The sequence below is a fragment of the Opisthocomus hoazin genome, chromosome 25, assembly GCF_030867145.1.
Source record: "Opisthocomus hoazin isolate bOpiHoa1 chromosome 25, bOpiHoa1.hap1, whole genome shotgun sequence".
Classification (NCBI taxonomy): Eukaryota; Metazoa; Chordata; class Aves; order Opisthocomiformes; family Opisthocomidae; genus Opisthocomus; species Opisthocomus hoazin.
The window spans coordinates 5987735-6057164 of record NC_134438.1 but is presented as its reverse complement, the minus strand read 5'-3'; the positions used below and the strand labels follow the sequence as shown (position 1 = coordinate 6057164).

General features: G+C 53.1%; 2 protein-coding genes across 9 annotated transcripts; both read left to right on the top strand.

The window, feature by feature from the left end:
• Window positions 1-9997: 9997 nt before the first annotated feature.
• On the top strand, window positions 9998-67596 carry LOC104328232 (potassium voltage-gated channel subfamily A member 3). 3 transcript variants are annotated; one of them, XM_075442830.1, is made up of 2 exons: window positions 9998-13513; window positions 67564-67596. In XM_075442830.1, the coding sequence occupies exon 1, from the start codon at window positions 10139-10141 to the stop codon at window positions 11891-11893; it is 1755 nt and encodes a 584-aa protein (XP_075298945.1). In that variant the 5' UTR covers window positions 9998-10138; the 3' UTR covers window positions 11894-13513; window positions 67564-67596. The 3 variants fall into 3 exon arrangements, with proteins under 3 accessions (XP_075298945.1, XP_075298943.1, XP_075298944.1); XM_075442828.1 differs by lacking the exon at window positions 67564-67596 and adding an exon at window positions 21762-28105; XM_075442829.1 differs by lacking the exon at window positions 67564-67596 and adding an exon at window positions 17529-17583.
• Window positions 37093-48137, top strand: KCNA2 (potassium voltage-gated channel subfamily A member 2). Of its 6 annotated transcripts, none has more exons than XM_075443022.1 (3): window positions 38314-38446; window positions 39372-39761; window positions 40550-48137. In XM_075443022.1, exon 3 carries the CDS (start codon window positions 40631-40633, stop codon window positions 42128-42130), a length of 1500 nt encoding a protein of 499 aa, XP_075299137.1. In that variant the 5' UTR covers window positions 38314-38446; window positions 39372-39761; window positions 40550-40630; the 3' UTR covers window positions 42131-48137. The 6 variants fall into 6 exon arrangements, with proteins under 6 accessions (XP_075299136.1, XP_075299131.1, XP_075299137.1 ...); XM_075443018.1 differs by having other exon boundaries at window positions 40442-48137; XM_075443021.1 differs by lacking the exon at window positions 38314-38446 and adding an exon at window positions 37093-37115 and having other exon boundaries at window positions 39372-48137.
• Window positions 67597-69430: the final 1834 nt, after the last annotated feature.

Here is a 69430-nt window from a genome sequence, read left to right as displayed (position 1 = left end):
TGGTGGCATCTCCGTGGCACAGAGGCTGCTTGCTGGGCATGGAGGGACCTGGCTTTATGGCATAGGGGCTCCGAGGGAGGCTTGTCTCTAGGTGATGGTTGTCACCTGAGTGTGGGTAAGTTGGGAGGAAAGGTGCACGTAGGGTGTGTGTAGGGTCTATGTGGCCAGCAGAGCTGCTTCAGTATCGCACCGTATCCCCAGACCCACATTATCCACATGCCCTGGGCTCTGGCATCGTTGGGTTCCTGCAGTGCCGAACCTGGTTGTACATATTGCAGAAATTGGAGGATTTAGGATTTCCCTGTTGAATTCTGGTTTATGATGACTGTTGAGCAAGGAGGGATCTTTTGGGTTGATGTGTCTTTTAACAGGCTCTGCCACCCTCGTGCATTTCCCAGCCGTGAGTGACGTCTCATCCTCTGCTCTTCCCCCTCCCTGAAATCACCAGGCACCTCATGAGCTTTTTGGAAGATAAGAACAGTACGAATATCTTGTGCTGGGGTTTTTCTGGCTTTGCTCAGCGTGAGGGCTGGAAACTCACCCCTTGAGCGAAAAGTGAGGGTCTTCTGTCACTGCTGGGTGGCAGGAGTTGGGGTCAGCAGGAGAGGGAACCCAGCCCAGGCATTACTGTGTCCAGCAAGGCCATCCAGGCAGCTTTGCAGTGTCTCGGGAGTACCTCCACATACTCCTCGTGACGGACCAAACGGATGAATCAAAAGCAGAAGTGAAACTTGGCAATTAAAAAAGCACCACCAAATTCACTATTTATTAGGCGGGGTGTCACACAGCTTTGCTCCCAAAGGGGCAGCTGCAGAATTATGTCCTGGTGGGGACCCCCCTGACATCTCAGCTCCCTCCCAGGGATGCTGGAAGCCGCCCCTGGGTCTCCCTCCCAGCAGCATCTCCATGCACTGTGTTCCCATCGCTCTCCAGCCAGAATTACTTTACCAGGAGGAAAAGCTGTGAGAAAAGGTGAAGTCAACTGATTTCCTCTCTCTTGGCTGTTCTGGATCTCATTTTGTGCTTCCCCAAGAGAAGAAAGGGAACAAAGCAGAGGAGAAAACACAAGATTTGCATTTAAAAAGAAAGCAAGCAGCAGACAAAGAAATAAGGTCAAAGGAAAGAATACATTTTCAGTATTTTGGGGAGAATTCTTCTTTTAAGATGATCTTCTCAAGTTTCCTCCCCTTTCTTGCTATCTCCAGGCTGTTAATAATTTATTATTATTATAGTGATTTATATTTGCAGCTAAACCTTCCATCTCGGGAGTCATTTCTGTTTGTAATGACTTCAGTGAATTAGTGATGGGCTCTGCCTTTTGAACCGAAATGAGTTCCTTCGTGGAATTCAACTTTGTCTTGATATTCACTGATACTTTTTTCATGTATTCATTTATAATTGAGGTTTCTTAACTATTTTTTTAAGCGAAGGGTCAGAGCAAAAGAATAGCAAGACTCTTCCAGCAATGCTTTTTATGAAGGGTGAGCTGCGAAAGCGGAGCAGGCAGTGAGTCAGCATCCTCTCCTGCCTCTGCCGGCAGCCGAGCTGTTGCTGGGGTTACTGTCACAGGTGACAGAGCGGATCAGCCTTCCTGGTGTCCCCGAGCTGAGCAAGGACTTGTTTTTCCTAATATAGCAAAGAAAAAAAAAAAGCCAGGCTCCACGAAGCCCCCTGCCTCCCCCCCCCCCCCCCCCCCAAAGCATCCCCCAGTTGGTTATATTGTCATTCTGAGCTGAGAGAAATGGAAAAGAGGAACGTGGCAGCTTTTACTTTTGCTTTGGAGGTTGCGTAACAAAAGTCATTTGCGAGAATCTTGCGTTAATTGCTAGCAGATCTCGTTTCTAGCTCTAGCCAAAAAGGTCAGCAAAACGAGCACAGCCTCTGTGGCACCCAGGGGTGATCTCCTGGCAGGACTTTGTCACCCATCGCCCAGCATTGCACCCCTTGGTCCCTACGAGGGGGCGTGAGGAGACAAGAAAGCCACTCAACTGCTGTCCCTCACCCCATTTTCGGTGCGTTTCTGCTTGCAAACCCCTCATGATACGAGGTTTGTTTCCAAGCAGGTTTCAGGGTTTCTCAGAAACGGGCTGTGCAAGAAGGGGGATCCCGGAGAAGTGCCATAGCTAAAAAGCAGGAAATCTGCTTAAAAATAAATCAAAGGGCTTTGCTGCAGAGCTCGGGTGTTCGAGCTCTCCTGCAGACTCCCCGTGATGCTGCACAGATTCCTTTGCTCCACATTTTTGCTGGTTTGGGTTTCCCAACTTTACCTAACGGCGGGGAAGCATGAAGGAGCTCCAGCTTTACCTGCAAGGCTTGGCGGATCTGCGAGCACCCAGAGGTTACAGCTAACCCCAAGCAAACTCACTGCCTGTGTTTGAAAGCTGCAAGCCCTGTGCAAATGCCTCTCCCCAGCAGAAAATAACCTCCTTCAAATAAAGGTACGGGTGAGGGATGGCTTTTTATAACAAACCAGTTCCCAAGGGTTAAACTCACGTGAAGATGGGGAGGACAGACAGAAGGGCCTGCAGGCAGAAGAGAATTTCCCCTGGATTGCCAGCTAGGAAGTGAAGGATGACAATATTAGCACTTAATGCAGGGTGGGGTTTTTTTTTGCTTTCAAAGCACTGTATAAACATTAACTAATTAACTTAAGCCAGGAAGCCAGGGCTGCAGTAATGTGTTTTGCCTGGTGACCTGCGCAAGTTTTAATTTTCTATTTAGTTGTTTCCTTTGAGACCAAAACCCGAGGACTGTGTCGCTGGGGGACCCAGCCTGCTGGAGCATCCTTGTCTGTGGAACGTGGCTCTCTAATTGCAGCTGGGCAGTAGTCAGCCTGTTTCTTTCCATGACTTTATCAAACTCTAATGGAAGTTCGGAATAATTATATCATAGTGAGTTTGCTCCTGTGTTTGTTAGAAGGCATAAAGCGATGAGCTACGAAAGGGTTTTTCTGTTCCCTCTTGGCTCTCCCCTACCCATTGTGTTCCCCATTTTAACCACCAGCAGTTTCATCTCCAGCAAAATCTGTCGTGTGATTTCGGTGGAAACCAGAGAGCTTCCTCACTTTGTTTTTTTAGGTTAGTGTAATTGCGTGGGGGCTGTGGGCACCCAGAGCTGTGATGGGCTGCCTGAATCCTGGGAGCCTGTGGGGGACTGGGATGCTCTGGGGGACAAGTCTGTCTCTCTAAGAGCTGGCTTGTCCCCAGGCTGAACGTACAGATGCTTGCATTAAGCTGCATTCCTCATGCTAGCTCCTTACTGATGCCAAATTTGCTAAATGATGGCTTTTCCCCAATGATGCCAGAGACCTGTGATTGATGGAAGTCATGTCGTGCCTGGATACAACATGATGGCAATGCCTCATCCCTCGTTGTTTGCTCGCAGGCTATGTCGGTCAGACTCCTGCAAGCTCAGATTCCATCTCTCTCCTCTCTAACACGATGTTCACTGAACCAGCAAATGAAAAGTCACAGAAAAATTGGGAGGACTGGGGAAAGGCAGAGAAATCCAAGAGACAAAACTCAGGTTGAAAGTCCTTGCCTGCTTTCCAGGCGGCAGAGCGGCTGTCACAGGGATGCTGTGCTCGGGTGAGACAGCTCAGTGCCCTCGATAAATCTCCTCCTTGCCCAGCTCCCGCTGATCTAATTGCTGGGAGGCCCTGGTGCCTGGTGCCGGGGCAGAGGAGGGTCGAGGCAGGCTCCATCCCAGCTACCCAAGACAGGAAAAATCACTTCATTTCTGTGAAGCAATTTATTTTTCTGAATATAACTGGCTAAAGAGTGGGAAAAAGGTGAAGAGTGCACGCTCTAAAAATAAACGTTTGAGCCTGTACAAGGGATGCTTTGTCACAGCGGTGACTTAGAGATATTCCAGTTTTTCTGTGCAAAGCGAAATCACGTTACTTAGAGACAGAGTTGACTGTGCAGCTGAACTGAGTTAGGCACCAACTCACCCTGAATATCTTGGGCATCCTCCGAAAATTCAACTGAAAATACTGTTGTGAAAAAACCAGTCCCATATTTTATAGCAAACAGCTCCAACCACATTCATTTGGGTGGAGAGCAGTTGCCAGGTTTGGTTATAGGGGCTGACAGCCAGAGTTTTCGCTGCCATGGGATGGCATTGTGGCTCGCTCGGCTTAAGGAGGCTGCGAAGGCTGCGCCCTGCCTCGTGCTGCGTGACGGTCCCCAACGCCAACCAGAAGTGACATCCATGGAATAAATTATTCAGGGGGAGAGCAGTCACCCCTTGCCCACACGATGCTTTTTGCTGCCAGAAATTGGGGCTTTCGTGTCTTTACGCCAAGGCTGGGTCTGACTCAGCACCGATGCTCACCCGGCATTGCCTCGAGTGCCTGAGGAGTCCCCTGCTTTCCTCCTCCCCGTTGCTGAAATGCGGGTCGTCTGCCACTCCCGCGGACGTTTTTACGTTCGTAATGAAAACGCAGTAACGTTGCCCTGTTGTCTCCCTGGATTTGTGGTTAAATTGCTTTGTCAATGTAATCTTATATCTTAATGACCAAATAATGGCGTGCAACAGGAGCTGTGCAAGAAGTCGCTGGGTATCGTTTTGCCGTTGTTGTGAAGGCCTTGGAACACGATCCCCATTACAGCGGAATTTGCATTAATATTGTTTGGCCACCATAATCCCACCCAGTTAATCACATTTTTAGGATATTAAAATAGGTCTAACTATATCCCGAGTTGTAACCCCTAGATTCCCCGAGGGCTGGATGGGATTTAGCTCAGGCAGCTCCATTAAAGTCAACGGAATCAGCGAGTGGAATAACAGAGCGATGCAGAGTAACTTGACTGATCTTTTTTAACCATCAAATCTTGTTCTTTGCTGGCCAGGTAATGTTCTTGCTAAACCCACAGCAGCGTGGAAAGAAATATGAAAAATAGCTCCTGGCCATGCTTGGTTATTTTGGCTTAGCGGTTCGGTTTTTACTTCCCCCCAACCACTGACGGTAATGACTGTTCTCTAAAGACGTGCTGCCTTCGGTGGCCAGACTGCGGCAGTCGGAGAGGACCCCGGGGTGTCTGGGGTCCTGCAGGGCATGGTGCGAAATACCCTGTTAGAGAGGCATTGGTTGTCCCTACGGAGCTGGCAGCGATGCTCTTCACCTGAGCTGAGGGCTAAGCAAGCCGCAGTGTTCAGACAGCACTGAATTTTCCTCCCTCTTCCAAATTTCAGTGTCTTTCTCATCTTCTGCAACCGTGAGCGCAGCGAAAGGCTTCTGGTGTAGGATTTAAATAGACTCTAGGTGGGAGGCGAGAAATATTCTCTTAATGTACAGATGAGAAACTGAGGCACGGAGAGATTGAAGGATTCACTCCGTGTCTGAGTGAGCGCCGGCGTCTGACTAAGACAGGGACAGGAATAGGGGCTGTGTGCTCCAGTGTTAGAGCACTAAATTCATCCTGGGAAATCAAGATGCAGTTCCCATCCCTCCTGCTGCCTCCCTGGGTGGCATTGACGGAGAATTTGTCTTACCCCAGCGTAACCCTCATCGGGTGCTTTTGTGGCTTGCTGAGGAGATGAGGTGGGATGCCGGATTTCTGGGAATGTGGGCAGTGATCCCATCTCGGTGTACACTGGAATAACAGCACGGCTCCTCTGGAAGGATGTGGGCCTCAGGGACTGTGGGGATGCTCCCACCTCCTGTCTCCGCGAGACAGAAGGTGAGGATGGCAGGACTGGTCAGTCTGGAGCTGTTGTTCAACTTATTCCCCAACTGCTAAGCAAATAATCCTAATTAAATCAGGGATAATCTGGTGGGGAAGAGCCAGTTGAAGGCTACAGGGAGGGCAAGCAGCTGAACCTGGCTGAAGCAAGCTAAGCAGAGCAGGGTTAGATCATCCCTTCATCTATTTTAGCTGTATAATACATGTTTTAGCTGTGTCATGTATGGATGGCTCCAAGTTAATCTTGAAAAGTTGGGTTGATGCTGAGCTGTCTGTCTGATGCCAACAGTCCTGTCTGCAGAGCTTTCAGGCAGTGATTAGTGACCCGAGTAACAACCTCGAGCCTTTATCTGTAACGTCTGTCCACGTTACGGCTATGAGCGGCAGGGGTAGAGCTCATGTTTCCGAGATGACACGAGAAACCTCGCCAGTGAGTTAATACTGCCTTGATGTGGCAGTTGGGGCTTTGCGCGTTCCCCACTGTGGGAGGAGAGACAATACATTTACAGTGCATTAAGGTATTATTGTAACAGCGTTTGCGCTGAAAGGTTTCTGATCCTCCGAAATAAAGAATAGCAGATTTGTCCCAGATTTATCAATGGAGGCAGAGCTCCCATTCAAACGCAAGAGAGGGGAGAGCCCAGGGAGGGGAGAGTGGCGAGGTCCCGCTCGCTGCAGCAGCCGGGATGGCTGCCGTACAGCTCTGCCCAGCTGCCTGGTGCTAACGGGGGACAAGGGGGGGTTTGGTGGGAGGAGGACAACCCCAAAAGGCTGTTTGAGAGGCGACGGCATTCAGCAAGAGGAGGCAAAATTTCCAGGTGGGAGCAGGGTGCAAAGGCAGCCCCATGCCCAGGAATAGCTGAGGGTCAGGGTGAAGGTCCTGAGATGTTTTGTGCAGCCCGTGTCCCCTTGGGGAGGGGTGCTAGGGGGCTTCCCCTCCTGGTCTGGCTTTGGCTCTGGGAGGGGGGAAGCTGCGTGTCCCCTCTGCTTGGAAATCCTCCCTGAGAAGGCAATTAAAGGAGGAAAAGAGTGATGTTTGCTCTGCTGCTTTGTAGAAACTGCATCTGATGTTATAGGTCAGCCTGTAGATCATTGCACAGGGGGATTTCTTAAATGGCCATTAGGAATAAAATTAAATTTGTCGAGACCAGATGCAGCAGAAGAGCTGGCTGAAAAAGCGGGGAGAAACTTGCAGAGGGAGGACTGGGACATCTTGCATCAGACAGAGAAGCCACAGCCTTGAGGAGCAGGTTTGATGCTGCACCGAGCTCCGCGGGAAAGAGGAACATGAGGAAGAACTTCCCTCTGAGGGTGACGGAGCACTGGAACAGGCTGCCCAGGGAGGCTGTGGAGTCTCTTTCTCTGGAGATATTCAAGACCCGCCTGGTCAAGGTCATGTGCAGCCTGCTCTGGGTGACCCACAGAGGTCCCTTACAATCCCGAACATTCTGTGAAAGCACTGGCCGGGTCGGACATCGCGGAGTTGTCCCTTCCCCTGGGCTATATTCCCCTGCCTCCGCCCTTGTGCTCAGACCTCCTGGTTTTGGGATGTGACCTAGGCCACCTCTGTCACCGCTTGACAAACCCAGGGCTTGGTGCAGTGCCTGTATGCAAACCCCTCCGGGGAACACGTGCAGGGCTGGTGGTGGCTGATGCCAAGCAGGAGGTGATGCTGTTGCCGCGTCCCCGATGCTGAACCAAACTTCGGCTGGGGACCCCGCGAGAAGGAAGGAGGCTTTGCCAGGGAGGAGGTGACCTGCCCCTCCGGCCGCTCGCTGCCTGCAGCGATGCTGCTTGCCTGACACAGCTTAATTGGCTTTGATAGGATTACGGGGAAGCAGTGGAGGAGCAAACAGGGCCTGGAGGCCACGCAATGCCTGGCGCTGCCGGGCTGTACCCCCAGAGAAATCCCCCGAGCCAGCTTGATGCCAGCTGAAAGCCAGCCAGAGCTTAGGGGTTAATGTCTGCTGCTGTGTTGCCCATAATGGGGGGTAACAGCTTCATCCTCCTCCTGGTTTGAAGAGAAAGGCTTTTGCTAGCAGCATCCCAGAGGTCTGTGGCGTTCTCAATAATTTCCGAAGAGTTTGCCCCTGACTGAGATCCAGAGTAAACTATTGCAATTATGGAAGTGATGCCGTGTTGCCTCAAGCCTTTTGTCATCAATAAATGTTTATGGTTTAAGGCAGCCTTGTTTGTTTGCCTTAGACCAGATGACAGTGATTTATTGGCAGACATCCTAGCAGAGGAAAGAGATGAGCCAGACAAGTCTTGAAGTGCTACGCACGTGTATGTGGTGAGATGATGGTTATTTCATGACCATGAAACCTGTGGAAAATAGAGCCTCAAACTTGGACGTGAACTGTTGTTTCCAGGAATTTTTCTCAACCTACAAGCAACGTGGGCAGCTCAAGGGTTAATGAGGCTCCAGGGCTCTGCTTCCTGCTTTATCTGGGGTTTGGGATGGCTGGGAGATGCTGTGTGTTGGAAAGGAGGAGTGGATGCTCGTGCTGGGGGCATGTCGCTGATGGGTGCTGTTAGTTGCTGTAGGGGTGATGGGGGAGCAAGACAAAGGACCCTTGCCCCAATTCCTTGTCCCAGGAGGTCTGCAGCTTCAAGCAAAATGGGGCTCAAAAGTGTGGCTTAAAGCTAAGGATGGAGGTGGCAACAAGGAACACGTGTCGGAGTCTGGAGCAAGGTGACATCACCCGGAGGCGAGTGTCCCTGCATGTGATTGCAGGTGAATGTCTTCCAACGGGCTCGGCGAGCTTTACTGCTGGTCTGAAAAACCCAGGGCTGGCCATGCCGGCGCTGGGAGGTTGGTGGAGATGGAGGCAGAGTAGGCAGCTCACCTGAAGGCTGCGTTGGGTTAGATCCCACAGCCAGGTCCACCTTTTCATCCACAGAACCTCCCTGAGGCTCATTCTTCCAGGAAACCCCCCTGATTCCCAGGGGCAGAGGGCTTTCTCCCCTCTGTCAGCAAAGAGGAAGGTAGGCTCGGCTCTCTCAGACCTCATCCATGCTGTTAATCTGCCATTTGAATTCCGGAGTCAGCTCTCACACCAATATTTATTGTTGTTTTCCCCCTTAGGTTTGTGTATTTTGTACAGCTTGTTTCCAATTTCAAGTATAAATAAGTTTGATCTTTTCATCTGTTTTTCTCCCTACCTTCTGGAGACTGTGCTGGTTAAAAATAACCACGGCGATGAGCTAAAGCGGGGCTGGTGGGGGGGTTTTAACCTCTGTCGTGGTGGGACCACCCGGCCAGTGTGGGAACGGCAGCGTGGTCGCCCTCCTCGCCTCCCCCCAGCCCTCGTGGTCGGGCTCTTCCCAGCGCTGGGAACTCCCTGAATTGCCTAAACCCCGCTTGGCACGTGGCTGGGGATTTCAGTGCTTCTGCTGTTGGAGGGGGGGGAAAGGGGGACCCATGGAGGGGGCTGGGGGGAGAGGTGGGAGATCAGGAGTTGTCCCTGGTGCATGTCTCCTGGGGACGGAGCGTTTTCCAGTGCTGGGCTCCTGCAGAGCAGGCTTTCGCCTTCTAAAATTCCCTTTTGACCAAAATTGAAGTATTTGCATGAGAAGATTGATTGAAGGGAGAAAGAAAAAAACCCACAATTGAAGGCTTTTGGCTTTCTGGCAGGAAAGTCTGAAATGCCGATTTGGGTTGAGACGGACGCTGCCGTGATCGAGGGCTGGCTCAGCTCCGCTGCCCGTTGATTTTGCTGTGGGGATGTACACACACACACACACACACCCCCCCACACGCGTGCGCACGCGTGTGCACACAGACACACGCACACATTTTCTCTTCTATATAGGAAAAAACAAAGAAATCCCCAGTGCTTTAGCCGAAATGCTGATTCAAACCAACTGTTGGTGGCCCCGGCCGCCTCTGTCTGCTTTCCATTACCCACAGCCCCGCCGCGGCTCATGACGGTGACTTGAAACAAGCAGGCAAACCCCAAAATTAAGACTAAAAGCGACATTTTGCCTTCCCGGGGGAAGGGCAGAGAGAAACCCTCTTCCTAAGGCAGCGGTTCTGCCAGGAAAAAAGCTCTCCCCGCCCGCTCCCCTCCGAGCAGCAGAGGATGCTCCCCGGGAGGGTCCGTGTCGCGGGGTGGGGGGACGGCTGGGACCCCCAGCCCCCCCCGGGCTGGGGGGCTGGGGCAGAGGGGTCCGCAGCGGGCGGGGGGCTGCGGGGCAGGGCCGGGGGTGCCGGTGGGTGTCTCCGGGAGCGGTGACTGAGCGAGGCGGTGCCTGGGCTGGGGGCGGATTTTTTGAGAAGAGCCTCGGCTCTTCAGAGCAGCGGCAGCCGCCGGAGGAGTTGGGCGGCTGTTTCTCCCTTCTCCGCCCGGAGGAGGAGGAAGAAGAGGAAGAAGAGCAAGAAGAGGCTTGGGCTGCCGCCCCTCCGATCCTCCCCCCCCTCCCTTTTTCCCCTCCCGCCCCATACCTTTATGGACGAGCGCCGGAGCCTTCTCCACTCTCCGGCTGCGTCCTCTGCCAGCCGGCATCGCCCGGGCGACTCGACCAGCAGCCACCACAACCTGGGCTACACCGAGCAGCTGCCCCCCGCCGCCCCCCAGCCGGCCCCCGACCAAGAGGAGGAAGAGGGCGAAGAAGGGGAGGAAGGCAGCATGACCGTGGTGGGGAGCGGCGGCGGAGACCCTTTGCTGGAAGAGCCGCAGCATCCTCATCCTCTGCTCGGGGGGGACCGCTACGATCACCCCCCGACTGCGGCCGCCGTCCCCGCCGGCCAGCCCGCGGGCGGTGGGGAGCACGAGTGCTGCGAGCGGGTGGTGATCAACATCTCGGGGTTGCGGTTCGAGACCCAGCTGAAGACGCTGGCGCAGTTCCCCGACACGCTGCTGGGGGACCCACGGAAGAGGATGCGTTACTTCGACCCCCTCCGCAACGAGTATTTTTTCGACCGTAACCGTCCCAGCTTCGACGCCATCCTCTACTACTACCAGTCAGGTGGGCGCATTCGGCGACCCGTCAACGTCCCCATCGATATCTTCTCCGAGGAGATCCGCTTCTACCAGCTGGGGGAGGAGGCCATGGAGAAGTTTCGGGAGGATGAGGGTTTCATTCGAGAGGAGCAGCGGCCGCTTCCCGACAAGGAGTTTCAGCGCCAAGTGTGGCTTCTCTTCGAGTATCCTGAGAGCTCTGGGCCGGCCCGAGGCATTGCCATAGTCTCTGTCCTGGTCATCCTTATCTCTATTGTCATCTTCTGTCTGGAGACCCTGCCTGAATTCAGGGATGACCATGACTATGAAGGAACTGGAGGGACCTTCGGGACGGGTGGTGGTCCTCTCCCACCCGATGTCTTCACCAACTCCTCGGCCTCGGCCACTTCCATGGTGTCGTCCTTCACCGACCCTTTCTTTGTGGTGGAGACTTTGTGCATCATCTGGTTCTCCTTTGAGCTGCTGGTCCGCTTCTTTGCCTGCCCCAGCAAGGCCACCTTCTCCAAGAACATCATGAACATCATAGACATTGTGGCCATCATTCCCTACTTCATCACGCTGGGCACCGAGCTGGCTGAGAGGCAAGGCAACGGCCAGCAAGCCATGTCCTTAGCCATCCTTAGAGTCATCCGGCTGGTCAGGGTCTTCCGTATCTTCAAGCTCTCCCGGCACTCCAAGGGGCTGCAGATCCTGGGGCAGACCCTCAAGGCCAGCATGCGGGAACTGGGTTTGCTCATCTTCTTCCTCTTCATCGGCGTCATCCTCTTCTCCAGTGCCGTCTACTTCGCAGAAGCCGATGACCCCAGTTCAGGTTTCAGTAGCATCCCCGATGCCTTCTGGTGGGCAGTGGTGACCATGACCACGGTGGGCTATGGGGACATGCACCCCATCACCATTGGGGGCAAGATCGTGGGCTCTCTCTGTGCCATCGCAGGGGTGCTAACCATCGCCCTCCCCGTGCCTGTGATAGTCTCCAATTTCAACTATTTCTACCACCGGGAGACAGAAGGTGAGGAGCAAGCCCAATACCTGCACGTTGGGAGCTGCCAGCACCTCTCATCCAGCGAGGAGATGAGGAAGGCTCGCAGCAATTCCACCCTCAGCAAGTCCGAGTACATGGTGATTGAGGAAGGGGGAATCAACCACAGTGCATTCAAACAGGCTGCCTTTAAGACAGGCAACTGCACAACCACAAACAATCCCAACTGTGTGAACATCAAAAAGATCTTTACGGATGTTTAAAAAAGCGAAACCAAACGAACAGCAACAAAATCTGAGGATGCGGTAAAAAAATAATAATAACAATAATAATGCAAAGTGACTGTGTACTTGGTGTTGTGTGGAACATGCACCATCGTCGGTCTGTGTGTGCCCTCGTTTTTATACGTTTATTTTTTTAGATCCTTCCTTTCTAAAGATCAAAATAAAGGATTTAAAATTCTCCAGAGAAGAGGACGGCTAAAGGGTAAAGAGAAGGAGGATGAAGACAAAACACACTCACCGTCAAAACAGGTGTTTGTTCTGCAACGTGTTGCAGGGCTGCTTCTGTTTGCTTGTTTTTGGGGACCTCTTGCTTTGCTCCTGATTCCCCCCCCCCAGAGGCAGCGTGTAGCCGATTTCCCTTCCATCCCATAAGCTCACTTGCTGGATTAACAACCCTGGGTTGGGTGGGGAGACGAGGAAAACGTGTTGCAGAGCGTACTGGAAGGGGGTTGGGTGGAAATAACCGTTTCATTTTGCAGAGAGTCTCTGTTACCACATTGTTAAATGATGCTTAATATTGAAGCATGTGGTGTGCCGTTACAGGCACAGCACAGATTCCCTTTTCTCCCCCGTTAGATCAGTTATGAAATTCTAATCTGGTCAGAGATCGAGTGCAAGAAGTGCTGATTTAAATAGGAAAAAAATAAAAAAAGCAGCCCTTGTTTTCTATTCTCAGTTCCCTTCCCCTGTAGCCCTGCGGCATGATTTCATCCGATGTCCAATCTGTGGCCGTGCGGCGGGTCTGTGTGCGGGGAGGAGGGAGGCGAAAGGCGAGATGGAACGGTTTCAGGAGCCGACTGCGCGGGGAGCGGTGCCGGCGTGGAGCGGGGCATGTGGGCTCCGTGACAGGCTCCTCGCCGTGGCTGTGCAGCCTCAAACCCACCCAGCTGGAGACAAAGGGATGCTTCCTCCGTTTTTTTTGCAATGCGTTTGGGAGAGATGCAGCCGCTTATCATCGCAAGAAGATTAAAGTGGCGAACACGCCTTCCAGCGGAAGTCACTAATTCGGACAGGAGCGATGCAGTTGCCATGGCGACCCTGGTTTCCTGGGAAACCCCCAAAGGTTGTCATGGCATCCCTTCTCCCATCCCCCTTGGTCCCTTGCTCTTCCCACAAAAAACCTTTCCAGATGGTTCCAGCCCCGCCATCCCGCGGGACACCGTGGCTCTGCCCGGCTGTGTGACCCCATCCCGGCACCCCCTTCCCAGGCCACGTCTCCCCCACGGCTTCCCCCGTGCCGAATTAAGCGCCCGTAGGCAATAAGCACACCACAAATCCACCTCTCCCTCGCAGAGGAGCTCACACCTCGGCAGTGGAATTTGGGGATGGAGTCTCTCATCCTGCAGACACGAGTGCCCGCTCCGCCAAGACTGACTGTGTGCTGCACGAAGCCCGATGTTTTCCCCTAAACCCCGTGCGAAATGGCACTGAGCAGCCAGCGGGAAAGCTCGGCTGAGAAACCTCGGCAGCTTTTTCAAACAAGAGGGACAGATCTATAAAGAGTGGGATTGAAAAGTAACCAAAACCCCACCGGGGAAAACACACCGGCTTCATCTTTACGTTGTGCACCAGGGGCCACAGGACATCTGATGGGATCAGGTGAGCTTTGCACGGAGTAGGGTTTAATGCGTCATAAGGTAATGTTGCTTTTTTGGGGGACCAGCCTCGTGTTTTGTGCTTCTTAGTTTTATTTTTCAGCTTAGCCTGCTGCTCTCTGGTATTTTTGTGCACGTTAGGTACGGTGGGACAACATCCTATAGCTCCTCTGCTTATATTTGCTTTTCACTTTGCTTTTTAGTGCTATGCATAGGAGGAAAACCCTGCTGCTTTTCTGCAGCTGGATTTCTTCAGTTCTGTGCTAAAAAGGTTATTTGCAGCGGTTTAATGCTTCGGTCTGACCCCTGCCATCAAAGCAGGCTGAAGGCAGGGCCTGGCTGCTCAGCTCGAGTGCCTTGGCTCCAGCTCTGCTCTGTTTTGCTGGGTTTTGGGTTAAATAAAACCAGATTCCTTCAAAGTAGTGAACTGCCCAGGGATGCTGTTCGATACCTCCCATGACAAAGAGAGATTTGATCCCAACCTGCCCGAGTCGCACCTTTCCCAAGGCTGTGGGAAGGGGGATTTGTCCTGAGAGATGCTGGCCATGCTGAAATCGGAGTTTGGTTGGGATTTTACCGGGACTTAAAAGAATCAGGACAGTTTGTAACACTCTCCCTTAGCCTTGCCTCAGCCCCAGTTAATAAAACCCTTATAACCAAGAAAAACATTGGAGCAGCTCCTCAGCTAATGGTGTGTGACAGCTGCATTGGAGCTCCTGTAGTTCCACCAGCTGAGGATCTCACAAGTGATCTTTGTTAGGGAGATGCTCTGGAGCATGGAGAGAGGCAACAAACCTGGGATCCCTTGTCTGGGATAATTGGGAACACACCAGTGCACTGTTTCCCCATGCTGAAATGTCATTTCTACCTACGAGCTCTCACTTTTTGCAGTTATTAAAGCTTTGCCCCACGCCTATTACTAAAAGGAGGATTTGAGTTTAAAAGCAGGGGAAACAGCCCTGCTCAGAGAGTTTCCAGATGAGTTTTGTGTCTGCCTTTTCTCCGTGGCAGCTGCAAGGGGTACGGAAACCACATGTTCTCCTGGAAATGGCACAGTACCATTTTCGGTTTCTCTGCCATCTGAAAGAAGCAGAAACCTTGCAGGTTGTTACTTTGCTTTCCTGACTACTCCCTGCCTTATTTTGTAGGGGCAGAATAGTTTAAAATGGATTTTTTTGCCAGTAAAAGGTGCTGTGTGGGAGAGGTGGCAAGGAAGCCACTTCATCCACCGGAGTAAAAGGCAGCTTTGCTCCGGTACCGAATGGTATCGCTGCGAAATGTAAAAGCACTGCTGCTCTGTCTTTAAGATATGTGGAAAAAAGGGGATATCCTTTCAGTGCTCTGCCCCGTTTCTGTCTGCCTCTTCCCTCGGAGCTGTCTCGTCAGGTACCGTTCAGCACGATGAATGCTTTCTGTTGCTGCACGGTCTGACGGCTTCTCTGAAACTGGCTGCCGCGTGCGTCGTGCCAGGAATTGGAGAGATCGCTGAGAGATTGCTCTCTTTGCAGCCAGCTGCTGATTTAACTTTGCTCTCTTGCGATGTGCCTCCTGTCAGGACTTAGGACTGCTCTGACAGTCACTCGGGAGTTAAAGATGAGCCTCAGCCTGTGCAGCGTGTCGGACTTGGCTGGTTCTAATGTGCTTAGAGGGGCAGCATTAGGAGATTAGTGTTAGCGGAGCTGCCTGCCTGCTGTCTGGCAGCCTGCTGCAAAGCCTTCCCAAGGCAAGGCGAAGGGCTTGCCTAGACCCAGCTTATTGCATTAAATGGGGGAAAGTGTCTACCGAAAGCTGCTCCTGACATTTAAGATCGCACCGAAAGCAAGCAGGGGAAAGGCTGTGTGCCTAGGCAGTCCCTGGCGTGGACTCCCCAGCTTGTTGTCTGCATGTGCAGCACAGCAGGGATGCTCTCCGAAATGTCCTCCTCCTCCTTTGTCCTTCGTACCTGTCATCTGAGAGATGAAATGACACTGCTGGCACCAAAGGACGGGAGCAGGGATGGGAGCAGGCAGCTCCCACCCCAGGGACACAGCCCTGGGAGGCCACAGCTGCCTCCCCAGCTGCTTTATGTATTCAGTTTCTACAGGGGCTCTGGGTGATAGAGAGCCTTGTACAGCCTCCTACCTCCTTTCTCAGGCTCCTTTCCCTCTGCCCATATTTTAGGACCTGTTCCCTTCCCCTGTTTAAGCTCTGGATGCCACCTTGAAACAGGGCCAGGTGCATCCTTGGTCCCTTGCATCCAGGGGACACGCAGCCACCCCAGCCCTGGCCCCTCCACTCGGTACTTTGACACCGTCACATTTTTCTCCTGCTTATATGCCCTTTTTTTGTGTGTATTTGCAGGCCTGAACTCTTCTAAAAAGATTCTGTTGTTGTGTTGTTGTTCTGCACCACAATAGATGCCCTCCAGGTGCTTGGGGTGGCCAGAGGAGCAGAGCAGTATCCATCCCACCCCACGTGTGCACACAAACAGGGGCTGGAGATATCTCTTTCCTCCGGGAGGGTTAAATTTCTTCCTGGGCAATTGTTCCATCACTTAACAAAAGAAGTTGGGTTTTGGTTTTAATCCCCAGTTTACGGACAGTTAAGTGGAGGCAAAGGGCGGAGAAGCGGCTTCCCCAGCAGAAGGGAAGGAGCCATCCAGAGCGAAGGGGTCTCTCCTGGCAGAGCTGTAGTGCGGGGAAAGGGTCTCTTGCAGCCGTTGGTGTGTACGGGGAGCGTTCTGCGTGAAATCTGTTTAATTGTGTAGTTTGGAGCCCTCTTTCTGCCAAGCTTTTAAAATATACATATCTTGGTGAGAGCACATGGAGGCTCCCATCGCAGCCTGATGGAAGGCAGGGCCTTTTTTTTTTTTCCATTCTTAAATTCTTTAACAAGTGATCTCGGGGTAGGCTGCAAACCTGTGAGTGCAAACAGACAAACAGGATTTAAATGCGACTCATTTTGCCCTTTGGTCTCAATTGCTGTGTACCGGGAAGGAGACCTCGGAGCACCGCCATCCTTGTGCAGAGGCAGTCGCACGGGTGCAGGGAACCAGGGACTTTCTGGACATTACAGGATGCTTTGGGCAGGGCAGTATCCTATGAATTGTCTCCTCCGCTGCTACGGAGCCGGTACTGCTCTTCTGCATCCTTCCCCGCTATGGGTCCACACCCATAGTCCCAACAGGGTGCTTGGGTCGACTTTGGGTGTTGACATTTTGGGGTTGTTTTGGGGTGGGTGCCGTGAGGTGCCTCATCCTGGTTGGGAATCGCTTCTCTGAGAGTCGGAGGGTTTTGGCTTCGTTTTGGGGGTGGTAATAGAGGGTTTTCTTAGGGCACAGGTAAGCCTGGCGTGGGGAGGGGCTTACAGCCCTGCTGTAGGGCAGAACTGTCCCACGTCGGGGGCACGTTCGCTGCAGGGGGAGCCCTGGAGAGCAGCCCCAGCCCTGTCTCCGCAGCATCTGGCTCTTGCCCCAGCCGAAGGTCTCCTGGCTCCGCTGTGGTTGAGCCCAGGATACAATCAAGACCTTTTACTCCCGCACTTGGCTTCCCGGACAGGAAAGTGAGTAATGGTGTCTCTGTCAAAGCAATACTCATCCCACCCGATGGGACGCGTGTTTGCTGCTTTGCGCTGGGAAGGCGTCAGGGCTCCTGCATTTTGTCACCCAGCGAATCCCATTTTTTGCTCATGAGAGCTGTCCTCCGTGCAGCAGAGGGATGTGTGCGGGGTCCCACGCTGCCCTTGTACCTGGAGCCCTTTTATCCCCGCTACTGGCAAAACTCAGCCAACAATGCTCTGAGAAAATCCCCTATGAGCTTTTTCTTCCACGAACAAGGCACTGCTTGATGAGACCACCAAGTTTCAGGGTCCGTCTGTGTCTCATCACCGCTCAGAGCGGGAATTTTCGGCGCTGAGGATGCTCCGCAGCAGGGCAGGAAACCTCCACGCACGAACCTCCCTGCAGGGCACCATCAGTTTGCTCCTTCTTATGAACCAGGACATGCTCAAGTAAATTAAAGCCTGTCTGCTCTCTCATTCAGCTTGTCACTCGGGTTAAGAGTAGCTGAAGTGCTTCCCGATCGCCGGTCTTCCCCCGTTCATAACAGGAATAGTCTGTACCCGGCCATGCTGCACGTTCATACGAAGACCCTCGGCTCGGTGATGCAGACGGCAGCACGCACTGCCAGGTTTGGTTAGAAATGATTCATTTCCTTAAGACTTGTAATTCAGACACTTTTCTGAGCATGTTTAAGCTCTGTCACGTCTGGTGCTTTCCTACAGTTGTTGCGCTTCATTTTTAGCATCTTTAACACATACTGGGTGGGAAGACTTGGTTTGGATGCATGGCTTGCACAACTAGATTAGCCAGTGGCTATCTCTGCCTGGCTGGCAAGGATGCAGAGTGCAGTCAGTTTTATTTTGATGCTGACCAGCACCAGCTGCTTTGCTTTGCTTCCTCCGAAGCACCGTCATGGATAGATACGGAAAATCCTTTGGGGTTGTGTCATGGTTTGCTCAGTGGCGGAAGCACCGAGGGCTCAGCCTTGGTGGGGGGAGCGGGGCTGCTGGCAGCAGGGTTCGTGCTCGGGGTCTGGCTCTCACGGGAAGCTAAAGATTGCAATGGAGCATGGACAGGATGAACCCTCACTTTGCAAAGCCCTTTTTGCCTTTGCAGAAAGATGTGTTTGCTGTCAGGTGCGCTGGTTGCGATACAGGAGCCGAGTGCAATGCAGGGTGGTGGGTGATGCTGTGCTGCTCGGAGGCATTCGGGCGTGGAGTGGGTCCGTGACACCGTGCATCCCTGCGCCCCGGGCCTGGAGGGGGGGAGCACTGTGGCGTTTGCTGGGTGTCTGCTGACGGTCTGCTGGGTGTCTGCTGACGGTCTGCTGGGTGTCTGCTGACGGTCTGCTGGGTGGCTTTGGGCAGGTCAGCTCCTCCGGGCCTGAATTTCCCCATCTGTCAATGACACGGAGCAGCTTCATGAAGTGTTTGCAGTGAAACACATTGTGGGAGGAAGAGGCAGTTTTGAAACACAGAGCAAGAAGTAAAGAATCCTCCAGAGGCTGTATGGCATTCAGCTTTCCTGAGGCTTGCAGAGTGTCAGACCCTCCCCTCGGTACCCCGTTAATTGCCATGATTTCCCCTGGCTGGAGGGAAGCCCAGGGTTTCACCCAGCTTCCTCGGGGATGCCAGCTCTGCCCTGCGGCTCCCCTTCCCATAACCATCCTCCTCTCCTCCGGTTTCTTCACTCTGCGTCTTTACACTTGCTTTTCCATCCTTACAGCTTGTTTCTCCTGAAATCTTTGTGCGTTTATAATCGAAATCCTCTTCTTCCTCCTCGCTGGTCTCTGCTTGCAGCTGCCACTTTGCGCCTTGGTAACGATTCGAACCTCAGGCTGTTGCAGCAAGTCAAAAACGAGATATAAGAAGTTTGGGCTTAAAATGAACCTGCCTGCTGCAAATGTGAGCTTGCAGAAGGGATGTGAAAGGAGTTTGCTGTGAGCCGGGTGTAGCACAGCAGGATAGAAGGGTTTCCTACCTCCGCGAGTGCATCGGTGGATGCCAGCACCCAGCGCTCGTGCTTTACCCTTCGGGTGCCTGAATCATGTTTTACACTTCAGAAATCTCCAAATTAAAGAATGAAATCTTTCTGCTGCATCTGAAACAAGCCTGGGCTCTTCTCTCCTGGGGCTGGAAACCTTTCAGCAAGGTCTGTCCCATCCTGGTTGCAAAATGCTCTGAGAAAGCAAAGCAAGCACAAGGAGACACAAACCAGTGAATGCGACCTGGGTTCAGCTGGTTTTCCAGCTTGTGAGATCTCCTGGGAATTGGCTTTATTGCTCCATTTTCTTAACCAAGCTGTCATGCAGCTCCCTCAGAGGACAGAATTACACAAGCATTTACCTTTATCAGTCAAATGTGGAAGTCAGTGAGAAGAGATATCAAGTTAATATGGTAGGATCTGTTTTCCCTAACCCTGCATTGATTTGCATCAATTATATCTTCCTTTTTAATTCTGTATTAAGACTCTCAGCCGTTCCAGCATATTGTCTGGGATCAGCGACAGATGGCCAGACCCATCATTTTTGCAGGTCACTTTGTTTATCCCTTAAGAAGCTGGCCCAAGAGGAGCTATTTTCCATTCCTCTGGATTTTCACCAGGTCCAGGGCTCAAGAGATGCTCAATACTTGCAGTCTCACAAGCTGCTTCGCCAGATCCGAGTGCTGGGATACAAGTTATTTGGCTTGACCCTTTTAAAAACATCTAATTTTTGTGGCTGCTGTTTAATATCCTCTGTTTCTCTTGGAGCAGAGGGGATTTCATCACCCCCGTATGATGGGAAGACATCTGGATCCCTTTAGGAGTCGGAGCAGCAGTATCTCCTGAATGCTTCTGACTTCTCACTCCCACTGCTTTTCTTGCTGTATTCGGTGAAATAACGTCATCGTTAGGCTGAGGATTTGGAGTTTCTTTCTACAAGGGCAAGGACAAAGCCTGAAAAGGCACCAGGGTACCCCAAAGCACTGGATTATTTGCCTGGTTTGCGAAAATTGTTATTTCCCACCTCATCTGCTCAGCCCCAATCCTGCCGTCCCCTTCTCGGCCACACGAGCGATATTTCCCAGGCCGTGCCAGGCCGAAGGTGCTGTATGGGTTTTATTTGTGTAATACTCCAGCGATGCTTGAGGATCCCGGCAGTTTGACCATTGCTTTTGTGAAAAAGATGGAGCCCTTCCCTGCTGGCAGGTGAGAGGGGGGTGTAATCCCCCCAGTAAGCCCAGTCCAATGAAGCATAAACCCCAGTTAGCTTTAAGCCCATGAATACTCCTTCTGGCACTTCAAGATAAGCTGGTGCTTGAATAACCAGCTGGTCTGAGACCCTTGCAAGGAGCACTAAGCCCCTCTGGTAGCTTATTTTCCCCGAGCACTGGTCTGCCGTGCAAGGGGATCTTTGCTTCTTGTGGGAAATCCCTCTTCTCTTCTTTCCTTGCCTGCTTTTAGCATCCCTGCAGCATCGTCCCTGCACCGTCATCCCTGGAAGATCATCCCTGCGACATCCAGAGCCGCGTCTCACTCTCCTTGGTGTGTGGATCCTATCCCGTTGTGCACAGCTCCATCCTGACTCTCCCTCGGGGGAAGATAGGCTCGTTTCTGGGGATGAGCTGGGACCAGGCAGGTCCTGGTACGTTAGGCTGGTCTGTGAACCATGGATACGGATCCTTCCTACCTTCGTCTCATTACCGGCTGCTAATGAAGCATCCGGCTCACATAATCTGATTTGGTGGTAGCACTCATCTTGTTAGTGTGCACCACACTGGTTTTAATATAGTTAATGAACCTCGCTATAGGAAGCTTTATTAATCCCCACTTGCACAATCACCGCGAAAGGGCCAGAACGTGGGTGTGTGACTCCTGCTGACATACACAGGGCTGAAACCCTCGGGAAACTTGGCCGTGCCCCGTTCACGGGCAGGCGCAGAGCCCAGGACGCGGCGCAGCAGGAGGTGAGATGCTTCAATTACCATGGGGGGAACTAAAGGCAGAGCATACATTTTTCGGAAAATGAGAAGGCTATAAGCAGTTGCATGAAGTTTCTAAGAATTTCAGTGTCTGAAAGACAGAGCAGAGCATCTCACTGTGTTAAAACAGGAGTCAGGATGAGTCCCTCGTGCTGCAGGGTTGCAGACTTCAAAGCTGCCCTGTCGCAATGCCAGCAGGGTTCAAGCACTCCAGAGGCTCGGCAGCTCCAGCACCACAGAGGTTGGGGGATTTTTTTTTTGCCCCTTGCTAGACAGAGACATCCCCGCATCAAAACGGGGTCTGGGGTTTGAGCTCTGCAGGAGCAACTCCCTGGTCGGAGCTCTGGGCGTGGGATCAGCCTCGGCTCCTGCCATCCCCTGTATCAGATTTAAAAGATCAACCAGTTGCTTAATATCATGTGAATCATATCGGGTCGGAACGAACCCAGCTTGATTAAGATAAAAACATAATGAGGAAAACCCACTTTGCGCTAATTATTCTGGATTTGGAACTTGCCATTAATACAAGAAAATGGTTAATAAGGAGAATATATTTAACGAATCTTTTTTCTATCTTTAGCTCGCTTTAGACTGTGCTGCATTTAGTTCATTAAAAAATTTTAATTAGCAAAGTTTCACTTTTCATTTGTGGGGAATGGGGGTGTGAAATTGTCGGAGGGGACCGATGTCCAACATCTCTTCCACTTTACCTTGAAAAAAAATAATAACCTGTTGCTTGTTTTCCAAACCAGGCTGTGCAGAAAAGCAGTTCTCTGCTCTGCCCAAGAGGTAACAGAAGAAGTTTCAAAATGTAGACCTTCAGGACTGTGTTGGGAAATAAAATGTCTCCAAGGAAATGGCAGACATCACGGACATGGTGACTGCTGGTGCTGTGGACTCGACCAACGGAGGGTCTGTCCTCCTTAGTTAAACCCATTTCATATTTCATATCTATATATGAAATATTTGCCACGTTATCTGTGTTTTCGAACAAGTGCATTATGTAGAAGGGAACATCTTTGGAGCCAGAAGATGATCTTCAAATCATGTGCAATACAATGAGACTGAACAAAGCCAGGAAAAAGGAGGAGGGGAGGTGGAAATCATTTGGACATTATTTCAGTCTTTTTTTTTTTGTTTAAAAAAAGCTCTTGAAAGATGAAGCAACCGGAAAGGAAACGTTAACCAGAGCCGCTAACGAGCAGTCCAAGTATTTTGTTAGAGGTGGGAGGATGATGGGGCAAATTTGGTTGCTCTCACTGTTCCCTGTCGAAGGACACGGGCTGTTTTCGGCACTGGGATGTGAATAATGTCTGTTCCATTTTTCTGACTTTCCTGTAAATGCTCTTTATAAGTAGGTATGTGCTATACCAAAGGCTGGGATTTATTTAAAGTCCTTATTAAGAAAGTAACATCTCCGCAGATGCTGAGGAAAATGGTGTTGAACAGTCCACAAGTTGTGCCTTGCTTTCAGGATCACTCCATGAAAAACTAAGGAAAAATCAAATTTCCAGGGGTGGAAAAGGTATAAAAACCCAGTCCTGGCTGGTCGTGCTCCTGCTTCATTTCACGAGAGCCTGTGCACCCTGCTCTGCTGTGCCACGGTACTTCAGTCCCAAGGGAATATTATAGTATAATCTTGCTAATGCTGTAATAAGCGGGAGGTCCATCACTTCTTTGCCCATCGCTGTTTCCTTTTGCACGCTGGTTTTTTTTTGCTCCTCTGACTTCCCCTGCAGCAGGTTAAGATGTGAGGGTTGCCCGTGCTGGGCTGCAAAGCTGTTCAAATGGGTTTCTGTAACCTCACTGCATTTCCTGGGATTGTATGGGTAAATACTATCCCAGTGCAATGGGATATGTGGTCTGCAAAGGCATAAAGGCAAACGGCAAAGGGCTTGATGGTCTCTCCTGCTTCTGGCTTCCCCCTCTCACCCCAGGCTCATCCACCTTGGCACGCTGCCTCCGTCCCAGCTTTGAGACTAAAACCCGGCTGGCACATACTCCGTCGGAGGAGCAAGGCAATACTTGCGACAGCATTGGGTTTCTGGGCGAAAATAATGTCAGTGGGACTCAGGCGAGCATGGGAACCTCTGCGCCTGCCTTGCAATAATTCACCGGGGATGGTTCGGGGAATGTTAATTTGGACTGGACCAAGCAAAGTGAGCTGGAGGTCGCTTCGAAGAAGAGGATGCTCAAGGGGAGGTGAACAGAGACAAAAGAGTTTAGGGATGTAAAGCTGACTATTGGATTTGTACCGCACATTGCTTTGGGTCCATGTCCAAGGACAAGCCTTAAAGTCTCCACTGGAAAATGGAGCAAGGACCACTTGGATCCTTCCAAAACCTGGACCCTTCGCCGAGCAGAGCTATTTACCTGCATTTCAAACCAGATCCCCGGCAGGAGATGGGGAACATCCACAGGAGACACAGGTGGGATGCTTTGAGGCACAACCCAAGTGAGGATGCACCTAAAAATGAACACCCTACCTGGAAGAAAGGCTCTGAAATGGGAAAGCTCGGGGGAATATTTGTGGCAAAGCAACTGGCTGTCTGCACCACCTCTCTGTGCAGAAGAGCTTTGAGGACGAATGAGACCCAGATGGGTTCTGAGCCATCGTTCGGGGCTGAGATCATTCCGGACCTGTCAGCAGATGAAGTCATTCTCCTTTCTGGCTGTCTAAGCCCTGCATGCAAACTTCAGCCAGAATCAGGATTGAGAAATTCACTTCACGGCAGGGAAATGATGTGGTCCTTAAAAGAATGCGTCGACTTTGGTGAGGTTGTGTTTATTTTGTTTGGTTTTTAAACATGGAAAATTTCTTGGCTTGAATTCCTCCTCCTGTCATGGCATATGCACCGTTAGTGATGGAGACCTTGTTCATAGGAGTAGAACTTTGGGGTCCCAAAGACAGAAGTCTCTGGAGCTCTGCATATGTGCAGGGTGGGGACAACGGGCTGAGATATCAAGAAAGAAACAAAAGTGAAAAAACCAGCAGTTTTAGTCAAAGCTCCATTGCTCACCTTGGGGAACAAACAGTAAGCGTGGATCTGGCCCTTAGTGGGACATTGCTCCTTGGCCTTGTTTGCATTTATTCCCAGCATGGTAGAAACCCTGTGGTCACTGAAGCTGTGGATAAATGAATTCGAAGGGGCTGGTGCTGCTGGCACCTGGTTTTGTCGTGGCTTTTGCAGGATGAGGTGCAGAGGGAGGTGGGTTGGGGACCGGGACTGCTGGAGGACCCCAAGGAGCAGGTCCCTGAGCCCAGGGAGATGAACTGGGCACACCAAGGCTTCACAGAGAGATGCCGGGGAATAGCGGAGGTGAAGCACCCCGCAGTGTGAAATCAATCTGGTGTGAAAGCCGTCTGCACAAATTAAAGCTAATTGGAGCAGTGGCTCTCATTAGCTTCGTGTTTGGCCATGCTGTGCCCAGAGGCCAGCCCACAGGGGTAGGGAGAGGGAGCTCCTCCCTGGGATCCTCCAGCAAATTGCTCTGCCAGCAAATCCCTGGGTGTCTGGCAGTAACCGCGGTGCTGCTGCAGCGGAGTGGTCTGAGGATGGGCGTGCAGAGCTTTTTGACTGTAGCTTGATGTGGCACAGCCAAAAGCCACCTCCCAGGTGTCTATCCCCTGCCTCCTGCAGAGGGGAGCTGTGCCCACCCTGGGCTGTCTCATCCTGCAGCTCCCCAGCACCAAAATTAATTAGTGCTCAGACTGTAAAATGACGGAGACCTTAAAAAAATCCCTTAAAAAGACCCCTTAAAAAAGACCATAAGAAGTCCCCAGTGTTTGGGGAGTGAGGGCTGAGCCTGTTTCCATTACTGGGAACCTCAAATAACTGAGCAGTGGTCCCTTCCCCATTGCCACAGGTGGAGCTGGCAGGCTGGAGGAGATGGGGCTGGGCTTTCTGGGGAGATCTCACCTCCAAAACCACTAAGGACTTGCAAAATATTCTTGTCAGCAGCCTTCCCTGCAGCGTGATGGTTTCGTAGCGTGCTCTTGAGGCTGCAAAGGAGACTGAACAAAAGTTTTAGCAGCTCTGACATCTCGAGGGACTGACCCAGAAAGCATTTTTCTACCATGCTGGTGGTTTTGAGATGCAAACAGCCAAAGCACCCATGGAAGGTCTGATCCAGCATCCGCCTGCGCCCCTGTAGACAGCCCCGGGATGCCCACAGGGTAACGGCACACGAACAGGAGGAGAACTGATTCTCTGGATTGCAACACAGCCCCGGATCTTGGGAAGCCCTGGTCCCAAAGATGTTAAATCTAGTTTCTTTTGGAACATGATCTAGTAGCCCTTAAAATGGGGGATAGAATGTATCAGTACTGAAGTTATTTTTATTTTTCACAGGTGTTAGGGAGAGCTTTTTTATGGCACGTGTATATGTAACATAATTATGCCTTGTCTGTTTTCAGTAGCCACTTTGTTAAAGCGTCTTCTCTCTGTCACGGTTCAAAAACATATTTTGATGAGTAAAGGGATGGGAAAAAACAGATCCCTTCACCCGTCTGGGTTTGTGGGTCCCAGCGGTCCCGCTCCCAGCCGCAGAAATGCCCGGTTCCCGGAGCAGAGCTCAGCCCGTGGCCGCCGGCTGCTCCGCTCCTCCCAGCCAGCACCGAACCCACCCCACGGACATCTCACCCCGGTGACAATCTTGCCAAATTTCAACCTCTTCTCGATATTGTACGTGCTGGCGTTGACGATGTTGCTGCGTGCTGTTGGGTTTCTTTTGCTTGGTTGCTGAGGCAGCTAATTGTTAGTGTGCTTTTTCAAAATAATTGAGAGTTTGATAGTCTTTAGCTGTCAGTCCGGTGTATTAATCTGTGTTGCCACGACTCTGACTCTAGCCTTGTGCGTTTTAAAGATAACCATCGTATCAGGACAGCCGTGTTGAAATGTCAGTTGGAGTGGAGGGCTGGATTTGGCAAGGGAAGACAAATTAAAAATGTATCCAGTCGATTAAAAAAACAAAAAAGGGAGCGATTTAATGATGGCTGACATCAAGAGAAGATCCAAAAAATAGCGTGCATTGATTCCCATAATCATCCAAAGGCAGGCTGCTCATCTTTATTCATAGCCCTTCAAAGCCGTGCTCTGAGATGCTGAGAGCATCCCTGAGACGCCGTGCGTTAGACGTGCTCTTTAGACACTGAACACGTAGATGTTTCTCCTCTGCGCCCAGCACAGCTGCTGTCTCTGGCGAGCGCCGTATGCCATTGCTTCCCCCTTTTAATTTTAGGGTGCAATTAAAGTGATGAGAGCTCTGCCTTTGGATCCGTCATGCTGGATAGGCAGGAAAGTTTGATCTGAGGAGGTGGGCTGGTATAGGGGCACGTAAAGCCACTCGTTTTAAGAACAAGTTTAAGGATATTTTAAGAAAACAGAAAATTTTGAAAGCAAAATATCTCAAAAGGTGTTGAAGGGAGCTAATGAAGGCTCGGTGGGCACAGCAGATGGGATAGGGCTTGGCGGTGTGGCTGGAGAAGGCTTTTGGAGATGACGTACAACAGGCTGCTTTGCTTGCCCCACTAGGTCTGGGGGGAAAAGTACGGATTCCTGTGGTCTCATCCTGGCCTCCAGCCTCCTTCCACAAGGGCTGGCAGAAAACCTTGCAGTGTCAACGTCTCAGAAACCAGCCTATGAGCACCCCAACGGCTTCGGTTACGCACACACTCGGACGTTTTCTGAGACTGATGTTCAAGCGCTCTTATTGCTGCTGAATCCTTTCAAAGTGAAGGAGTTTGTGGGATGATAGTGTTTTTCTCCCCTACACAGCTTTGGGAGCTGATGTGTTCCCCACTCTGCTTTTCTTTCCCTTGCATACTCAGCGAGAAGGTTGTCCCTTCAGCTGAGACTAAAGCCAAGCAGCAGACCTGGGTGAACTAAATTTCACAGCTCCGTAATCCCTGTGTTTTCATCCACCAGCCTCTGACACAGGTGAATTACATTTCTTTTTCCCATTTTTTCTGCCTTCCATCATCAGTGCATCTCTAAAGGGAATGCTCTGAGGCACTGCTGTCACCGACCGGTGTTTTCCATAGCACATCCCCTCTCTGACCGTCGTGAGGCCAGGCCACCGATGCTGTGTTTTAAATGCATCGCTCCTATTCCTGAAGATGATTTTCGGAGCAGGACAATTTATCTGGCAATACACAAGTCATTGACCGAGCTGGACTTGCAAGTCGAATGGCATTAAGAGGAGACGTAGCCAGGAGATTGTAAACCAGTGCCTGAAATAAGGCAGTTTTAGTACAAAACGATGTCTTTGCTGCCACGTCCCTTGTGCTGCCGGTCGTATGGTGGAAATGGGACTTGGCTGTTCAAATTGCTCAGGTCTTGCAGGAAAATCACCTTCACTGCTGAAGCTCAGATACTCCCACGGGGGAATTTAGCATCTTTCAAGGAGAACGGGCTCTTTATTCATCACCTGAGATCCTAAAACATTGCAAATGGGCGATGTCGCATCGGCCATCGACCTCCAACACAGCCCCAGCTCGTGTTTCTTCATTTCCCATCCTTTACTATGCAACTGGTTTTCACAGTATCTTCCTGGGACTGTGACGGCTGGATAGAATTTTGACTTTGCTTTCCCTCGTTGGCGTGCGCAGCTGGGTGGTGCTGAACCCTTCCCATGACTGTCTCAGCTGAAACACGCTGGGTGTATTTGGAGAGTGAAATACTGCCTTGGGAAATTTAGCAGCTGAGATTGAAAAACTAAAGCCTTCGCTGCAAGAAGCGAAATCCTGACTGATTCGGTGCCACAGGAGCGATGCAGTTTTGGACTGGAGACGTAAAGCGCAGTCTTGTTACTCTGGTTTAATTTTAAACTCCGGTTTTGCCAGTGAGCTGTGTTGCAATTGTTTAAACTTGTTCTTTCAATACCAGTCTGATGCTAAAACAAGCCACTGCATCCCATCGTCCTGGTGACCTCCACGCGGTGTGGGCCTTGTGTTCAGTGACCGGTAAAAAAAGTGATTTTTTTTTTTCTCGGTTGCGTGATTTTTTTACCTGATGTTGAATTTATTTTTTTAATGTTTTTTTCATTAGAACTTGAAACTGTTCTTTCATACGCAAAGTCCAATAAAATGGCTGAAACACGCAGCACGTGGAGTTTGAAACTGAAATGGGGTGGGAGGGGAGGTGGTGGGGATGCAGAAGATGGTGCGAGGGTGAGGTTTGAGTTGCGTCCCCTGGATGAACTCATTTTTCAGGATGAAATAATCTGAAATCAGTGCCATTCTCAGAAGTAAAATTTACTCCATTAGAGAAATAAAATCTTGGGATAAATTCTGCACATTTCCAGCATCCCAACCAGCCGTCTGCAGAGCTGTGCTCTCTTTTTAGGCTGAAGGAGCTCCAGGCAAACCCTTGAAATTTTAATTATAAGTGTCACAAGAAGGGATGTCACTGCCTATGCTTTGGCAAAGCCGATGCGAGCGGAGGTGCCTGCTCCAGCGCTGACCTGCTCGTCCTGATCTTGCAAAATGAGGTTCGAAGCTCATTTGAAAACCCTGCCCTTGGCTCCGTACCACGTCGTTGAGCTTCACCCAAAAGCGAACATGGCCAAATAATGTCAGAGCTTTTCTTAGGTTACCGGTTGTCTAAAAAATATTGAATAGTGAGAATGGAAAAAGAAGTTGGGATTTTACAAGCTGCGTTTAATCGGCAGCAGCTGTGACCGGTCTCACTCCTGCACTCCCAGAACCTTCGAGGAGACAATTTCCAAGAGCAGCTGGAAACTGGAGACTTTCCTGGTTCCTTTTGCTTCTAAATCACCTGTTTCTGGTATTTGCAGATTTAATTTAAAAAGCAAGATGCGCATTCCTGGTTTGGGGAAAACAGCTGGAGACTGTGGCTCAGCCGAAATCCTGGCTGAGATTTGGAGTGAGCCGCCCGAGCCCGGGGAAGCGCGAGGAAGGCTGGGTCTGGTTCAGGATCGGAATCGCTCAAAGCGGACCCCTAACTGATAAATTGTTAAAGATGGTGCTAAAATGGCTTGAACTGCAAATAGAAGTGCTGCTGTGCTGTGTCCCATGGCTGGAGGGACGCTCCTGCAAGGAGGGGTTTATTTTAGCAGTCACTGAGCCAGGAGCACAGACTGTTATCCCAAATGACTTGGGCATTTTTGCAAATCCCATTCCTATGACTGAAATCCAGGGAGAAATCCTGGAAGAGGCTCCAGGTGCTGAGCTGGGGGGCTCAGGACTGGGAGCATAGCAGCAGCCAGATGTGCCCACAGCCACCCCAGGCAGGATCAAACCAGGGGAATTCAGCAATGACTGACAACCTCAAATTCTTGAATTTTACAAAGCATCTTTCCTAGAAAAGTGGCAGTGAGCCCTGGGACTGGTTTGTGCGGTTTTGTCTCTCTTTGCTCTCGAGGTTTGCTGGGAACACCAGGTCTGCTGGGGAGGATGAGCCGGGTGGTGGATGAGCTGTGACAAGCAAAATCCCTTTGCATCAGCTTCAGTAATTATCTCCAAATTATCTTGGAGAGGTTGTACTGGGTGGGACCAAACCAGATCCTCTGGTCAGTGTAGGGGGCAGGGGCAGTTTTAAGGCTGGGAGGAGGGACCCTCTCTGGGTCAGAGGTGCTCAGAGGTGGAGCAGTGGGTTTTAGAAGCTCTTGATGCTTCTCCCTTTGCCATGACCTTGGTTTCTGTATGAGGTCACCTCAGGGCTGCGGTGCCTCCAGCTGCAGGTTTCGGTTGACGTGCGGTTAAGTGGGGGACTGCTTAAGCATCCGTGAAAAACAGGATGTTGGAAAGTTTGAGATGCAGATGGTGGCGTGAATACCGTCAGCCAAAACCAGCCACGGAGGAAGGACGGGCGCAGGGGCCGTGTCTGACACATGTCACCGGGGTCTGCCCGAAGAGCAGCAGCAGAGACCTTCCATGGCACCACTGGTGAGCGGAGAGCGATGTTCCCATACCCAACCCATCACTGGGACCCAGGGCTGAACCTTGATCTGAGGCACTCACCCAGAGCCCATGGGTTTTGCAGGGCTGCCAGCCCCTACCTAGGGTGACAAATGCGTGGAGAAGACATTGCTGCAGAGGGACCGGACGTGCCGACAGCTCATCTCCCCCGAGTCGGATTTTATTTACCAACTTGTTGGCTTTTGGAAGGAGGAGCTGAGAGGAGCACAGAGGCGGGATGTAGGTCGGCCCGGGGGTGGCACGGTGTGACAACGGGCTGGATGTCTCATGCTTCATCTCCAGAGGTTGTGAACAGCAGCGGGTAAATGCCGCCGCGGCAGTAACACAGTGTTGGGTGTTTGGAACCGCACACGGAGCAAGCACTGGTGCTGCCTGGGCTTGGGATGTACGAATTCATCTTAAAAGAAGGGTCTGGAGGAGCCTGGCTGCTGAGGGCTGGTTTCTGCTGTCCTTTTGGCTGGTGTTTTGCTCACCTCCGGATCTGAGCATCCCCACGTGGGGACTGCGTGGCTGCAGGCGTTCTCCAGCGGCGCGGCTCTGCACACCGATGCAACCTGTGCACTAAATCCTTCACTCACTGCCTTGAAATCTGCTGCTTGGAAATTTCCCTGGGTGCTGTTTCCTTCTGGCGTTATGAAGAAATATGGATTCATCATTCCCTACTCACCATCTCACCACCAGGCAGGATTCTAATGACCTGTGTTGTATCCCTCTTTCCAAGCTGGAGCATCCAGCTCTTCCAGCCATGGCTTTTCCAGGATGCTGCAGAGGGGCTCCTACAGCTCGGAGCCAGGCTCCTGCTGGGTGTTTCCTCTCTCCCCAGACCATGCCTTGCTAAGGAGGCCTTCTGTTAGATACCTCGCTTCCTATCTTTCAAACAGATGTTGGTACCTGAAAGGATCCTCCTTTCTATTCCAACCAGTGAGGCATAACATAACCCTGCAAGGGTCGTTGGCCACCTCTCTGCCATCGTGTTTGCCCGTGGCATGGCTAAGGTTGTCATTTCCCCCATGGAAATCTACTTTACTTACCACCACCACCTGGTCCTGGCCATTTGCTACTACTCATTTTATCGATAAGCTCTTGAACTTCTTCTACCAGGGCTTCAGTTTTAGGACCTCACCATGCTCGTCTGCAGGCAGCACTCATACCGAGGATTTAGGCAGTGTTTCTGCCCTGCCTGTGCTTGTGAAGGGTGGAAGCAGGCTCCATCTCCTGCTCTGCCAGGCGTTAGCGTGTGAGTCGCCTCTTGATTTACCCATCGGCGTGAATGAGACATGCGCCAACCAGCGTAGATGGGACGAAAACACCAACGAATGAACGTCGTTATGGGGGTGGCAGATGCTTGGCTTTGCAAAGCTGGGAATGACAGAGGGGACCGTGCTCTCCTTGTCTGTCCCAGCTGGTGACTGCCACCGTGTGTGACTTGCTTGTCTCCATTTGGGCAACCAGCATTCATCCCAGCGTGGGGCTGAACAGGAGCTGATGTGCACAGAGCTCCTGAGCTTCAGGTCAGGGCTGCCTGGGTCTGCTTGGGGCTCTGTCCCCTCTGTGGCTGCAGGAAAGGAAATATTCCCCCGGCTTCGTGGGGTCGTGGAATCACAGAGGATGCTGCAAGGACGGTCATTCCCAAGGACCCAGCCCGTGGAGCGGTGAGGATTTTGGATGCTCCCAGGACCTTCCTGCAGAACAGAAGCATTTCCTTTACACCCCAGCATTCCCACGCCCCCAGGGGAATTAAGCACAAATTAAGAGAGCTGCCAGGGTCTGGACCACAGACCTGAGCAGGGACAGGAGCTGCTCTTGCCCCAGCTGAGTCACCAGCCGCCCAGTTGTGCCATGGCTCCCATGGGTGCTTGGCAGCAGCGGCAGCCCCGGTGGGTGCTGCTCGTCAGGGAAAGCGTGAGCTGAGAGCGAAAGGTGGGGAGGGGGAGAAGGGGAAGCCGGGGCTAAAAATAGCGATTTGTGAAAGAAACGAATGAAAACCTCTTTGAAGAAGTGAGGGGAGAGGGGGAGGGTTTCCATGGAAACGGGGAAGTCTGTCTCTTCCCAAGAGAGGAGGTGGGAGATGAAGAAATAGTAAATACGGCAGAGAAATGACGAGGAGGAGGATGCTGCGAGTCGGTGGCATTCCCCGTGGATCGAGGGGAGGGGGCTGTGGGGTCCAAGCACGCCTGGGTCCTGGGAGGAGCAGATGGGGCTCTGACACTGCCTGCCTGTTTAGCCTTGGGCATGTCACCTCTTGTCATCCCTGTGTTACCTGCAGCCCCGCAGCTGTCACCTGCACAAATCACCAGTAAGAACACCGAGCCCAGAGCTGCTGGGGACATGCTTGCGGGGCCAGGTCAGTGTCACCATGATGGAGCATCTTCAGCCACTCCTGGCAGCTGGGCAGCGCCGATAAAATAATGAATTTCCTCCAAACCCTTTGAGAAAGTGCACAGAGTCTTGGTTATTTCTTCTAGGAATGTCCCACCATGGTGTGGCCACTTCTAGGAGAGACCCCGCGGAGAAGGGAGCTGTGCTGGGCAGCAGAGACGTGGGGGTCTTGGCTGGAAGGTGAGGGCAGCCGGGGGCCTATGGCAACACCGGGGGCCAAGCTGGAGCGGGCAGGCACAGCGTGCAATTTGGAACAGCTCCCAGTCTGGCACGATCCACGATTTGGCACAGCTCGTGACCTGGCGTGGCCCACGGTTTGGCACAGCTCATGATTTGGCACGGCTCACAGCCTGGCACAGCCCGTGGTTTAGCCTGACCCATGATTTGGCAAGGCTCACGATCTGGCACGGCCATGGGGCTGGCATGGCCCATAACTTGGCCCAGCCCAGGATTTGGCCCGGCGGACCGGGCTCGCTGGCGCTTTGTGCCGTGCCACACAGTGCCGTCTCGTGACTGAAGCTGCCACGGTACCACCGTGCCCATGCTGCCATCGTGTCCCTGCCACCAAGGCAATCCCCAGCCCAAGCATCCCCACCGGCTGCAGCTCCTCCCTGCAGAATCTCCGTGTGGGAGGAAGAGAAGAGGCAAATCATCCTCTCAGACCACTTCTCCTCCCAGTTTGTTTGCATCCTGCTGCTCCCTGGGGAGGGATGCACCTCTGGGGTGATGGGAACATCTCACCCCACTCCGTGGCTCAGATCTGACCTTCAGCAGCTCTCAGCCCCTGCCCAGCACCAGTAGACACTGGGGCTGAGACCTGTGGGGTCTAAAAATAACCTCAGCAGGGTTGTTTGTCCCGTTTGTGCTGTGACAGGAGATGCTGTCACCCTGGTCATCACCTGCACAGGGAACCAGTCCCAGGAGCGGTGGCTAAAAGGAGTTGTGCCCCATCATGGCAGTGCAGAGAGGACCCTGAGGTCACCTAACCGCTCCCCCAGGGCAAAGCCCATCTGCCTACATGTGCTGGCCGGCTCCACGGGAGGTTTCTCCCATCTCCCCTTAGTCTTCTTTTCCTTGAGCTCAACAACCAGGAGGTTTCAACTTTTGGCCCTATTTCCCTGCTTCTTGGCAAGCATCTTCCCCCGAAAGCTGGAGGAGGAGGGATGCTGCGCCGGGCAGATGGGCACGGCCTGGCTCAGACCTGGGGAAAATGAATCATCGGAGAGAAAATGGGATGTTGGTCACCTCTCCTCTGTCTCGGGGTCACACGAGCAGCCCTGGCTCTGCAAAGCGTTTGCTTGGTGTCCCAGATTATATCACGTTTGGAGCCCTGAAGCAAGTCTACTTTCTTGGTCCCTTTGGAGCAGGACTGGAAGGGTGGAGGGTCACGGCTGGGTCCCCTTGACACGAGGCTGTGCCAGCCTGCGGGGACACGGGTGCTCAGCAGACACCTTAAATGAAGCCCCAGCCCCGGGGAGGGACGGGGGGACTTTATCCGCGGGCGATGCGCAGGCTTGCGAGCAGACGGGCTTTCTTTCCAGAGCTGAAAGCACCCGCGCCTGGCTGGAAGGAGGCTATCGATTTCTTTTCCGTTCGCTAATTTGGCTTGTCCTGTCCTTTTTGTTTGTGCAAGTGAAATAAAGCGGCTTTGAGAACCTTTTAACCGGAGTGGCTGGAGCAGCCCAAGCGGGAGGCACCCACCCAGGACCGATGCTTGCCCTGCGCCAGCCCGGCAGCGGGTCCATTAGCTCTCCTGGAGCGAGCGGCAGCCTGGCATGAAATATTCACAATCGTCTCGACGAGCTCCAAAGCCCTCAAGAACTTAAGTTCTTTACTGTGTTTCGGTTGAGCTAAATGACTTTTCAATGAACGGTGCCCGGCTCCTCTCCAGACCAGCTGTTCAGGCTGGTGGAGCATCTTTGGAGGCAAAGATGTTGCAACTCAGCGGTCTCGACCAAACGAGAATTCAGACTGGTAGCCAAAGGAGCTATTTTTAAAATAATCAGATATTTTATTATGAAAAACACTTGGAGAAATACAGAGGGGGAATGTATTTAACGTTAGTTTTGCAGACAGGTGATATTTGCTGGTTTTCCTTTGGCCGTGATGGGCCACCCCAGGGATCAGGAGCCCTGCCTGGGTCCCGCAGAGCCCAGCATCACTTTTTGCTCTTCTCCTCCTTTCCCATGTAACTCTGAGCAAACCCCTGAACCTCCCCCATCTCCCCAGACAGGAGGAGCCACTCTGACCTATCTCACCACAATATTTTGGGATTCACCAGCAGCAGCTGCTATGGAAGAGCAAAGCCTGCTCCGTGGGTCCATGTCACTTTGTTCCCTGGCTGCCTTCGTTTTTAGATGCCGTGCCACTGCATCAGGGTCCCCGACATCCCTCAGCGTCCCCTCCTCTCACCACCATGCCCTGATGCATGGGTGCTGGGGTACTGGGGGGCCGGGAGCTTGGTCCTCTGACGCAGGCAGCGGTGGGAGGTCGGATGCTTTCGCTGGAAGGTGACTCACAGTCACTGGGAATTCACTTGCGGCTTTCACAGCACATAAAATGACACGGGGCACAGTTATGTCAACACCTTTGGCTGGAAAGTCATGGCTTGGATGGAGATGGGGGCTCAGTGCTCTGCCCCATCCAAGCCCTCTCCACTTGGCACCATGGTCAAGCCTTGGTCCAGCTCGGCTCTTCCTCCTGGCACAGCTGCTGGTGTCCACTCCAACCCTCAAAGTCCCTCTGGCTTTGCCCCAGGAGGTGGCATGGGGTCCCCAGGAGAGACACCATCGTCTGAGGCTGTGCAGGACACATGAAGGTGGTGGGACAGGGTCTGTCTGTCATCTCCGGAGATCTCCCACCCCAGCCCAGGAGGGAGCGAGGGAGCAGCTCGGCTTATGCGGGTGCTCGTCCCAGGAGTCCTGAGCGATCTGCCATGGGGCTGGCTGTGGGTCCCGCTTTGCAATGGGACTCCGGGGCTGGAGTTTTGCTGTTCTGCATGCGGCCAGTCCTGGGGATAACCCTGCCCTGTGGGTTTCATCCACGCTGCCCACAGCACCACATCACGGAGCATCCCCCAAACTCACTGCCAGCAGGATACAGGGGGAAAAAAAGGGAAAAAAAAGCACGTTTTTGCTTTTTGCTTGCATGGTGCGGGCTGGCTGCAAGCCCACGAATACAAGGTCTGACCGGCCTTTGAGGGCTTCCCTGGGAATGGAGGCAGCAAAGCAAGGGGAGCTCATCTGCTCTCTGATGGGACCTGGGCACGGGTCACCCGGTCCCTGGTACAGCCCCACACCAAGCGACTTTCCCAGGGCCACACACATAGATGGGGTCAGGTTTCCAGTTTGTCTGACTAGAAAGTCCATTTGGAGAAGAGAAATAATCCAGAAGGGCCATATTTTTTAATTAGAATATTGATACAAAGGCGTCGGCTGGTGAAATCGCTGTAAAACAGACAAGTGGGTGCAGTGCCTGAGCTCGTCTCGTGCTCTGACAGGCTGGGTTACGTCTGGAGCTGTCAGCGCGGCGGAGGGAGGCGGGTGCCGACACACAGGCTGTAATAATAGCTCTGCAATTAGGATAGTAAATCAGGAGAGCGTCGCTCAGTTCAGAGAAATTCCCCTGATTTGCTGGAGACGGGATTTTGGCTCTTTGTAAGGAGCTGGTGCTGTTTATAGGAAAAATCCCCCCGGTTTTGCAAAGCCTTCGCAAGGCGGCAGCAGGAAGAACAAGTTAGAAATTCAGCTCCACATGGATTGTTCTCTGCCCGGCCTCAGTTTCTGCATATTGCATAAAGGTTAGCCTCGGGGAAATAATTTTCTGGATTCAGCCAACGCTGCTAGGGCAGATCAGCCTTCAGAAAAGGCTAAAATGATGCAGATAACAGTAAAAACCCCTCATCCAGAGGAGCCGCACGTCCAGTTGGGTGCCTGCAGTAAGGAACCCCGTACGTGCAAGGGCTGTTCATGGCAGGGAGCGGAGGAGTCCCACTTTTGCCGTAGGGTTAGAAACTCCTCTTCAGCGTTGGGATCTGGCTGGGGCTTGGGAAAATACATTTTTGTTTCAAGAGAGATGTTGGAGGAGCAGCGGGCGATAGCATCCCCCTCGCACTCCCTGGTGCTGCACCCTGCCTCTGGCTCTGTGCCACCCGCTGCTCCGGGCACCTCGGGGAGCTAAAATAACATGGATTAGCCCTGCCATCTCCCCACATCCCCGTCTGGCTGGGCATTGCGCTTAGCGCTGATTTTCTTGGGTGTTCGGGATGGTCCGTACCCTCCCATCCCACCTCGGGTAGGTGGCCCTGGGGCGACTGCTGCCGGCACTGGCAGTTCCTCACAAATTTCACTGCTGTGTATGGGAATAGAAATATTTTCCATTGCCTCCTCCAGCGCTGGCGTTTGCTGGGTGCCAGGAGCCATGCAGGACTTGTTGCTGCCCGGACGCTCTGCGTGGGGCCATGGGGTAACGGCAGAGTGGTCCGAGTGGACGCATCTCCCTCGTGCCCTAAGGCAGGGGGATCTGTAGGTCTTAGAAGCCAAGTTTATAGGAGCTTGGCCAGCTCCCTCCTTCGGGAGGTGGGAGATGCCTCCATGCGAAGGGAGGTCTGTAAATGCAAAGTGAGATAAAATTGCTGCTTTTTACATCCTTGCCCCAGCCAAGAGCAGGTCAGCGTGGTCCCTGCAAGTCCGATCCTGCCCCGTCTTCTTCCCCAGCGCTGTGCGGAGCTGGTGGTTCTCCACCCCCGGATCTCCCCGAGCAGATCCAGGCTGTTACCAGGAATATGGTATGGATCGGAGCCGCACGGTAAAGCAGCATCACGTATCCAGGGATATGATTATTTCCCAGTGGTTGAAATCTAGGTCTCGCTTGGGAGGAGGGAGGCGGGGGGGGAGAGTGGGGGGGGAAAGACGCTCATATTAATCTTATGAATATTCATGGAGAAGCTCTGCTGCCTTCCGAGGCTGAATCCCGGGGTACGAGTTTGGGGGGCCAGAGGTGAGAGGTTCCGGCAGCGGCACGGAGCAGAGCGGCTGCTTGTGCATTCGCCGCATGCCTGACTGCAGAGCAGATTGTAAGTTGGTGCCTTTTTCTCTTCCCCCCCCCCCCCCCCCCCCCCCCCCCATCCTTTCCCCCCTCCCGCTCCCCACCGCTGCCCTGCTTAAACCCAGCCTGGCCATGAGCTGTGCCGATGGAGGGAATCGTGGCTTGGTCGCAAACACAACCTGGGAACGCAGGCATGGCTCCTGCCGGCATCAGTCTGCGCAGGCAGGGAGAAAACTGAGGGTCTCCTGGCAAATCTTCATCCCCTCCTCCATGCTCCCCCCTCTCCAACCCTCAAATTTGCATGAATTAACCCCAAAGGTGCTTGTTGGGGGGGTAGTTTGCCTCTAAGCAGTGGGAGCCAGGAAAGCGTGCGATGGGGAGAAAGTAGGAGAAACTGAGTGCTGGGATGTGTGGTGCCAACTCAGACGATGCCGAAACCGTCGCTGATCCGCACCGAGCATCACCGCTTGGGTTCAGAATTGGATCTACCAAAGAAAAATCAACACATTAAGAAAATAAGTAGATCTCTGTGCTGTTAAACAAACCTGGAGTGTTTTGGGAAGGGAGAAAGGGGAGGAAAGAGTTTATGGGTAAGGGAGAAAAACTGTGTGTTTAGGAAAAAAATAAAAATTGAAGGTTAGTTGATTTTTGGTGGAATGGGGGTTTGTGGCTGCCGGATATTTTTTGCAGCAGCAGAAAGATGGTGTTTGTGGTGTTTTAGCGTGATGCTCAGAGGAGCCAGGGAAGGTCAAACACAGCCAAAGCCCCGAGCCAGCCGCTGGGGAGCGAGCGGTGGGGAGAAAACGCAGAAAAGGGAGAAAAACTGGGACGAATGCAACCTCCTCTCCTCTGGGCCCGGCAGAAAGGGGTTAAGCGGAGCGGTTGGATGCTGCAAGCCTTGTCAGGGTTGTACTATTTTTTCTAGCGCATAAGGAGAAGGGAGAGGAGGGTTGCACGGAAAGGGGAAATTTCCAAGAAAAGAGGGATCTGCGGCAATATCTGCGCCTCGCGTGATGAGGAGAGGAACCAACAGGCATAAATGGCCTGGAGACGGATGAAATCTTTGCCGAGGTGATTGGGACTGCGGGGTTATTTTCCACCTGCCTCCCCTACCCGGTTCTGTAATCCTGGCTCAAAGTAGACAAGTCGAGTTGGAGCTGAAGAAGGGAGGTTAGAGGTTTTCTTTTTTTTTTTTCTTTGGGAGGGGAAAAAAAAAAATAAAGAAAAACCTCGAGGTTGGTTGGACCCCTCTGGGTTGAGCATCCCCACGGTGCGAAGCAGTGCGGGATGATCTAAACGGGCGCTCGTTAGGAGCAGGGGTGCTGGTGACCCGGCACCGACCGGCGACCCCAGCCTCAGCATCCCCACGAGGAGTTTTGCCCACCAGAGTCGAATTCCCACAGGGAGATGGGGTCGGCGGGGGGGGGTGATGGCTTTTGGGAGGATGAGGAGGGCGATGCAGGTCGCATGGGTGCCACGGTCAGGCCCACGATGCTCAGGGCTCCTCGGAGCCATCTGGGGTGGCCTTGGGGGGCCCAGACAGGGACCAGTGGGGGTTTCAGTCTCGCGGATGAAGCCGGAGCCTCCCAAATCCCCTGGGAAAGCGACGCGATGGCGTGGGCACTGTGCCCAGCGGGTACCACCGGCTCCCGGCTGCTTGTCGGTGGTGGGAACCCACCGGGGCTTTGCAGAGCTTCAGCGATCGAGGGGGCTGCATTGTGTCACCCCCCCCTTCACCTGGCACCGTCTCCCACGGGCAGCCGGCCCTGCTGCACGCTGTGGCGTGGAGCGAGAGCGGAGGGAGATGGGGCTCTGGTTTTTTCCGCCTTGCCGCTAGCGCGCTCTCGCCCTCCTCTCGTGTTGCAGTGCAGGTTGGCCAGGCGGCGGGCGAACAGCTCGCGGGGAGGAAAAAAGGGGGTGCCTGGAGGAGCTGGGGCTTTGCAGATGCTCCCTTCGAGCCCCCAGCAGCTTGCTACCTTCTTGGTGTTTTTTCCAGGCGATGCCACACCTCCCGAGGACACTGGGGACATCGGGTTTTGCTGAGCTTAGCAGCTTTCCACCGTCGTACCGAAGGCATCAGACAGACGCTCATCTGCCCTGAAGTGCAGATCTGCAACAGCTACCGGGAAGACTCTGTCTCTCTGTCTCTCTGTCTCTCTTTCTCTCTCTCTCTCCAGTCCAAACCATTACAAGACCTGACTTCCACCATCTGGGAATCTAACCCCTTTTATGTCCCTTCTCCTTTTTCTACGATGACTCACCATTATTTTTAACTTTGAAGAGAGAGGAAATTATGGGGATCTTGGAAGCCTGTATTTCTCTCTAGGATTTCCCCAGGGTCAGATAATCGGTGTTACTAAGAGACACTAAGATTTGGCTTCTCCAGGTAACGTGATTTGTTTTCTGTGTGCCATGGTGGTTTGCAGAGGATGACAGGAGCCGGGACACCGGCAGTCGAGGAGGGGGACTGCAGTGGTCTGCAGGGCAGCTTCCATCGGCGGCTGCGAATTCAGGCAGCCGCAAAGCTTGCCTGGCTGGCTGCGGGCAGGGCGGGCAGCATGTCGCCTCGCCGCCGCTTTATGGCCAGGGCAGGAGGATCGGGAAGGTGTCGAACTTAAAATCGGAGGGTAGATTGCCTGAGATATTGCACGGTTAAATGTTAACCCTTAGCTGCATGCCTGGAAACGAGCTGAGCCCGGTCTGCCTCTCCCCGGCACCCCGCGGACTCCCCCCAGCCACTTTAGGGCTGGATGGAATTATTCTTCCTTCCTTTCTCTTCCCTTTCCTTCTCCTTTTTTTTTTTTTTTTTTGTTTGTTTGTTTAATTGGAATTTCTATTTTTAGCCAAAAAAACTTCTGGTTTGCCAATGCCAGATTTTCCACGCTGCTTTTGCGTAGGTGACGGTTCCTCAGGTGTGTTCTCTCTCCCACCTAATGGGTTTAGACTGGAGTTTTTGAACTCTGTCCCAGAGAAGGCAAATTAACCCCCCCGAAGAAGGGGATAGACATGCTAGTGAAGGGAGCTGCTCTCCTCCCCCCAACTTTATTTCATCTCTCTCTTTCTCAGCAGGGGCAATTTTCTTTCTTTTTTTTTTTTTTATTTTCTCTTGTTTTTATATCATCCCTTCGCCTTTTCATGAGACACTTCCAAACCTACGTACCTGTCCTTCTGCAGGATAGTAGCCCTGCCCTGAATCCGATCCCACCACCGGGCACGGGGAAGAGTTTAGCATAAGGATTTCTTTTAAAGCCCAATATGACAGTTGCTACTGGAGATCCTGCAGATGAAGCTGCAGCTCTTCCTGGTCACCCGCAGGACACGTATAACCCTGAGACCGACCATGAATGCTGCGAGAGGGTGGTCATTAATATTTCGGGTCTGCGCTTTGAGACACAGCTCAAGACACTAGCCCAGTTTCCAGAGACCTTACTAGGGGATCCTAAAAAGAGAATGAGATATTTTGACCCGCTCCGGAATGAGTATTTCTTTGACCGGAACAGACCCAGCTTCGACGCGATTTTGTACTATTACCAGTCTGGTGGGAGGTTGCGGAGGCCGGTTAACGTGCCCTTAGATATCTTCTCAGAAGAGATTCGTTTCTATGAACTCGGGGAGGAAGCAATGGAGATGTTTCGGGAGGATGAAGGCTACATCAAAGAAGAGGAAAGACCGTTGCCTGAGAACGAGTTTCAGAGACAAGTGTGGTTGCTCTTTGAGTACCCCGAGAGCTCAGGCCCTGCCAGGATTATAGCTATTGTCTCTGTCATGGTGATTTTAATCTCCATCGTCAGCTTTTGCCTGGAAACATTACCCATTTTTCGGGATGAGAACGAAGACATGCATGGCAGCGGGCTGAGCCATCCCCCCTACTCCAACAGCAGCATGGGGTACCAGCAGTCCACCTCCTTCACAGACCCCTTCTTCATTGTGGAGACACTTTGCATCATCTGGTTCTCCTTCGAGTTCTTGGTGAGGTTTTTCGCCTGCCCCAGCAAGGCTGGGTTTTTTACCAACATCATGAACATTATAGACATCGTAGCCATCATTCCCTATTTCATCACCTTAGGGACGGAGCTGGCTGAGAAGCCAGAGGATGGTCAGCAAGGCCAGCAAGCCATGTCCTTGGCCATCCTTCGAGTCATCCGCTTGGTGCGGGTCTTCAGGATCTTCAAGCTCTCCCGGCACTCCAAGGGGCTGCAGATCCTGGGGCAGACTCTCAAGGCCAGCATGCGGGAGCTGGGCCTCTTGATATTTTTCCTCTTCATCGGCGTCATCCTCTTCTCCAGTGCCGTCTACTTTGCCGAGGCCGACGAGAGTGAGTCCCAGTTCCCGAGCATCCCTGATGCCTTCTGGTGGGCCGTGGTTTCCATGACGACTGTTGGCTATGGAGACATGGTCCCCACGACCATCGGGGGGAAAATAGTGGGTTCCTTGTGTGCCATCGCTGGCGTGTTAACGATTGCCTTACCAGTGCCCGTCATAGTGTCTAACTTCAATTACTTCTACCACCGGGAGACGGAGGGAGAGGAGCAGGCTCAATATTTGCAAGTAACCAGCTGCCCAAAGATCCCCTCTTCCCCTGACCTAAAGAAAAGCAGAAGTGCCTCTACTATTAGTAAGTCTGATTATATGGAGATTCAGGAAGGTGTAAACAATAGCAATGAGGATTTTAGGGAGGAGAACTTGAAGACAGCCAATTGCACCCTAGCTAACACAAACTATGTGAATATCACCAAAATGCTAACTGATGTCTAGTCGCTAAAATCTAGTAACGTATTTAAAGCTGAAGTGGAGCAATTGCAGATATTGAGTGCTGCTCTGCATTGTAGTTACTACAGTATTTTCTACGGTGTATATTTGGTTCTGCATGGGAAGCAATAGCTGTATAAGTGACTTTTAACCTTTGATTTCCACACCAAATAAGCGTTCGTGCGAAAAAAAAGAAACCCAAACCATTTTGTTTCCCTTCCCCCATCCCAGGCTTGCGGGTTTCCAAAGATATGGAGCAGTCGGGCATTTCGAGCAACGGGATGGGGATGCGGGGGCAGCTCCGGGCCATCCCGGGGTACCACGAACGCCGGTCCCTGTCCCGCGGAGCTGGGTGACAGCCAGCTTCCAGGCATGGGGAACGGCTGGGAAAGGTCAGGCAGGGCTTAACGAAGGGAAGGTGCAGTCATGTGTCCGAATTGCTTGAAGGCTCAGGTTTCTGCCCCGGGAATGCCAAGTGCGAACGCATCACCCAGGCTCATGTTTCATAACTGAAAATGCTGCATGCTGCAATAGTTTCAGCCACTGCAGTGTGCCAGTGTGAGGCCCAGGGGAGGGATAATTAGTATGACGGCACATTATTTATTAAGTCTTAAATTTTCTATGCTAGGCTTCGGGAGGGACGAGTAAATAAATCAAGCGCTTGGATTTTATGTATTTATTTAGATGACACTTCCATCACCAATATTTCCAGGATCACCAAAGACACCTCCACTGACACATTGAAAATGAGTTGGAAAAAGCATCTTTTTTTATATCTATGTATAAAACTGGAGCAACTATGCTGTGGCCTACAATATATTTATACTGCAGTGAAATTTAACCAGTAATACAGTACAGCTGCATGGATATTTGTTGCATGAATCTGAATATTTAATACACACACAAATATATATTTTCTTAGTAGACTATACAGTATTCATGTTTATAGTGTTTATAGATTCTCCGGTGGCTCGAAGGAGATTCATGGGAGTTAAAAAAATCTCCATTATATTTAAAAACCGGATGGGGAAGGCATGTGCTGACAACAGTTTGATAGATAACAAGGCAAAGCCTGAGTGTCCGAGCATCCAGACGCAGGAGCCAACTAATGCAAGCGAGGGAAGGTGAGCTGAAAGTGAAACACCTGCACTCATTATAGGGCGAGTAATTAGTCATTAATCTTGATGCCATGAGCAGAAACCACGGAGGCTCAGAGAGGGTGCGAGGAGCAGGTGGAATAGCAGGTACCGGCTCTCCTGACTTGTTTGTTCAGCAATTTTCAGCCATTTCCTATAGAATTACTGTGTGTGTGTATAGATATTTAGAGAGCGACTATAGGGCCAAATCCTCAGCAAATGTGAGCACTCGGGGCGTTGGGGGCTTCCCGGCTTAGCAGTGCTGGGGTGGTGGGACATGGGCTGGAGCAGGGTGACCTGCCCCATGGCGCCCATGTGATCACCGGGGCTGGGTGCATTTTGGGCTGGAAAACTCCTTTTCAGCTGTGTAGAACCTCAGGGCTGGGGGTTTATTCCCTTATGGTGGAGAGGGCGCGTGCTGAGGCTGGGATGGGTCTGAGCTTGCGCCTCTGAGCCTTTGCTTTGCCTTCTTCTGGGGTTCTTAGGAGGGGTGAGTTGAGGTGCAGAGACTTCAGGTTTGTCTCTGCATCTTCTTCATCCCCGGTGTTATTTGGGGATAGGTGGGAGCTGTGGGTCCAGCTGCTTTCCCCATCCCTATCTGTATTTCCTTGCATTTTACCCCCCTTGCTGACAATCCCCGGGGACGGGCGCTGCATTCCTCTGCCAGGTCATGGAGAAGGATGCAAACCTCTTCCAAGGCCATGGCCAAGCAGAGCCTCCCTGGGTGTGGGATGGGGTTTAGCAGCCTGTTGAGCTGGGGTGAGTTTGGGCTGAACTGGGGCACGGTCAGTGCTGTACCACTGCCGCGAGGTGTGGGCACAAGGAGGGAAGCCCATTGCAGAGCGTGCGAGGGAGGTCACTCAAACCCTTCCTGAGCTCAGAGAGGAAAACCATACTAATAACAATAAAATAAACGGTGCTAGCGTATTCAACAGCAATGGTTTGAAATGCTGCTTTAGGGTCAGATCCACCTCTCGCGCTGATGTGGCTCCACTCAGCCAGGTGGAATCACTCCTCCTTGTTAATTTACTGATTGATTGATTCAGGCCTGGCTGTAATTAATACCAAGTGTCCATGGTTAGCACAGAGGACCAGCACCATCAATGCGTTGGGTCTCAAAGCTGAGCACCACGCAGCATGGGACTCTGGCCTGTCTTTAATTATATCTTGTTATATTAGGAGCCCTCTCCTCCCTCTTTGCTGCTGCAGCTCTCAAATGGGAGCCCCTGAAGCCCTTTAACACCCTCAACACACACAAAAAGAAGCAACACAACCAAAAGCAATAAATCTCTGCTTCTGCAGCTCATCCTGTCAAACAGGATGGGGCTGGCGTGAGCCACCAGCTTGGGTGCCATTCCCAAGGCGGTCGGCCAGCTTCCATTGATCCACCTCATGGTGAGTCCATGAGGATGTGAGCTTGCATGGGGAAGCTGCTTGTTGTGCCGGGGTGCTGCCCATCCACCCATGGGTGCCCCTAGCACTGGGCGATCCCATCCCTGGTGCGTGGGAGAGCGCGGAGGGCAGGTTGCTGCAGGTTTTTTGGGAGAATGCTGGCACTCAGTGAGACTTTGCGGAGTGCTCGGTTGTTTAATGCCCGTGGGCTTCGGATGATTTGGGGGGAGCATTTGCCAAAGTCCTGGGTGCATCGTGGGACTATGAATGTTGTTGTGGTTTGGTGAGGAGGACGATCATGGGGTTTTTTGGGAGAGGTGGTGTTTTGGGCACGGTGTCCCTGCAGGCTTTCTGAGGCTGGGCAGGAGAGAAGAGTGGGTCTGTGAGCAGGATCAGGCACATCCAAACCCATGTGCCAAGCTGGGGGTCTCAGCTGCCTTGGGAAACCCCAGAGCTATGTCGCAGGGATGAACAAGGTCAAAGAGCAAGAGGCTGCATTCCCCCTGTCATCACCGATGTGAGTTGGCATCCGTCCCCATGGCAGGGGCCAGCACAGCCGGTCCCTTCCTTAGGGTGGATCCTGCACCTCTTGCACTGACCCAGGTAGATGTTCCCTGGGAAAACAAGCACTGGTGGGAAAGCGTCTCTGCTGCCCTTGGCACCATGTTTGAGAAACAGGGAATGCACCTGGATAAGCGCTTGGACGTGTGGTTTAGGGCAAAAAAGGTCCGTGGGGGCCATGGCTGGAAGCGATCCGTCAGGCTGCACGAAGCAGAAGGGTCCAGGTTTCTCCCACACACAGAGAAATGGTTCCCCTATAGCTTTTAATGGGATTTGTGCCTGCAGGTCGGAGCTCTAGTGCTATTTCTAGCTTTGCCTCTGACTCACTGATGTGATCTTGAACCAGTTTTCAGGAGGAGACTGTGATTTTTTTTCTTTTTTTTTTTTTTCTTGAAGAATTTGGTTTGAGAAACTCTGGGCCTCTTTCTGCAGAGATGCTGAGCGTCTAAAACTCCCCTTGACTCTGAAAGGGTGCGAAAGTGAGCTGCGGAGTGGCTCAGACCGAGGGTGCTAAATGAGGATCCGGGGAAGGGGAGGCTCCTGCCATCTATGTTAGATTGCACTGGGCCACCTAACGTAGATGGTCTGGTTCCTTTCCTCCTCCCGTGGAGATGTTTGCCTCTCTCTGGGGCTGGGATGGAGGCCTGAAGCTCTCTGGTCTTTGGAGGTGCTCTGGGTTGGAACCCAGAGGAGACAGCACCCAGATTTTAGTTTAATCCTTTGTGCCGTGGTTTTGGAGAGATGGAAAGTGGAGATTACAGCGTGGGTTGTCTTCTAACACCCAACTGCATGCCCAAGCCTGCAAGCAACCCATCAGCCCTTTAATATCTTTCAAAATCCTTGCGAAGGGCAGAGGGGTGAGGCTCCTATACCAGCTGGACACCACCAAGTGATTAGGGCTGCTAGGAAAAAAAATATCTGTATGGGGCAATGTGTTTTACTGGGAAAAGCAATCTCTGCAGTGAAGTTTTGTGTCAAAGTCCTACAAATTTGAATACTGAGCTATACAAAGAAAAGGATCTCTAGGTTGGTGTTATGAGTGTAGCACGTGGGAGTATAAATATGGGCATATTTGTGCATAAATACACAGAAGGAGAGAAAAAGACAGAGGAGGAGGAGGTATTTTAGGAAGGGCCTTGCTTTGTTATCAGACAATTCCTGGGTCAGCCCTTGAAGTTGCTGCCAAAGTCTTGTAGCTTTTCCAGAACTTGCAATGCACTTAGGGACGGGCCCAAGCGGGGGAGATCCGGATCTGGCCTTGGAAGTGGGAGCATCCGAGGGGCCGGTGGCACCCCGCTCCGCGCATCCCTCTGCAAACCGGCAGCTTCGCAGCATCTCTGCTCTGGATCCCAAACCCCCGGCTTGGGCCCATCGCAACCGTGTCTGTGACTGCGCGGGGAAGGCCAAGCGAAGTCGAAGGGATTTGTTAGCGATGCAAAAGCCGTGCCACACCGGGTGGGGTTTTGGGGGGCTTTTTTTATAACGGTTAGATTCTAAGTCCCTCGAACCATGCTGGCTTTTGGTCCCGAGGTGGAGGCAAGAAGCATCTCCCTGTTTTGGAGCCGGGTTGGGTTTATCTCCGGGTCTGCATCCATGGGGGGGAGGTGGTCCCCAGGGTTTCTTCTGCCAGTGGGAGCTGGTCAGCATGCTGCTAGGGTGAAAGGGATCAAGGGGTGGGGAAAGGAGGAGTCAGCCCCAAACCATTTCATTTTGCACCCCAAAGAAGGCTGTGGCTCCCTCCTTGCAGCAGCATTCAGCCTCTTCCATGTCCAGCACATCCCTCAGTCCCTCCCGTTGGGGAGCGGCTGCTGCTCCTCACCAGGAGCCCTGAGAGGGGACAAGGTGTCCCCCCCATGCACCAGCCACTGTCCTGCCTCCGGCCATAGCACTCCCCTTCCCCAGCCCCCTGTGAACGTCACCCCATGGCCTCGGCATCCCCATGACATTACTGCATTTGGCTGCCCAAATTTCATCCCCCGTTCTCAGAAATGGGTGCTCTGATCCTGCCGCGTCCCATCGTGGGGCAGAGGGACCAGCCTCCGGCCGTATAAATCAGCCCTGAGAGCATGGCACTGATTTAAACCTGGAGATGAGACCACCCCAGCCCAGTTGTACGTGATGAGAGATAAATTCCTTACCCATGTTTTTCCTCCAAGAGGGGATAATTTGGCTTGTAGGAACTGCTGGACATCATGTAACCACAGCCTCATCTCAAGGTCCACACGTGGTTAAACCCCCGTGGGGGCCACATCTCCTCCCCAGCCCTGTCTGGCTGTCCCGAGCGTGGGGCTGGTCTTGTGGAGCTTGTGTTTTGTTTTGGTTTTTTTTCATTCTTCCGCTGGCTGTAAGACTGTAATTATCCGTCTGCGCTTGCTCCCTCAATGCTTGAGCCTGCGCTCTTGGCCTCCAATGTCACACACCGAAGCGCGAGGGGAAAAAAAATATGGGTATTGGATCAACCCTGCATCCGGTGCCTGATCTGAGCGAATCAATAGGAAGAGGAAACCCAAGAAGGACTCGTCCTAAGGATGCTGGAGCGTGTTTCCATGGTTACAGGAGAAAGGGGACCAGGAATGGAGAGAGGCCTATAAACCGTTAAAGGAGGACTCGTGGGAATTTCAAGTCATTTAACCATGCGTTTGCTAGACAAAAATTTAGACACCAGCTGTATCCGAATTGCACAGTGTGTATAGACGTTACTGCTCTTATTGACGCCGCGGGGTTGTCGGGTGGATCTACGGGCGGAGGGGCACCCGCGTCAATAGGGCTGACCGTTGTATATAGGTATACAGATCTATGTACATACATATTCCAAATGAGCATTTGCTGTCTGGTTTATCATGAGTGTATATAATTTATTCTTCAGAGTATCACAAGTTTTGTAAATATTGGCACTAATTAAGAGAAAATAAATATGTATATTATTGAGGAGTTATTTTGATATCGGTTCTGTGGAGGGTGGGGAGGAAAAAGACAAGCAACTGTATTTTTGGTAGACTGGGTATTTTTTTCTGTACATCTAAACCTTCTGTGAGAAAAGAAACAGCCAGAACCATGGAAAATCAATTTATGTTCCACTACCAGCCGGTCTGCAGCATCTGTCACAAGGGGAAACCCCCTGGGAGGAGCTGGTGGGTCTCGGTGATGGGCACCGCTGAGGATGGACAGGCTGCGCAGTGTGCATGGGATGCCCCATGGGATTTGCTCCAAAAAAGATCCAGCAGCAACACAGGCGGAGGGGCAGGGGCTGGAGCCAGGGTCAAACCTGCATGCCCCACTGTTCCCCACCCTACCAGCCTGGATGTTGGCCATGTCCATGCAGGTAAGGGGAAACGGGTGGTGCTGAGGGATAAAACTACTCTGAGGCCCCATCTGCAGTGCTGTGTCCAGTGCTGGGCTCCCCAGTTCAAGAAAGATGAGGAGCTACTGGAGAGAGTTCAGCACAGGGCTACGAGGATGATGAGGGGCCTGGAGCATCTCTCCTACAAGGAAAGGCTGGGGGAGCTGGGCTTGTTCAGCCTGGAGAAGAGAAGGCTGAGAGGGGACCTTAGAAATGCCTCTAAATATCTGCAGGGTGGGGGTCAGGAGGACGGGGCCAGACTCTTTCCGGTGGTGCCCAGCGACAGGACAAGGGGCAACGGGCACAAACTGAAGCAGAGGAAGTTCCAGCTGAAGATGAGGAGGAACTTTTTCCCTCTGAGGGTGATGGAGCCCTGGCCCAGGCTGCCCAGGGAGGCTGTGGAGTCTCCTTCTCTGGAGATATTCCAGCCCCGCCTGGACGCGGTGCTGTGCAGCCTGCTCTGGGTGACCCTGCTTGGGCAGGGGGTTGGGCTGGGTGACCCACAGAGGTCCCTGCCAACCCCTGCCATGCTGGGATTCTGGGATACTCTCGGGAAACCTCGTGAGCACCAGTGGGTATTTTTTTCAGCTGGTGATCCCTCTTGAAGAAGGAGAGGCAAACAGACAGGCTTGGTGCTAGTAGCACATCTCCTGTGGGCTTACAAACCTCATGTCCCCAGAGATGTCTCCGGGTAGGATCTCCAGCAGGGAATGGGAATGGGCTCCCCTGGGACGGCGTCGGCTCCTCTTGCAGAGGTATGGTTTCTTTGCTCCATCCCCAGCGAGCTGCTGTAGCAGTATTTTCTCCTGCTGTTTCGTCTTCTCCTCTCCTACAAGTGTCTTGGGGCAGCAAAGGGCAGGGAGGGCGCTGGGGGCACTCAGTATTTTGTGTTTTGGGGTTTGCCCATTTGCCTGGTGGCTTTCAAAGGCAACGCTGCTGCTGTGGACTTCCCTCCTTGCAGGGTCGAGCCAAGGTAGTCCACCTCCTCTGTGCTCACGACGTAAGGAGAAGAGATCCTTCTTCCCCCACGGCGTGGGCTGGTCCTGCTTGGCTCTGGGAAGTGGCACCTCCTTGTAACCCACGGGTTACCTCAGCAGTGCTGCATCTCAGCCCCCCGAATCCCCTCGGCTTGGTCATGGAGGACCCCCTGGAGTGGGCTCAGAGTCCTTGGATTTGAGTGTCACTCTGTGACCAAGGGAAGGTCGTGTCCCATGTCATGCCTCAGTTTCCCCATCTGTAACGCAGCTTGCTAAGCTGTCTCCAAGGACTCAGCAAATTGCAAAGCTTAACTCAATACTAGGACAGCAAAAATGCGTGAATGGGTGGCTGAACCCATGGATGGATGTTGTTAGGAGGAGAGGAGTTATTTCAGAGCAGCCAATTCTGAACATTTAGGTATGGAAAACCATTTGAGTACACAAAAATTAACGTGACTATTTATGAGCACTGCGTCCTGAGCGAAATGTCACAGTATTTTCTGTAATGCTTAGTGGAAGCAGTCCCCAAACTGAGCCAGTTTGTGTTCCTCAGCCCCATTTCAAAGCCCGGGAGAAGCTCCAGCCAGGTTCAGCAGATGCCGAACCCTTCCCTTATCTGTGTCCCATTGGCTTGTGCACTCGTAAATATCGAAACACGGTGCGAGGAGTTTGTAGAACAGAGTCTGCTCTGCTCAGTGTCTCCGAAGAGATGGCAGGAGGAGACTGCAGGGCAGATACAGTAATTATTTTAAATTGCCGGTCTATCAGCGTGCTGCACCATCGCAGCCGTGCTTCGAGGATGCGGGAGATGCCATCAAGGCTGTTGCAGCATCCTGCCAGCCGAGCTGCCTGTGCTGTTACACCATTCAAAGAGACAAGGAGAGGGGTGGAAGGATTACACTGTCCAACACGGAGACCTCCCCGCGCTTGGGCAGCCCTTCCGGCCCCACGACCAGCAGCTCCCAGCCTGTGATCCTGACCGCGGCGAGCGGCTGATCCCCGCTGAGCGCAGCCTGGCTGGTTACACCTGTGCTAAATGACCTACTTTCCTCCACTTTCTTCGCTGAGTGTTGCCTCTCTGCCAGGCAAAACCCCACGAAACCCCTCACTGATCCGCTCCAGCTCGTAAATTAAAGAGGATTCCAAGGTGGCACGGTGATGCTCTTCATTGCATGGAGGACCGCCGCACGCCTTTGCAAAAGCTCCTCTCCCTGCTGAGGGGTTCAAGCCCTCAAAATCCTGCTCATTTACATCAGGGAAGGAAAAGATTCCAGTGCCAAGAAAGCACTACCTCTGTTACTTGTCCTGGAAAGTTCAGGGTGCTTAAACCCCATTACAGCCCATCGCGTGTGCCCCGGGTATAAATGGGAATTTTTAGCCGTCCTGGCTGCGTGTTAGCGAGCTCGCTTCCATTTGGCAAAGTGGGCACCTGGGTCCTGAAAGCATCTCCCGGGCTGGAGCTGCGAAGAGGCCATTAAGCAAGAGCAGCGAAGGGAAAAGTATCCCGCACGCAGGATGCTGCCGCCCTCCCGGTGATGCTCTGCGGGTGCCCGGGGCGGTGGGGCTCGGGCGGGAGCTGGTGCGGAGCCGAACCATCGCTGCTGCAGTGCTGCCAATTCGGAGTAACCTTAACCGAGAGTCTGAGCACAGAAAATTTGCGAGGGTGGGCGTGTGAAGTGGGGCCCCCGCAGCCTATCTTTAGGTAACCTCTAGGCAAAGGTTCGGCGCTTGCACAGCTCTCGCGAAGATGCACATTTATCCCGCAGCGCTGGAAATCAGGCCAGGTCCCGCTTTCTCCTTTCCCACTTTCTCCTTGCTCCTTCTTCTGCCTCCTTTGCATTTGTGCTGGGTGTTGAAAAACCTATTCCTGGGAGCAGCGCTCTCACCCGCACCCCAGCACGGTGTACGGGGCAGGAGAAGGGGAGCTTTAGATGAAGGAGAGCAATATCTGGGTGTATTAAACACAAATCTACATTTTTACAGATGGAGAACTGAGTCTGCTGGGGCCCTGGATCTACAAAGCATTAGGGCAGACAAAATAATGGGGTGTGATCCAAGGATTAGAGCTAGATCTACCCAAATCTTTAGAGCTACCCCAATATTTAGGCCCCTTGCTCCACCATTAGCCTGATGTAGGGCGAAGGCAGGCACCCAGCTGCCTGTCTCAGCCCGGCGTGCTGCGGTCCTGCGTGGGTGTCACATTGCCCTGGGCCTCTCTGCGCTGGGGAGATGCAGTGAGAGCCATGGTGAGACTGCCTTGGCTTTTTACCCTTAAAAATGGTTGGAGAAGCTGGGTCCAGGATGCCTGGGAGAAATAGCGAAGGCTCAGCAGGAGGTTTGTCCCCCTCCTGCTCTCCGGCTTGCTGTCATCGGGGCAAGGCTTGCTCACCCCTGGGTGGGCACAGGAGATGGGGGCATTGGTCCAAGCCCAAGCTGTACGATGCTCCACGGACATGTCTTTGGGAGATTGTTGGTTTGAAGCATGGTTTGCGGAGTTTGTAGGGACCCAAGGGCATCAGGCACTGCAGCCTCAGGGTTAGCAGGGAAACCCCAGGGCTGGCGAGAACCCGGAGAGTTTGTTTCGCTGCTGCTTTAATGCAGCCAAAACCAGCTCCCGGCAAGAGCGGCGATGGGGTCTGGGGAGCCGGAGATGCCAAGGTCACCCCGCTCCCTGCGTCCGCACAGCCATCAGCCGGGCACAATCCACCAGCTGCCCCCGCATCCTCCGCAACCTCCCTCCCGCAGTCGCTGCACCAGGCAGGATCAGGCCCCAAGGACATGGTTTTTACCCAGCAAGAGGTGAAGGTGGGGGGCAGGCAAGGGAAGCAGAACAAATCTGTTCTGCCAGGCACCTGCTCCCTGCTTTGCAAAAAAATGCCGACGGCGCAGCGTTTGAGAGCGTAGCCTTTTCCGCTTAGGCGCGGCGTTGTCTTCCACTGTCCTTTTATCCTTGGCTAATTAAAGGCAAACCTCTGCCGAAGAAGCACGGTTCTTCATAGCTGAGCCCTCGTAACCAGAAAGTGGTTGCGAATGCTCGGAGGCAGCTGCAGAAATCCTGGGCAGAAATAGCATTTTCATCTCGCAGCTCATCAGCTTTGGCTCCGGGGACAAGAAATTTCTGAGTCGCAGAAGGAGGCAACAGCGGATACAGCCCTGTGTTGTCTGAGTTTACAAAAGGATCAGTTGGATGGACCAGCTGAACTCCCAGGTCATCCCTGGGGAGGACCTTGGAGGTGACATGGCTGTGGTGAGGTCCCACAGATCCCTGGAGAGGCTGTGGGGAAGGGCTTGGGTGAGTTGTGTCTGAGCAAACGAAGGTGTTTGCTGGTCTGGTTTGGTGCCCAGCGACAGGACAAGGGGCAACGGGCACAAACTGAAGCAGAGAAAGTTCCAGCTGAAGATGAGGAGGAACTTCTTCCCTCTGAGGGTGACGGAGCCCTGGCCCAGGCTGCCCAGGGAGGCTGTGGAGTCTCCTTCTCTGGAGATATTCCAGACCCGCCTGGACGTGGTCCTGTGCAGCCTGCTCTGGGTGACCCTGCTTGGGCAGGGGGGTTGGGCTGGGTGACCCACAGAGGTCCCTTCCAACCCAGAACATTCTGTGATTCTGTCTCAGGGCAGGCAGTTCTAGGTGCAAGTCCTCTCAGCCGCAAGGATGAAGCTACAGGCAGCTGGATCCCATCTGGAAAGGGCATCACCCCACTCTGGGTGCTGTAGAGGAAGGTGAAAGAGGCTGAGATGGGTCCTGGCGAGCCCAAAACCAGGCTGGGAATGTGGAAAGGGCAGAGGGAAGCTGGACCACGGTGCTTGCCTTCCCAGTTTGTTGCAGCTGCTCTCTGTCCCCTGCCAGCGCTGCACGGTGGAAGGGCTTTGCTCCAAACCTCAGGTTTTATGCCTGTGGGAGAGCCGGGCAGGCCCAGGGGAAAGGAGCAGGGCTGGAAGTTGTTTCTCCAGCTTCAGCTGCCCAGAACCATCAGCCTGGTCTGCTGGGGTCACCGGGGGCTTAGTGGAGAGACTGGGCAGGAGGGGTGAGGCTCCCCTTGGCTACTGGCCTCCCTCCAGCAACTGCGCAGGGGGTCCAGATGGTTGCAGCTTCTTCCACTTCCAGACTAGTCCGATCCACGCTCTTCAGCATTCACAGGCTGGTTATTTCCACTCTTTAAAAGGCAGAAGGAGAATTTAACCCTGAAGGACCTCCATCAAGTAAGCAGAATGCTCCGCACTTGTATAACATCTCCCAGCCAGGCAGCCCAAAGCACTTCACTCACAAATATTTTTAAAGGTTTTGGGTTACTGTAATGCCCTGAAACCCTGAAGGATGGAACAAAAAACCAGTGGAACATTTGGTATACCAGGGCGTAATTTCGTGAAGGCAGACGCACACACACACACAAAATGTTGTGGCATCCAATAAAGCTGGCAAGAGGCAGGCATTGATAGTAACTATTATTATTCTGATGATGACGTTACGTGGCTCTTACCCAGTGCTTTTCATTAGTAGCTCTAAAGTGCTTTAGGAAAGCAGAGGTTCAGATGTCTCGACTGTCTGCAGCGATTTCAGCGGAGGAGCACAGGCGATGGTCTTATGCAGGAGCTCTTACTGCAGTTTTACTGGTGGCAGGGCAAGGGCCTCTTCTGCTCAGCTCCCAGCCACCCTAATAGCGTTTTATTTATTATTCAGCTTCTAGAAGTCTCCCTGTGCTGCACAGCCAAGGGCTGTGGCCCTGACAAACCAGTGCAGAGCTGGAGGGGACACCCCTCTCCATGAGTAACCCCCTCCCTTACACCCCCTCCCCAACGTTCCCGTTCCACCTGCAATGAGTGCAGCAGACTGGTGCTAAAACCCCAGTATTTTTGGCCATTTGAACATTCATGTGTTATATTTCCCATGGTGGGAAGGTGTGCAGGGGTCCCTGGGGAAGGGGACACCCCATGGCTGCAGTCTGCCTGCGCGGAGGGGTTTGCTCCACACCGGCTGTGCAAGGACAGGGAGAAGGGCATTGCAAGAGCTCCCTGGCACAGCTCTGCTGGACAAATCCTCCTCCCGTCTTCCTCCCCACTCTGGCTGGGGGCCAGGCAGGTAACATTAGCCGCCCTCCACCGTAGCCCTGCGGATGCGGGAGCGAGCTGGGGCTCGGGGCACCCGGAGCCGTCCCTGGAGCAGCAGTAGCTCCATCCCTGCAGCGTCGGGCAGAGCAGCCACCTCCGGGAAGCTCCGTCCTTGGCCTTGACGCTGCCTGCAGCATCCGTGGGCAGGGAGGGGTGGCTGAAGGTGAGCTGGCCTCGTGCACCGGCTCGATGAAAATACTGCTTTGGAAACAGCGAAAAGCCCAGCCCGAAGGCAGCTGGTGCCTGCGCTGCGTTTTCGGGGCCCCTGGGTGCACTCGGAACCCACGCGAATGCTCCTGGGTGCTGCTGACGTTCAGCCCGTGGTGGAAGGAGCCCGGGTTTGACGTCAGGCAGCACACGGGCGCTGCTGACTCTGCCGGGGGGTTTGCGGCGAGCTCAGCCTCGGCCCAGGGGCTCCCCGCTGCACGTAGCCCCCTGCCACGTGCGGGACTCGGGGTTTCGGTTGCCTTTCTTGGTTCCTTTAGCGTTGGAAAATCTCCTCTGCGTTGGCTGGCAGGTGTGTACCCCAGTGTCCGCACCCGGACCGGTCCATGACCATGGGACGTGTGCGTGGACACAGTCCCTCACACATGCACATGTGAATACATCCATTAAATCCCAGTGAGCACTGGTTTCAGATCCCTTCCCCTCCGTGCCCTAGTTCAGCCTCAGTGATGATGCTGTGGGAGAAAATAGCTCACGGGTTTAGCTCAAGCGGTTCCCAGGTGGGATGGTGGCACCTTGACCGTGGTGGGAGTTGTCACTGGAAGAAAACAGCCCCTGACAGCTCCAGAAGCGGAAGCAAGGGCAGCTTTGACCACAACCCAGCCATTGCTTTGGTGCTGTGCAGGATAAATGGTATTGCACTGGGATGCTCTGCTGGAGGGAGAGGGTTGCTCCGGTGGCTTCTCCCTGGCAGGGGCTTGGGGGTGGCTCGGTTCGGCTCTGCTGTGCTCTGCGGCTCCCGCGAACTTGTCCTCTCCCTCCCCACCAGCATCAGCAGAACCACCGTCTCAGCACAAAGCTGCAACATCGCAGCTCAAGGATTAGACACTCATTTGCCATAAATAGAAAATTGGAGGAATGTATTTTAGTGTATTGAATATATTCTGAGAGGCCGCTGATGCGCGGGAAGATGACTGCCCTATCGATCCCTGTCCTCATCCCGCTCCCCACCTTCCACTGGGCAGAGATGATCCTCCCGTTCTGTGCTGACCCCAGGGCCTGACCCTGTGGCTGGGAGCTGAGGATTTGTCGCCGTGGTGGTGCTCTTTGAGAGTGAAGAGCCCTGAAGCCGGGCTCCCCACCGGGCTTGTCCCCTGGAGGTGCCTCATGCGTGTGGAGGCATCCCCGGAGCATCCCCAGGAGGACCTCTCCATTCGGTCTCAACGGTGGAAGCCCCATTACGGTCAGTGGAGAGGAACTCCTCCGCATGATTCATCCAGCTTAATTTAGCCATTGGCCTCGAGGCCAGAAGAGGCATGCCTTAAAGAATCCATTTTTCTGCATTCATGGTGGCAGGAGTCAGGGAAACAAGCTCAGATGGACCGTAGATTCCCGCTGTTGGTGGAAGGGATGCCACCGATGCCGGAAAGACCCTTATTAAGACCTAACTGTTAGGATCTGTGTGGGATGGGATGGCTTTGATGCGTGCCCAGGCAGAGAGGCACTGAGATGTGGGGTTCGCATGACTATAGCTGCTTCCCTTCACCAGCTCCATGCCTGGATCCATACTTTCACAGTGAAGCCATAAGGACATGCACCCTGCTTTCTCAGCTGGTCCCTTTCATGCCTACGGAGAAGAGAGAAGACCCCTCTGGATGCTCTTTTCTGGGCCGTGTGCCTTTGGTGTGCTCGGGATGTGCTTTCCCAGCTGCCTGTGCTCCTGCCTTCTGCTGCAACGGCACGATGCCCACTCACGCCTTGGCCAGATGGTTTCCCAAGGCAAGCTCTTGCCAAGTGAAGACAGGTTGAATGGCCAGCCAGCACAACGCCGCGGGTGCCACGAGCCTTGGCAATGGCTTGGGGGAAAGGGTTTGGGGGGCAACAGAGGACTGCAGGGGCCTCATGTGGCTCTGCTGAGCGGCATCCCTTGCACCGACAGTGGGCATCTACAGTCCATCTGAGCTGGTTTCCCTGACTCCTTTCACCACGAATGCAAGCAAATGGGTCCTTTTAAGGCATTACTCTTCTGGCCTGAAGACAGATCTCTAAATTAAGCTGGGTGATTGATGTAGAGACAGTCCTCTCGCTCTGCTGACTATGACAGTGCTCTTGGCAACAAGACCCAGTGAAGTCCTCCTGGGGATGCCTCCATGTGTGTGAGAGACGAGGAGATGAGTCAAGGGGCTCCAGGTTCCCGTAGCTGCCGTATTTCCCCACAGCAAATACAAGTCATCTCCTCATATCCTTGAGTCATCACTGCTCGTAGCAGCGGTTTCTAGTGCTGCAAGAGGAACCCAGAGAAACACCAAGATCCCATGGCAATGCAAGGGTCAGCAGGACTTCATGGCAGCTCAGCACTGCATTTTCTGTGCTGCTGAGCTGGTTCAGCCCCAGCTGCACAGCTCAGAGAGCCTTTGGTTCCCAGCGCTGCTAAAGCCCCAGCAACCCTCTGCCACCGCTCCAGTGCCCTGACCCTGCCCATGTCCCTGGATTTACTCTGATGTTATGCCTGATGAGGCTCTCAGGCCTTACGTTACCATTTAATGGATCTTAAAATACCCAGAGAACCTGGTCCTGCTTCCCTGGCTTCATTGAGGGTGAAATTTTGCTGCAGGGGGGTGATAGTGAGGGTGTAGGTGCCCAAGTCCCATGGAAGCGGTGAGGCTCATCCCTTCAGGCCCCATGGGAGAGCCCAGACTCTGACTGGAGGTGAATATTTTGCGTGTGTTTCCATGCAGAGGGAGCTACAAGATGTTATTTCTAAGGGTGTCCTCTATTTCTTGCTCTCTTAATACTGGGTGAAGGCTACGTCCACGGGAACAGATGTGTCCTCTCCACCAGATCTGTCTACAAGAGGATTTCCGTGCCCAACAGGAGAGCAAAAGCCACTGCAAGGGACATGATGAGGCATCCACAGGGAGATCAGGCTGAACCCAAGTATCGGGAGTGAAGAATGTCCTTCTCAGCATGTCATGGTGATGATTCCACCCTGGAGCAAAGCCACTCCTGTTTAGTGATTTCTTCTTTATTTCATAATAGCATTGGGAAGGATGGGGAGATTTTCAGCGGGCTCGGGAGAGACAAGAAGTCTCATATGGTTCTCCCTATTGATCGGACCCTCCAGAGAAGACCTTCCTCTGAAAGCTATTGCCTCAGTTGTCCATTTTTCCTCCAAAATCCTCCTGCAATGATTGTAGCTGGCTGCTGTCTTCAGCGGTTCAGCTCACGCTCGCATCTGCCATTTTTATAAATAAATGATGAGTGGATTGATTAGTCACTTCCCTCTGACTTCAGGCCTCTCACCCCCAACGGTTTCTTGGCTTAAATGGAAACTTCTCCAAACTCTTCTAGATGGTACCAGAGTGCAGTTCTCCTTGGGATGAGGTGGGAGTGTTTAAGCATCAGAAAAATCTCTCCTTCACCTTTTTTCCCACCTTGCTTAGACATAGGGCTGGCTTTATCCTTGCTGACCCAATTACCCATAGGGTCCCACTTCAGACCCCTGGATGGGTTGAACAGGAGGTGTTAGCAGGATGGATGTGCCCACTCCGGGTTCCTCACTGCTGGGACTTGGCCAAGGTGGGAGGTACATTAAGGCAGGATCATTCCCACAAGCCAACCTGGCCCCGTGCATCAGGAGGAAGGATGCTCTGCCTCTGGTCCCCTTCCTACAAGGCCTTGGTAAGTCCCTTCAGCATGGACTTGGTGTCCCGTCCCCCCTGCAATGAGCCACTGCCCATGGTTATGCACAAGGTGGTTTTATCCTGGGCGGGAAGAAGGGTTTGCTGGGGTGTCTTCCCCTGTTAACCCCTCGCCTGCTGCTAAATCTGCTTGATGGGGGAGAAAAGAGGAAAAGGCCAAGCCAGCAGTCCCTGCCTCTGTCCCCTGTCCCCCAACACCAGATCTGTACCCTTCTCAATGTGGTACACCGGCAGTGGCATCTTCCTATTTAGAGGAAATCTATAAACCACTTAGTACAGAGCGAACCCGCCAGCCTTCCAGCGGCCTGCTGTGGAAAATTGATCAGCCAAGGGTTTCATCTTGGTGTTTTCTTTTTTTTTTGCCCCCCTTTCTCTCTCTTTCTCTGTTTATCTGAAGCCACCTGGGCCACCTTCAGTGACAGCACCCAGTACCCTATGGGCTCCATCCTGCTCCCACCTCTCGTGCAGTGGTGTGAAGCCCCATGGCCGATGCCCCCATGCCCAGCTCTCACCGTCAGCCCTGGGGTTTTGGGGACAGTTTGAGTCCAGCCAGCATCCAAGGTCCCACAGAATGGGTATGTGAGCTGCCTGTGGGCTCCAACTGCACTCAGTGGGGTCCCTGGGCTGAAAGGGGATGATGTCCCCCCGTGGGGTGCTTCAGTCCATATAGACTGCTAAAATCTCCCCTGTGCGTGGACATTTCCCTCTCTCTTCTTTTCCAGAGCTGGGGAGAGCAACCAAGAGCTGGGAAACCATCTCCAGCTGATCTGCACTTTGGTGCTTTGTTTGTCTGAACTGTCTCCTTCCCCTTTGCAGGCTCCAAAATCTCTGGGCATGGGTGGAATAAGCCAACCAGGCAAAGCCCATGATGTCAAAAATGTTGTAGACCTTGCCATCAACCTCAGTGGAAGGAGTAAACCCTGCCCGGATAAGCTGAACCTGCACCTACACCCAGAAAAGCCCCACATCTGGCCAGGACCCACCACAAGTGCTTTGGCCGCAGGGGCTGGTGCAGAGATTAGAGCCGTTCCTGAGCAGGGAGCTGGGGGGATGTTTCTTTTTTTCAAAGAAAGGTGATGACTCATGGACTGAATGCCTTTTGTTGTTGTTGTTGTTGTGGGAAACGTATTTTTTTGATTAATATCTTGGCTTGGGAATGTAGATGGGGAAAAAGATTAGAAGACTTCAAAGCTTCCAATTGGGAAAACAAAATCTCTTTTGTTTCAAATGTTAAGTTGGTTGGGAAAAGGCTTTTAGAAGGTTAAAAATTAGTGAAATGCTTGGCTGAAGAGCAACGCTCATTCAAATATTCCAACTGCAAATGTTTTTGGTGTCCCAAACTCTTCGTTTACTGTAATTCTAGGGAGGAAAACCAACCAACCTCTGCGAAGATCCTCTAGAGATGTGAAAGCTGGCTCCAGCCTAGAAATTGTCTTAAAAAGAAGGATTACAGGGTCAGGCTCTGCGGAGGTACCTTGGACATGGTTTTTGTCTGAGGATGGTCCCAAAGTCGCTGCGGTGATGGAGCTGTAGATCTAAGCCACGGCACAGGCGGGAGCTGCTGGTGCGGGCTGGTCCCTGCTTCCCAGGAGACAGCTTGGTGGCCGGGACATCACACCGGCTGTGGAGCCAGGGCTGGAGCTGATGGCAAAACCCCTCCTGGATTGTATTTTTGGGATTTTCACTACAGGGTGATGAAGGGATTTGCAGCCAGAGTCTCTCCGGGAGAAGGACTGACAGCACCACGACCAAGTCGCCATATGCACAGGCTGGTGCGGGGAGAAATGTGAGAGTGAAGGGCACTTGGCGCATTTAGAACCACCCTTGCAAAGCTGCAAAACCCCCAGTCCTGGTGAAAATCTCTGAAATCTCCAGGAAGAAAATGCCCAGGGTTTCAGCAGCTGAGCACATCCCCAAAGGCGACTCGAAGCAGAGCCCTGGGGAGATGCAGGCTCCCTGTGTGTGGGGAGGACAAGGTGGCCAGCAAGGGAGAAGTCAGCTGAGGACCCAGGAGCTCCACATCTCTGCAGACGTGCTGGCAATCACCGCTCTGAGCCGTCACCTGGGGAAGGGCTGCAAAACACCGAGGTGATGCTGAAGCAGGAGGAGATGCTTGGGCACACGGCAGCGTCCCAGGAATGTGCTGCTCTCCTATGCACTGCAAATGAAAATACAATAAAACCAGTGTCAGGATGGAGTTTGTCCCTGGAAGGGATCCCTGATTCCTGCAGGGAGCTCCCAGATGCTCCCAGTCCGTGGACTGGGTAAATCACCCCAGTAGCTGCCCCTCGTGTCCAGGGACACCGGGAGCTGGGAGAGAGCGCAGGCCCACAGGTTATTTTCACACCAGACATTTTCTCCTTTTCCAGGTGGAGAGCGGAGCACAGGGAGCTGCAAACCAAAGCAGAGGGGATTTGCTGATCATTTTTTTGGGGCGCTCATAAATTCAGGTGAAATTCCACCAAGGTTTTCAGCCAGGGGAAGGCAGCAGAGGAGAGAGGAGGCGAGCGCTGAAAGTTGAACCATGGCATCTGGAGAGTCCTTTCCATACAATGTACCCCGCTTTCCTACAGTGGAAGTACAGCCCTTTTGGAACTGCCTTTTTGTTTTGGAAGGGCAGAAAGGCTTGGGCATTTGCTCCTGATCAGGATATGTCAGGTTTTTTTCCCCTGGGGCTCCCTTATCCCTCCCCCAGCGCACACACAGCCGAGCAATTGTCCCATCCTGTCCCCATGGCATCTGCCACCCTCCCCGTGCACCCCCGAGTCCTGGGCTGCCCCCCAAGCCGGGATCTTTGCTCAGGTTCATCCTCCCGAAGTTCAGCTCCAGACATCTCGGTGCTATTTAAATATTTACAGCAGACGGTGGTAAAAAAGATTGAAGCATGAATTATTCACAGCTTCGCTTTTATCTTGGCAAGGGGCGTTGTGTTTGGCAGGGAGGGTTCCTCCGGCGGAGGGATGGGCTGCGGCCGAGAAAGTGGTCAAGAAAGTGGGGAGGGAGGGAGGGTCTCGGGGTGGCTGAGGGGAAACCAAGCGGGCACATACGGGGCATGGAGAGATGAACCTGGCACTGGTGCAAGACATATTTTTTCCTCCTTGCACGCCTTTCTAAGGGCACAGGGCTGGTGCATCGGGAGGATGTGTTGGTACCCAGCTGACGTGCCCGAGCACGTCGGAGGTCTCTGGGTGCGGAGATGCTGCGGTGCCGGCGTGGCCCCGTGTGTGGGTGTAAGTCCTGGCTCCAGGCTTGTCCCCAAGCCTGGGTGTCCCTGTGCCTGAGCAGCAAGGCGATGTCAAACGGGTCTGCGTCCCACTGAGCTGCCATTTTGGGCATCCCTGGCACTGGGCTATCTCGTAACCCAGCCTGCGTGGCTCGAAGGGGAGAGGTTTCCTGCAGGTAGCACCGTTCACGCGATTGGTTTGGGGAACACGCTGCAAATCCCTCCACACTCCTGCTCACCCCTGAGCAATTTACCTCCAGCACGCTCGCAGAAAGCGTAACGCAACCCCCTGCAAGACACTTTTTCTGGGGACTCACAGGCTTCTGATCACACCCTCAAGGCAAAAATAAGTGTTCCAAACCTCAGCTGCAAAGTGGGATGTAAAATCCGCTTTGCCTTTCTGTCTCTGGCAGCTTCTCCCCATCGGGACTGACTCCCACCAGCCTGTGGATGGATTTTGACACCATTTCGGATGTAAAGGGGAGCAGGTGATGTAAATCAGAGTCAGCTTTTGGAAAGGACGAGTAGGGGAGAAACACACTAGGGAAAAGAACCCCATAACCCTGTGTCTCCTCTCCCTGGGATTGTGGCTTATTTTCAAGCTGGTGGCATCTTGTTTGCATCCAGATCAGCCTGAGCCTGGTGCTGGACCAGTCTCACCAGTATGACCATGCAGAAGAACCCACCTGTGATGGCTGTGTCTGGCCCTACATCCCAGCCCTGGTAAATGCCCTGTGTGGAGGGAGGGAAGCCAGCACCGGTCTCGCCGTGCCAGCTGTGGCACCGCGGTGGGTTGCAACGAGCGGGACATCCCTGCCCCTTGGCTCCGCTGATTCCCACCGCAGCAGGATCCGGCCCTCGCCAGCTTTCCAGGCTGCTGCGTTTGCTTTGCCTGCAGCAGGAGGCGTGGAGTGAGGAGCTGTGATTTGCAGCTCTGTTTCCTTCACCATCCCTGGCGAGAGCAAAATTAAAACGGGGTTTTATAGCTCCTGCCTCCCCGCAGAGGCTGCAAATCCTTCTCGGAGCAGCAAGAGGGGAGCGGGCAGGCAGCAGGCAGCTCGTGACTGTGCTCGGAGCAGGATCGGGCCCCATGGGACTCCCAGGGCGGTGGAGCCGCCGGTGTCTGCTGCCAGCCTGGCCCATGCCAAGCACTGGAGGCTTCTCCTAAAGGCCACTTGCCCTTTATTCAGCCTAAAATCTCCCCTTCTGACCTGGAGGCCGGCTGACTTGCTGGGCATCCCCAATGTCACCCCAGCTGGGGATTTGGCCCCTCGACTCCATAGCTGCAGTCGGGGGGAGAGGGTGTTGGGGGGGTGGGTGTTACACCCTTTTGACCCTGGGCTCAGCTCCCACAGCCCCACTGAACACTGGCAGAACGATCCCTCCGTGCCTCAGTTTCCCCACATCTGCAGGAGCCGCCATACAAAGCTCGGGGGGATCAGGTTTGTAGCTAAAGGCAACACAGCATTTTTTAGCTTTTCCTGGGAGGGTGTTTCCTTGCATATTAAAAAAATTAAAGGCCAGAGAAGGGAGCATTTGGGTGCCTGCACCCCAAAACCCAGGTGCGCTTACAGAGCAGCAGTGTTTGCATGCACAGCTTGAGATTCAGCATCACAGCCTGCAAGCAGAGGATGCCCCGGGTTTTTGCAGAGAGGAAAAGCTGCATTTCCCTGTTTGGCCACGTACCATCAGCAGGGCTTCCCTGAGAAGTTATTCAGCCATAATAATAATAAAAAAAGTGTTAAATGATTCTGCATAATTAATCCCACGGAGGTATCCCAGCGAGGGCTGTGTCATGCCAGTGGGGTGGGAGAGAGGGATCATTCCTACTTAGCAGATGGAGAAATGAGGGGTGAGGAGCTCATCTGCAGAGGAGGGAAATTCAGAAGGTTGCACCGAGGGTTTGCCCAGCCTCGTAATTAAGGGCTAGCCCTTCCCTGGGAAAGACCAATAATTATCTCCTTGCTCCTGGAGGAGAATTAGTCATTGCTGGCCCCCAAAAAATATTTCTGATTTTGTCCTTCTCATCTCCAGCAAGGGTGGAGCACGGCCCTGTGTCCAAACCAGGGGCAGCTCCAGTTTGATGTGGGATTTCAAGGTGCTCCCCCCGAAAGCCAACCTCTGGCTACCCGAATTCCAGCCCGTCCTCGGGCTCTGTCCCAGATGGGATTTGCTGGGGGGATAGCTTTAATATTTTGCTTAAAAGTATTTTCCAAGAAGTCCCCTGGAGCTGGGGGTGGGGGATCATGGCAGGCTGCAGGGCTGAGCAGGGCTGCGGGCTGCCATCGGGGCAGGCAATGTTGGGATGAGAAGGAGCATTTCTCCCTAATCCTGCCAAAGAAAGCCAGTGCAGGAGAGGGGACAATCCCATTTCCCAGTTGGGAATCGCTTCTGGAGGCTCCCCAAGGTTCACCTCTCAAAGGGATGTGGCACGTCTTGTAGTTTTATGGATGCAGAGGCTCAGAGACCTCAGGATCCTCCAGGAGTGATCAACAGCTTCCCGAGGATGAGGATGGGGACAGGGACAGTGTCTCCAGACCTTTCCCCTGTCACGTCTCCAGGGATGTGTGCCGTGGGGCCACGCAGAGCCCTGCCTGGTTCTGCGGGAGTTTGTCCCTGCGTGTGGTCTGTGGGGCAGAGAAGATGGGCCAACCCTCAGCTACGGTCCAGCATCTTCCAGCGATGCTCCAGCACCTTCATCGCTCCTTTTCACCCTCTCAGTAAAGCGGTGGGAAATGCGGAGGGACCATGCTGTGACCAGCACTGGAGCTGGCATCAAACAGGGTGCCCAACATCATGGGTGCTGATCACCACCAAGATCCTTCTCCTTCCCATTCCCCACCCAGTTCCTCGATTTTCACCCACATTTTCAGCCCAACCGGCCCATCTGGTCCCGACCAGTAGGGGAACCTGCTCGTTAGCATCATCAGGGGAGCTGTGGGCTAACTGGGCACCTGGGGAATGAGGCTGATCATCTGGTGAGCAGCTCCACCTGCCTGAGCTTAGAAAAGGACCTTGGGCAAAGGTAAACCAGTCTGGGGCCGTCCCTGGAGCTGCTGGTCTTGTTGGGACAGCTGGAGATACACTGCTCTTGGGTTAAAGCAGGTGAGCAAGGCCAGACAGAGCTTCGCAGGGAGCAGGGGCTGTGTTTGGATTATTAGGTGGAAATAAAACCCGAGATGTGACTGCTGGAGGGTGTGGATCTGCGTTTCACAGGCGGCAGCGCTGGGGATGTTGTGACAGCTCGCTGGCAGCTGCTGTCTCCACCGTCCTCTCCTGTGGGATGCGGGGAGGGGGGAGAGGGTTCCTTCATGGAAGAGAAGAGGCAATGTGGGTTTCTGGGGGGTTGTTTTGTTTTAAACCAGGGAATTTTGTTGTCTTGTTCCTGTGGGGGTGCGATGCTGCCTGCTGAGCTGCTGGGAGCAGGGCTGGGGGGGTGGAGGGGACATTTTTGGGGTAGGAATGAGAAACCAGCCCCCAGGAGCTGTCTAGAGTCAGCAGCAAACACCTCATTTTTTTGTCAAATACTTATTTTTAATGTTTTACCCCAGGAAGGCTGTGGGGTGCAGTGGCCTTTGGGCTGACGAATATATCGCTGTCTAAGAGCTCCTGATGAATGTATCAGTGTTTGAGCGGGTCTAAGTCTAACCTCTGTCTGCCAAGGGACTGCGTGAAGGTGCCAAGTGGGTGTATTTTTCCCTTTTTTACCCCAAAGAGGGTTAATTTTGCAGAGGTCACTTGCACTCACCTAACTTCCAGGGGCATCACTGTATCGAGGGAGGTTTGCACCAGCTGAGGACCCAGAGCAGCTCTTTAAACATCACGTTGGGGGTGAAAAAGGGAGAGAAGGGATGAAGGAGAGCAAAGGGGCTCCCATCTGTCAGGTCTTCTCCCATGGCTTCTGCTCGGTTGTGCGCGGCGGTGGAGGGGGCTGACTGAGCCGGGTGTGACAGGTCATCACGTTAATTTGCCAAGCTTTGGGAGTTCTCTGGAAATCAGGTTTTGGATCGCGAGAGAGGAGTTTGAGGGAAGACAGCAGAATTTAGGGAACATGCTGGAAAGCCTTGTCTCCACCAAGACTGTTCCTGAAAGATATCTTTGCCCTTTGTGTCCAGCATCTCTGCCTCCACCGCAGGAATGAAGCTTTATGATCTAAAGCTTAATTGTCACCAAGAAAAGCGTCTGCCTTTTACCCAGCTCTGGCAGAAGCCCATTTGAGCTCTAAACTAGCAGAAAAGTGAGGGTTTTTGCAGCAGGTGGGCAAACTGAGGGGGCTGGGACAGGGGAAATGGGACCTTGCCAGTGCCTGCAGCATCCTGGCTGATGCAAACATTGGTACCCACCACCAAGAGCCCTCTCTCCTCCCTGCCCCAGGTGAGTGGGGCTGAGAAAACACTTCTTGGGGAAAAACCTGGCATTTCATCCCAGGGGTGAATGGTTTATAGGGGAATATATATAGACCTGAGCTCCAGAATATGAAACAGCTATGAATCAACCTCTTATTGTGGCTCCTGAGAGCTGGTGCCTAAATCCCTGGGACAGCTTGATCCCTAAATCCGGTGGCTTTTGGTAGGGGAAGGGTCCCTCTCTGTATTTCCACCCTTGCCTTCCTCCCCGGAGCAAGAAGCGTTGGCAGGAGCCTGGTGCATGCGTGGGGCCCGGCAGGTTTCCAGCTCTGCCTTCACCCCAGATCCTCAGCTTTTTAATCACAAGCAAGAAATGACCCCAGCAGCCTGTGCCAGCCTCCCCGTGGTGGGCAGCTCTCGCCTTCGGGGTCGGACAACCGCAGCTCAGGGTTATGCTGAGATGGAGAAAACAGCTTGAATACCTGTTCCTATGTAGTTGTACATATATGCATGTCGATATGTGTGTGTGTCTGTGTTCTTTTTTGTCTCTCTGTATGTGTGCAGGTAGAGGAATATATATGTACATGCGTGTACTTTATCTGCTTCCCTAGAGAGCAGCGGCACCAGCAGAAGCACCTTCATCTATACCTTTCTAATCAGCCCAGAAAGTCCTATTTTCATTTGATGTGAAAGTTTTTCCCCAAAAGACCACCACGTTTTGTCCCCAGGCTCATCCCTGGTTGCAATGCATCCCTGCTCCCCCCTCCCGAGGCAGCCCGAGAGGCTGTCGGAGCTGAGACCTGCTGCAGCTCCTGTCCTGCTCAGCATCTCTCAGTGCAGCAGTGTCCTTTGTACCTGCAGCTGGATGGGTTTGCGCCGCTGGAAAAAGCCTCGACGCCCATCACACCCTGCTCTGGGTGTTGAAACGGGTGATTTTAATAACGACAAGGGGAACTCGAGCCCTGAAAATCCCTCTTGGTGCATGCGTGCCCGTAGGTAGAGCATCCCTAAATAAAACACATGCACCACTGTCCTCTTCTGGCTGGAGCTGTAATATTGCAGCCGCTTGACAATACCTGCAGGACCCTGTTTTGGGGGTAAATTTGCTGCGTGCCCTCACACCCCGCTGCAGAGGACGGGACTTGGGGGTCTGACTTGGGCAGCGGCACAGCCCGGGGTTTGGGCAGCGAGGGAGAGGGGTCTGGATGCGGCAGCCGGGTCCTGCGGCCCACGGGCTGCTACCGTGGGTTGACGCCGGTCCTTATGAGATTTGAATAAATGCTGTATGCTGTGAAAACGCAGTTTTGGATTAAGCTGCTGTATTTCCATCCCCCCAGACAGGGGCACTGTTGGATTTCATTCCTGGTACAAGATGTTTTGATCATTTTTGGTTTACGGTCCACTAAAGCTTCTCTGAGGGGGCACAAATTCCTCTGCGGGGTGAATTTAAGATTACTGACAGTAACTTTAATTTTCTTGGTCATTTTTTCAGAGCCACCCTTGGCCAGCAAGACCCGGTAACCACAGAACAGACAGAAACTGCTGCTTTGGAGACACCAGCAAGTGTTTTCTGATGTTACCAGGCTTTAGCTGCTGCAGGGACTTGATCTGGAGGCTCAGATGGAGTAACCCGAACAGGCAGAGCTGCTGCCTCTGTGCTGAAGGAGGACGGAAGGGAGCAGCCCCGCGCCTCACTCACCCGGTACAAAGGGATGTTTTGGCAGCTCAGCCCTCTTGCATGCTCCATGCCTCAGTTTCCCCATCTATAACCTCACCTTGGGCAGGGTTTTGAGACAATGATGTAAAGCCATGCCTGGTTTTATGACTCTGTAAAGCAGGAATATCAGCTTGGGATGGATGTTGCCTTGTCATTGTCTCCTACACCTCCCAGGAGGGAGCCTGGGAAGGCTCCAGTGAGGCCAGTTACAACCAGGGCACCAGAGCCATCTCCAGATCCCTCTTCCTGGAGCCCTCAGCACAGGACAGATCTGGAGCTGTGGGAGCAGGGCCAGAGGAGGCCCCAGCAATGATCCGAGGGCTGGAACCCCTCTGCTGGGTGGCTGGGGCTGTTAAGCCTGGAGAGAAGAAGGCTGTAGGGAGACCTTAGAGCAGCTGCCAGTACTTAAAGGGGGCTTCTGAGAAAGATGAGGACAGGCTTTTTGGCAGGACCTGTTGTGATAGGACAAGGGGTAATGGTTTTAAACTAAAAGAGGGGAGATTTAGACTGGATATAAGGAAGCAATTTTCATGATGAGGGTGGTGAAACCCTGGCACAGACTGCCCAGAGGTGGTCGATGCCCCATACCTGGAAACTTTCAAGGTCAGGTTGGATGGGGCTCTGAGCAACCTGATCCAGCTGAAGATGTCCCTGCTCATGGCAGAGGGTTGGATGAGATCGCCTTAAAAGATCGCTTCCAACACAAATTGTTCTATGATTCCTCATCCTTTGGCTGATAGAAAATGGGCAAGCAACGGCCCCTTCATGGAGGAGGCTGTTGTGGGGGTTAAGTAAGGGCTGAAGATGGATGCTTTAATGTCATCCTTCATGGGTGTTGGGTGAGATGCTGCTCTCCCCAGGGAGGAAGCAACGGTGAGAGCAGATATGTGCTCTGGTCAGAGGTGCTGGTGAGAGTTTCTTATTACTGATACAGAATAGCCTGATTTCGGTGACCAAGATCTGCCGTGACGTGGGTTAGGGTTATGCAAACCCGCCGAGAAGGTGATGGGAGTGGAACAGGAGCCTGTCCATTGATGGGCAGCATCGAGTTGGGCAATGAAGACCCACGGGGTGGAACTTCATCAGGGTCAGCGTGGGGTCCGAGGTGATTAGTGACAGTGTTTATAGACAGCCCGATGAGGGGATGGGGATCAGATTGCCCAACACTGTCCCTGCACGAGGGATAGCATAGCACAGCCTGGTGAAATCAGAGTGGGCAGAGAAAGTGATCACGAAAGATTAGAGAAGGAGCAGCACAGGGGAAAGGGGGCCTTGGGGCACAGGGAAGGCGATGGTGGGGGCCATCATTCTCTGATTAAAGAGCTGGTCCAGGGCCTGGGAAGCTTCTCCTGGCTCTGCCCTAAATGCTCTTCACCTCCTCTGTGCGTTGGGGATGGGATTGTACAGCACACCTGCCTGAGGTCCCTCACTCAGAGCAATAGTGGAGGGTTAACCTGCGTGAGCATCCCGGATTTTCTGTGCTCCTCTTGCTGACAGGAGCCAGCCCCAGGGCACGGGGGTGACGTGGTGGGCTCCAAGGGCCGTAACAAAACACACACTCCAGCAGACTTTGGCTTCCTCTGAAAATGCCTCTTGTGGGCTCACAAATGGGATTTACGGCTCGAGGAGGGAGCTCCTGATG

Excerpts from the sequence above, each read along its gene's own strand:
- LOC104328232 (XM_075442830.1), top strand. The coding sequence starts at position 10,139 with ATGGACGAGCGCCGGAGCCTTCTCCACTCTCCGGCTGCGTCCTCTGCC.
- KCNA2 (XM_075443021.1), top strand. The coding sequence starts at position 40,631 with ATGACAGTTGCTACTGGAGATCCTGCAGATGAAGCTGCAGCTCTTCCT.